The sequence below is a fragment of the Copadichromis virginalis genome, linkage group LG2 (genome assembly GCF_057382275.1).
Source record: "Copadichromis virginalis isolate Kocher_CV1m ecotype Utaka linkage group LG2, C_Virginalis_male_GT1.1, whole genome shotgun sequence".
In the NCBI taxonomy this organism is placed as follows: Eukaryota; Metazoa; Chordata; class Actinopteri; order Cichliformes; family Cichlidae; genus Copadichromis; species Copadichromis virginalis.
In genome coordinates, this window is record NC_140619.1 from 7,733,635 (window position 1) to 7,794,582 (window position 60,948).

Genomic DNA, 60,948 nt, shown 5'->3' on the forward strand with positions numbered 1-60,948 from the left:
CAGATCAAACCCAATGCTGAGTTACCCACTGTGGTGTGCCCTTGTGACAAAGGAGCAGATAAAAGTAGCTTTGTCACAAAATAAACAAATCTTTCTTATTTGAGAAAGAAAAGAATAAAAGAATAAAAACGAATAAAAAATTCTGGAATGATGATCCACTTTTAGGGATACTTAAACTCGTGACCTTTCACCCAGGGGCCAAGCTCTTCTTTGACTAGGCGAACTTAGTAACACTAGATAGCAGGTTTACAATGGTGACGCAAAACAAAAAACAAAACAAAAACACACAGAGATTATATAATGATGTACCCCTTTAAATTTGACAGTTCTCTTTGATCTGATAGTCATTCTTGTAGAATCAAGCCTAATTCTTAACTGTAGCTAGATCACAATTTCCCTTGTTTATTAAAGTCATAAATGTGACTTTAGGAGTATTGGATTATTGACTCACCTGCAAGGATTTCTTTGTTGGGTTTTTTGTTTTTGCAACAACAGGGAGACTAGTGACAGTTTGACTGGCAGGGGTGTCATTAATGCCCTCGTGGCAAGTATCATGGACATGCTTGTCACATCCTCTCAGCCTGAAGACACTGTATTTATTGAACTGTCATCTTTAGGTCAAAGTAATACCGTTCCAAATGGGATGGCACTGACTGAGATCACCTCTGACAACAATTACAAACAAATCCAGCTTCACATCAGTTACATCGCTAATGTCTTCCATATCAGATTGACTGTCCCTTATCAATCAAACTGTCACTTGGAAAGAAGACATAGATATGATGGATGGTCAGTCAGTGAAGTAATAATTCCCAATTTTAAAAACAAATGGTAATTTCATTTTTGTCCATTGACTGGTGTTTTCACTCAGAATGTGATGTTTGTTTCGCATTTGAGTGAGTTATTCAAAAGCTGAGATAGATACTTAGCTGTAGCACTAAAAAAAATCCATACATTAAACATGTCAAATTAAACACTCTTAAGCACAAGATGCAAATCTGAGAAGGTACTGTACAGTTAAATTTAAAAATAAAATTATAAACATTTTTGGATCTGTGTTTTCCCCCCCTCCAAATATTAAAAACATAGGATTATCTCATAGAAAATTAACACAGTAGCGAGATTTAACACCTCTGCAGTCATTGCGGATTATTGAACCAGACGCCAGTGGCAACACCTAATACCCAAAGTGTTGGTAGAATTGGATGGGTTTTAGTAATTGATGGTCGGATGTGTTTTCCCACTGATAATGTGTCTTTGCTGTCGTGGGGTTGCTGCTTTCCTTCCTCTTGCTCCATCAGAGCACTTGCTGTCAAAACAGCACATATGTCTCCCCAATGAAGATGGATGACTCTCTGTCGGGTGGATACTCAGGGATTCAGAGGAGGATTGGGAAAGGAAGGGAGAGGAGGGCAAGATGGAGAAGGAATGCAAAAAACAGAGAAGCAGAGGAGGAGGAGGAGGAGGAGGAAAAGATGAAGACAGACAGAGAGGGGGAATGGAAAGACAAATGGCAGAGGGGAAAAAGAGCAAGGGAAAAAGGTAGGGTGAGAGACAGGAGATAAAAAGTTGGAGGAGGTTGAGGCTCATTTTGAGGCGTTTCCTATGTGGACTGAGCCATCAATATGTTGTGTTTCCTGTGTGGGCGCTTTGGCCTTGGACCAAGCCAAAGAATAGGGACTTTTATTTTGATAGTCTCCAAGTACCAAAACATTAACTGTCAGCAGTTTTTCATTTAAAGAAAGGATACCTATTGTAAATCTTGTAAATCTTGCACGCTTTATTTAAGTGATATCTAAATTTTGTCAGCTTCTCACGTGTGAAAAATTCCATTAGCATATATGATTTTTCACCAGTGTTATACTTGACATGTAAAAGATCACAATTAACCATACTAGTGTTATATTTGATTGGGTTCAGTATGAACAAATGGCATTTTTTCAGTTATTTCCATTGCGAATTAAACAACTGTGCTCTTAAGTGTGCTTTCACAATGCAAATACAAGCTATACATATGTACATGATAGTTTTCTGTGACATTACATGTGTCAAAAATGTAACCTGGGCTAAAAATGTATTGATAATGTAGTCTATTTTTTGTATATGTGGCTAAACCTAAATGAGGAATATATGTAAAAATCTAAGTTCACCTCTCAAAATACCCTTTTAAAAGCCCATTATTAATGCTACATGTCAAACTAAGTGCAAAATAATGGGATAACTCCCACAGTCTTTATGAGAGTATGGCCTTAAAACTGCAAGACACAAACACTCACTCATATACAGATGCTCACACCCTGACATAAAGCGGCTTCCCTTACTGCACCATCCATTAGCGTTGACCTTTGACATGACCAGTTGTGATCATGTGATTGTGCAACACAGGGGTCACGCTGGCTTGTCAAAACACCAGTGCTGATGAGTGACAATGTGGTAACCAACATGGCTATCTGTTTGAAGTGATGTTTTTGACTCACTTCACTCTTCCATGGCTCTTACTGTGCCTCAATCAGACTGAGAAGGAGTGAATGTGTGAGCCTGTTATGAAGTCCGAGGATGTGTTCTTCTTTGTTGTTATGATGAACATGGAAATGCATAATTCAGCTGAAGAACAGTGGTTCTGACACTTTCATATTGCAAAATTTTGTTTTTGATGTGATTTATGAAGCTCTCGGATAGTATTTTCATATAGTTATTACTTATTTTCCTTACTTTATTGGACTAAATGTGCCGTGTTTTCAAGGACCATACTTCATCATATTGTGTTGATATATGAGTTTTTGAGTTTTCAGGACATACTAAGGGGTTTGATCACATTTGATTAGAAAAAAAAAAGATTTCAAAGTCATGGAATGAATCCATCAAGGGATATTTAAAGTGGCCTCTCATCCAATGAGTTCAATGGAACTGATCCACTGTAGGTAACCTGAACAACAAGCTCACAATGCTGATGTTAGAGGGAGCATGATGGCCGTGACCAAAAAGTTCCCCACGTAACAAATAAAATGCATGGTGAATTATTTCTTGGATTGCAGAGGTTCAACTGACAGAAACACTATTGTCTGGCAAAGTAGCGAAAACATTTTTTGCTTTGGTGCAGTTTTTGCCATCTTACTGTGACCGAACTGTTAACACAACGATGTTTGTTGGACAGTGTCTTCTAAAAAATGCCAATTTTTAATTCTGTGGCTAAAAATAGATGATGTAGCCCAACTTCTGGGGCAAAAATATGAATCCAAATTGCCAAAAACTGTAGTTACTAATGGCCGCTTGGTGGTGACTCCACTTAGGCTCACATTGTGAAAGGTCAATGTTAGTGCAAAAAAAAACATGTTTGCTGTACTTTTTTTGCCCAGTGGTGCAACCAACGGAGGGTGTGTGTGGGGGGGTTAGTTGGAGGCGGGGGTGCAGCAGTGGCCAACCCCGAAAAAGTTACTGGCCCTCTGATTGGCTCCCTCTGGCAAGACAGTTATGTGTTGGTTATAATTTCAATAAATGTGAGCACAAGAGAGAAAGACACCCTAGAATGAGTTGAAACATTGATTTGCTATTCCTGCGTATATAATTTTTGGTTCTGCTGCACCCCTCCACTTTTCTGTTTTTGGTGTAGCACCCCAATATTTTGGCCCCTATATGCCCACCCCTATGAAAACAATTCTGGAGGCACACCTGGTCCTGCCATAAGAATGAGAGCTATAGTAAAATAGAGAGCTACAATGATATGAAGTAATTATATACAAAAAACATGCTTTATAAAGAATATAAGCTGTATTGCAGCCTATCTAGATATATTGATTAGGCATAACATTGACAGGTGAAGTGAATAATATTGATCATCTCTTTATCGTGGTGCATGTTAGTGGATGGGATATATTAGGGAGTGGACATTTTTTGTCCTCAAAGTTTATGTTTTAGAAGCGAGAAAAATATTTTGAGCAACTTTGACAGTTGGGTCTCCAAAACTGGAGTAACTAACAAAAGTAATCCAAGGAATGAATATTGATGCATCAGCAACAGTTGGCCAAGGCTCATTGATGCATGCGGGGTGTGAAGGCAGGCCTATGTGGTCAGACCCAATAAACAACCTTCTGTCGCTCAGATTGCTGAAAAAGTTAATGCTGGTTCTGATAGAAAGGTATCACAATTACATTTTTTAGTTTGTTTTTTTAAGGCAACTTGAAGTGAATACTTTGTTCATTTGGTGTTACAAGTTTAAGTTGTTTCAATAACCTTTGTGAGTTTTCCTTCTCTACCTCTGCAGAATGAATAGCAAAATCCATCATCAATCATTAAGTATTAAAATTCCATATATATGTCTTGAAAATATATTTTTGAACATTTTTCTTTGGAGCAGAAGAAAATATAAACTTTTTTCCCCCAAAACCTTGACGTCTCCCTTTTCACGAAAGCGTAATCGATCTGTCTTTTCACCTAGCACATGTGATGTTTACCTTGTCAGCAGTGAAGAGCAACAGGATTTGTTTGTGTACCAGCCGCGGCGATTCAGGTAACGAGGAGATTAGAGGAGATTGGAAGCAGGGAATATTCTCTGACACTAATGAATATCAGTTTTATTAGGGTATGATTGCGGCCATCAAAAAGGTTATTGCTTTCATAACATTGTATATTAAAAACAATTTAATCTCATCCTTGTAAACAGTAATTCAATCCCTTTCAAGCTGCATCGCTTGTGATTGATGGCAAAGCAGAAGTATATCATCCATACGATGTCACTTGGAGACAACTGCCTTATATCAAGACATTGCCTCTTGATTTAAGGCGATTCTTTTGACAAGTGAAACTCTGTTGGACGGGATTAGGATTCATGTTCTGAAAGAGAGCTAGAGGTCAAAGATATCAGCTTAAGGGAAAAATTACATGTCAAAGCAAATCACACACCAAGAGCAAGATTGATAGAGTATAATAATTCCTCAGATGATTTAAAAGTTCTTCATAGGAGATTTTAATGATTACTGTAGCAGGAAACAAGTATTTGCTACACTAAATATAGAGTGCTTTCTTAGCAGGAAATGAAGTCATACTTCTCTGTGTATTGTAATCCGAGCCTCTCTGTTTAATAGATGATCAGGCTGCATGTGTCTGTTATTATGTGTGAGTCAGTTCTTTTAAAACTAATGGCCATTGTGCCATTTAGAAAGATATTAAAGTTAAACTAAAAGCAATTCAATGTTCTGGAGCAGTGCGCTAGTTCTCCCAATACATGTTTACTTCATGTTATTTATTTCATTCACATACAATAGCTGGATTTTAGCTCAGCTGGAAGCTGCTGCTGTTGTTTTGCTGCTCTCCTCTGCTCTCAGTTTCATCATGTTTATCTCTCCTCTGCTCCATGAAGCAGACCCACACAATCAACGGAGATATGCATGGTGAAACAGAGAGCAGAGGCAACATAACATCTGCACATGGTAGTCTAAGCATCTAATGACTTAAATATCCATGCAATTCAAAGTATTTTACAGTGCTACAATGGGTAGGTGATAGTGGCTGCCTTACCTTTTAAATTTAACATGAGGGTAAGGGGGAAGTGGAACCAATTTGTTTTGGATTGAGGTGCTGATGCTCCAATGTGTATGTAGCACCTTTAAAAATGGAGTTTGACCTCACTTATCCTCATTTTGCCACTACTATTGGTACTGGCTCCACCTGACACTGCTGGCAATACATAAAAACCATCACTATGGGAGTTTTATACTATGTACTGTGTCCTAATTTGACCAGAAACAGAAGAGAATAAAAAGATTGAGAGATGGAGAAATAAGGAGCTTAAAAGGAGTGGAGAAAGACAGAAAGAGAGAGGGAAGTAGAGAATGAAAGAGAGAGAAAGAGGGAGAGAGCTTTTAAAAGGATTTTGTCGGTTATTGACTGGTTGCACTCTTCAGCTAATAGCCATTTAAAGATTATGGGCCTGCTGGTGGAAATCAAGGCCTCCATTGTTTGCCTTATTGCATTCTGGCAGATGGGGGCTGACACAACAACACGCAGCATCCCTCCGGGCACGCTCGCAGAGCGCCGACCCTCCATCAGCAGATCTCCTATTGAACTGGCCCTAATAACTGGCCATGAATTATTAATCCATGAACCATATTGAAGACAGAGAGAGAAGAGGAAAAAACAAGGGAAGATTGTGGCCAGTTGCAGTGAGTGTGATTGGCGTACAGGTGCCAGTCGAAGGAAAAAAGGTCCGTTCAAAAGAGTCCCAGGACGACCATTTCTCGGAACGGGGAGGACATTCCGATAACTGGCACGGGAAGATAAAATATATATTCATTAAATGTCAGATTGCTGATGAAATGGGTCCGATCCATTAGTGGGTAGCGGAGCGGCCAGTTAATGTTTCCCGGTTGTTCTTGGGTTGGGTGGCTTTTAGTGTTGCTCTGGGTAACTGCTGGAAACAGGATCACTTGATCTGGAAAAAAAAAGAAAAGTTTTCAAAAGCAAGAGCAGGTGCTGTTAAAACTGAAAAGGAGACACTTTGAAAACTGGAGTCAAATGCACCTGTTGTTGAAACCCTGTAACTTTCCTTTGTTTTAGGTCAAGTGAACCTGATCGCTGATTTGGAGGTCTTCTAAACTCTTGTCAGTTGATTTATTTGCAGGGATTGATTGCTAACTTTGGCTAGACTAGCCTTTCTTTTCTTAAGCTGGATATTAATGACTCAATGGCCAGAGAATACTAGCAAATAACTGAGGCCAAGCAGCCAAGTCACCCATAGTGTTTCTTTTCACCATCATCCTCTTTCCCTTTCTTCTTCTGCTGTTGCAGTCTGTTGTACCCCCTAGAACCACATGGTCAACAGATTTAAAATTTGGCACAGTGATTGGTAACAGCTCCCTAATTGCTTTCACCAAGTTTCAGTTTTTTAACATTTGCCAAAATTGGCACAAGTGATCTTGAGACCAAGCTTCACAAAAGCTGTTTTATGGATTTCTGCTATTCAAAGGCTTTCATCTGTCACAGCAAATCCTAATCTTGATACATGGTCTCAGGAAACGATTCTAATGCAGTGCAAAAAATTAGTCTATTCGTCTCCCAGGAGGATGTCTCAGTAAGGTAAATTATATTTATGCTAAACATAAAGAAAAAATGTTAAACACTTTTGCGTTGGCTAATAGTGTGGAATGACATGTCAGCTTGCCATTTTGAATGATGAGAGTACGATATTGGATTTTATTGAAAGGTTTGAAACTTCACTCACATTTCTTTGAATCTTCACCATTTGGCTGACTTGCAGAGCAAGCGCCACAAAGCTTATCAGCTCAATTTAAACATAGCCGCACCATTCCAGGGCTTGGTTTTAGCATGGGGGGTCTAGCCAGGACCCTTACTGGATACCAGGTGGGAATCAAACTCGCAACTATCATTCCAAAGGTAGTACTGCACTACACTATCCAGCTGTGTAGAGATTTTTCTTTATTAGAGCCTATTAAAATGATGCAGAGAACCACCAAACAAAAAGCAAGGCTATAGCTCAGCAAATGTTTGATCTACTAACATCATACTTAACTCTAGAGGACAAATGAGGAAATGAAGAAAATATTTTTTGTCCATCTAACTTACTACCACACTTTTTTAATATTATCAGAAATCTATTGGGCCTGCAACCTGTTGCACTATTTAGCTGCCTCATTGTTGCTTCCAGCTATATAACTTCTTTGTTTTTTTGTTTTGTTTTTTATTTGTTTGTTTTTGACATTAAAATAAATTTCTCCAAATCTATTAAATATTTTGTTTTACTATTTTTTAATTTACTATTTCTTCATATGCAGGGTGCCAGACTTCCTTCTTGGATTTTTCACAGGACTGAAGAAGTGCTGAAAATAAATATTTTCCTCTTCATCTCTGCAATGTTTATTTTAGGTAAACACTGCTTACAGAGTTTTGTACCCTGAAGGAAGACATGACAGACTATTATCATTTTTTTGAACATGATTTAGACAAGGATAGGTTATAATACTTGCAAACAAATCCAAACTAAAAACTATATACGCATGTTGCTGTTTAATTTTTGTGTGTGTATCTAGATAGATAGATAGATAGATAGATAGATAGATAGATAGATAGATAGATAGATAGATAGATAGATAGATAGATAGATAGATAGATAGATAGATAGATAGATAGATAGATAGATAGATAGATAGATAGATAGATAGATAGATAGATAGATAGATAGATAGATAGATAAAGATGAAAGTGGAAGGAAGAAAGTGAAGATAATTCCTAGAATTATCTTCACTTTCATGGCAAACACTGTCTCAACCATCTCTTGTACAAAGTATACCAACAAACATGAAGTGCTGATTTTCTGTTTATCCTGAGGTATGTTGACAAAACTTATGGATGCCAAGAAAGAATTGTCAGAACATGTCAAAACAACTCCTTTGTGTATGGGATGCAACACATACTGTGTGAAGAGAAACTATGAAAAGCTGATTCATTTTGATTCACAAAAGCCTTTTTAATGCATTTATAAAATGAGTAATGGTGTCAAGGCTTTCTTTGTGGAAGTATACAATGAAGTATACAAAGAAAAAAGATAAGAAGGATTTCCACGACCTGCTATGCTTTTCTGAACAGTAAGATTTTAGTTTAGCCCACTGGTTAGCACTTAGAATTTTTCCATCTCAGTTTTGTTTTTTTCCTTTCGACTGTGTCAGCCGCAAGCTCCCACTGAATTAAAAAGCCTTTGGCAGGGCTGTTCTCACTTCCCGTTGTTTCAAAATGAAGTCTACCCAGCGCCTGATGAATTGAATTTCCTGTGTCAAAAGCCTGTGATTTTAAAGAAAATAATGAACAACGCCCGAAGAATCCCCTTTCAGATTTCATTATGAGGGAGAGGTTCTAATTGCGAGGAAATTAAATTTCCATTGCTTTCTCTTTCTATGAGTTACTCGCCTGCTGATGATGATGTGGTGAGGTTTGTTTCAGCTTGACGCTTTGCATCCCTTTAAAAGGCAATAATCTCATGTTAACCAAAACCACAACAGGAATAATATAATCAGCTCATATCAAACAGAAGCTTAATGTGTCATTCTTTAGCTTCCGAGCAGTTACTTGGTGAACAGTGACAGCTGCTGCAGGTTCACAGACATCAAAGAGACGCTGAGACGTGTACCCTCATCTAGCTGCCTGAACGCTGCTCTTTGGATGAGTGCCCCCATTTCATCAGTTGAACAGACATCAAGAGCATGAAGGAAAACCGCAATAAGCACCTGAAAGAGAGCCAGGAGTGAAAACAAATAGACCTGGATGTCTTCCAGTGCAACTGTCCCATTGCTTACAATGAACCTGCTTGCATTCACTTGAGTCATTTGAGAAAAATCCAAACTATAAAAGCGTTCTTTTTTTCTTTTTTTGAAGATGTTGGTGAAGCTCCTGAGCATCTCTGTTTAGATCATAGCGTAATACTAAAGTCATTACTTTGAAAAAAATCATACTGTGTCATTTCCTGCTCGGGTTTTCCCCAGAAATACCGGAAACAATAAATGCAAAACTTTGAGTCATAACAGTAGATATGTTATCATATGCCTGTATAATGAATGTCAGATAAAAGCAAAATGTCAAAAAAGGATCCACCAAACTGTTGTTTACAAAACTAAAATGAAAATTTGTAGTTCATTAGAGGAAATTTAAAAAGAAAACTGCTGGCACTTATTTTTTTTAATCTGTTGTAGATAATATGCTATCATTTTTTTTCTTTTTTGGATTTCATTTAGTCTTTTACCTCCAACTTGCCTTTAATTAACCTGACTGGTTAAGGCTTTGATTACATAAAACAAAAGGCATAATTAGAATTTTGAATATGAAGGCTGGAGCAACTGTTGAATATCTTATTTTATTTTTAACACAAACAATACAAAGTGTGCTTTTGATGCTCAGAGAAGATAATAATGGCTATGCTAATGAATCATCCGCACACAAAAGTGAAAGAGCTGATACAATCATAATTATGTGCCATGACACAATTATATGGTTGAACACCGAGTGTGTGTGTGTGTGTGTGTGTGTGTGTGTGTGTGTGTGTGTGTGTGTGTGTGTGTGTGTGTGTGTGTGTGTGTGTGTGTGTTTGAGAGAGGGAGAGACTGAAGAGAAAGAGAGTGGGAAAACGCCTGCAGGCACCAAATGAATGGGACGTGGAAACGAGGGGGGCAAACACAGAGCAGGTCAAAATGAACACCATCTGGGTACATGAAAGGGAGGTGGGTAAGGGAGGTAGTGGGGTGAAACAAAACAAATGCACCAGCGCTGCCAGCATGTAACCAGCAACACCATACTACCGCCACCTTCCATGTTGCAACCCCCCACCCCCCCTCCCTCCCAGTCAGGTGAAAGAGGGGTTGTTGGACTCACCATCACTCATGCAGCGCCCCCCCCCCCCCCCCCCCCCCCTTCTCTTATCCCCCAGTGTGTTCAGATCATTGCCAAAGGAGCCACAGGCCACTTGCAGGCTGACAGTCATCTCCTCTAATGGGCCTGGCTGTTTATTTTGTACCGCTTGGAAGTGGATTAGCTGGAGGTAATTATGGTTAATGATCTGCTCGCCTCACCCCGCTGATCTGTAGTCATCCGTTTGCTTGGCTAGTAGCAGCATATAGCTGCTGGCACCATTAATATGGGATAATGTTACCTATTAGGGCTACAAAAGGGAAAGGGGAGATGGAGATTTGTCAGATGGATCAGAGTGTGAAGCATTTCAGAGAGAAATGAGATGGATCCATTTTGGAGTGAAAGTGATGTTCAATGGGGTTCAAGGAGCTTTTCAAATTACAATTTGATTACATATTCTGACATATTGTTGTTTGTATGGGAAGGCCTCAGAACAAACACCATTAACTATACAATTAACTTTGTCAGAGGGATTTTTAATTTTGTAGGATTCAGTTTATAATCTGAATCTCGAATCAATAAAACTGTGCACTGAATCAAAAACACTGCATGGACTGGTTTGATTGGGAAAAAGCAAAATATTTGATAAGATAATATTGGTTTTCAGTAGCACTCATTTGGACTTTTTTGGACCAAATGTCATTGGGATGTCATTGGTCTATATTATGAACATGATTGTCACGCACAGATTTTTGTTTTTCTTTAACGCTTGAAGCTGACCCACGATTTTGTTATAGGCTTTTAGGTACTTAATACACATGTATTACTGTCAATGAAGTCTATACGAAAGAGCTGATACTTTTATATTAACTTTTTAATGATCCATGATTGATCCTGCTGCCTAACTGAAAAATCACATATCACCAAAATTCTACTCAAAGAAAACTGGCATGTTTTTAGGTTTGTGTACAAGCATTCTCAGTTGCTGGGATTTTAAGTGATCCCTTATTTTAAACTGTTCCATAATTTCTAAATTGTTTTTTTTAATCTTTTTTCTTCTCTTGTCTAATAAATGTATATGGCTTACATAAAGCTGGGAAGATGTGCAATTTCTGTACTTCCATAATGTACTTAAAGAGAGCAATACAAAACAACAAAGACTCTTGTGCTTTTTAAAGTTAATTTAATGCTGGGAAAAAAATCAAATGTAAGAAATTAAATTTGTTTTTATTAAGAACTATATATTCTTTTAAAATGCATGTAAACTAATATATGAAAAGTATTTCTCTATTTGTGTTTGTCATTTAAGCTTATAAAAAGTAATAAGACATAAAAAACAATAGTTTTAGTACCAGCATATTTCAGAGATATTGGCACCATATATCACAGAACTCATTAATTTTCGTCAATCGGGGTGTGTTTTGGTTCTTAAGAACATAATATAATAAATTGCAATAAAACAAAGGCATAAAAGCTGAATAAAGATTTTAGTTATTAATGGCATTTGGAAAGAAGGGCATAAGAGGTGTTATTTTATCCATAATTTCTGAAGTGGGTGAGAGTAAAATGAAATCAGGAAATGTTCTACAGTTTAGGTCAATGTAACTCGTGGTCATCCTAAACACTTTTATCTCATATTGCAGTTTTATGTATAATGGGAAACTGAGACTCCCTCCTGTGTGCGAGACATGCACACACACACACACACACACACACACATAGAGCATCAGTCAAGTAAACCAGCTGAGAGGGACATCAAAAAATGATGTCTTCTGCAGTCGACTTTTTTTGTGCTCATCCATCTTGAAAATGCACCCATAATAGCAACAAAGTGGTTTTTCCCCCCAAAATGAAGTTTTACTTAATCAAATCAGGGGTCAGAGAAACATATCTTCACGTGAAAAGGACAGGACACTCCAGGGTTAAACCGATTACGTCCTGTTAAACAGGCATTTCAGAGTTTCCATCTCAGACACATTTTCCTGCCTTTTCCAGTAATTTTTGAAAGCCTTCAAGCTGTAATAAAATATCACTTTTTGTGCATTTGTGCATTAAACACTCTTGGTCTCATTGCATTTTTCTGATGATAATCACATTTCCCCCGAAACCCTCCCCCTGGTCTATTCCCATCTCCCCTTTTAATGCACTTTGCTCCTGTTTCAGTGAAGATGACACTAACTAGGGGTGAGCAAAGGGAGGGAAGTGGAGGGGAGGCTGCGGTAGGCTTTGGCTTACGGTTCCAAATGGAACGTTTCAGCTGGGTCCTCCTTCTGCAGGTTATGTGGCGTCACGTCTCGTTTTGACTGAGCTCAAGAACAGCGCCCACCACTACCCTCTCAGGGACTCTCGTAAAGTGCTCTGATGCTTCATAATGCAGATCATTATCCGGAATGCTGTGGAAGACCCCAAGTCCCCACTTAGATTCGGTGCCTCCCTGAGCCCCCGCCGTGTTATGTATCCCTGCAGATCTCCTGCAGACACTCTGATTGTCCATTCCTGCCCGCCGTCGCCTTGCCAGCAGCAGGCTTTATTGACACTAAGTTGCCCCCACAAGGCGATGTTAATACGCACGACAAAGGCGTTTCTTTTCCTCTGTGTCATGCTGAAGGTGCTTACAAGCAGGAGGTTATTGAAACACGGAGCCATAAAGCTAACACAGATATGACTTAAGATGTGATTGCACCAGGTGACCGATGCATGAGCGCAATCAAGTCATAGACAATGATTTCAAAAGGAGAACAAGGAGCTGTGAAGCAAGAAGGGAGGCAAAGGCCTTATGAGGCTTCAGATTGATGAAGGCAGTAAGAATGACATTAATAGGGCAGTTATTAAGGCACCAGTCAATGATCTGACACAAGGTCCTCAAAACAGCCTTCTCTTCATGCTGGACTCAGTCTTTAAACCACAATTTACACATTTTTTTAATACCTTTAGTTCTAGCTGCTACAATAACAGCTACAGTTCATCACATCTGTAACTCTCTGATGTGATATTCACAGATTTGTTACAGCAAGTGTCATAAAAGCTATTTTTCAGATCACTACATCCTTTTCTTTAAATTTTGTAGTGTAACATTGAAAACATTTGCCATTTCCTAAAATGTTATTTACTGTAACTAAAATTTGCCCTCCACACTAACTACTAACAAAAATGACTCATATCAATACTACTACTAATGAAATAGTAGTAATAATAAAAAATATAAGTTAATATGAATTTACTGTATCAATTTTTTTACAGGTCTTTATACAGTTGGGTTTTTTGGCTTTTGGTTTTTTAATTATGCTTCACATTCTTCATGTATAACAGAAGTGCCCATAAATGATACTAACAATATAGATTATAGATATATTGGAGTTGATGGAAATGACTGCAAAAAGTCAGTAGAAATTCTGTTGAAAAATGGCCAATGTGCTGGCAAAAATCTACCAGGATATTGATTGCGGGTTGGATGGCTTTTTTATTCTCATCTGTAGCCAAGCTCCTGACAAAAGTAACCTGTATCTTGGGAAAAAATATGTATTTTTATTCCAAGTTGCCCACAATCATTTAAGTGTACCCAGAGGCTAAATGTTCTCGGGCTGTAGTGTTTCATAACTGGTAGGATTTTGCTGTAATGCACACAGAATCCACAAATTAAAGGAGTCACATGCGGTGAAATTTGAATCAGGAGTGTGATCACCATTGCGACTTGTCTAAATGCCCTTTACTTCCTTTCATTTCTTTGTAAAATAAGGTTTTCTTGCAGCACAGGTAATATAATTCTTCATGTTAAATCAAAGCAGATTTAACATGAAAATATGACACTGACAACGGTATGTAACATACAGTTCTGAAGTGTCAAAAGCCTGTGCTTCTGGTAGGTATTACATATCTGAAAGATATCAGATATTTGTGTGGATACAATTATCGGGGCCTCTTTCACATGAGTATTCACGTTGTCCTCAAGCAATCATTTATTCACCCACACAATTAGAAACAACACAGCCGCTGCTTTATTAACTCTTTCCCTACCTGGCCACTGCCTAGCGAGTACAAAGAGGGCTTCAGGTGTTGAGAGAGAGAAAGGAGGAGAGCAGATTTAATGAAAGCTCTGGCATCTGTATCCGATTCATCTTGTCAATGTTGCACCACCATCTCTGCCCCAAACCAAACCCCCAGCATGCCTTGCCAGCCACTTTAATTACTTTTCCTTTTTGCATGATATGGCGACCCGCAGCATTGACAGACAGGTGCAGCGATCCTGATTAATTAAAATAATAAAGACCGGGAGAAGACGAGGAGGGGGAATATCAATGTGTGGACAACTTCTCTTGATGGGCAAGCGGTGAGGAGGCATCAGACTGCAGGGCGGGAGCATTGATTTACTTTGTGACAACAGGGTGGCCTTCAGGCTTGACAGGGCTGTATAGAAGAAAGGCAGCGACAGGGAGGGTGGGGGAAATGGGAACTCTGTCCCGTTCACATCCTCAGGGCCTAGTTTAGCTCCCAGGGTGAGGACATGAAAAACCCCAGTGCCTCAGCAGCTGCAGCGTCCCGCTCGGAAAATGCTGGTGCCATCACACCTTTCAACATGACATGGAGTTAATAAAAGCCATCTCCTGGGATTCATCAGTTCTAATAGCCATATATTATTTCACCAGACAAAGAAAACATGTTTTTGAATGATAAGCCCTAAGAGAGTGTACGGTTATTGTCCTATCAATTTCTCTTTTCATACTTAAATCACATATTTTGGAAGGTATGCTGGATTCAAAATAGGGTTTCTAGGCAGAAATGTGCTTCGAGAACATAGGTGTGGTGAAAAAAATTTTTTTTAATGGGATGGGAAATTGTATTGCAGCCATGCTTTTTCTAGAACCTAATTACACTAATCATTTAGACATAATACATATAGTACAGTACAATCACAGTACATTTCCTAAAAGTATCACTTTTTTGAGAAACCATTCCCATACAGTATGTCATCCTGTCTTTTGGCAGCAGGCAATGGGACACTTGGCGTCACATCCACCCATACTGTGGGCTGAAATGTGAGAAGTGTAAGTTTGTGTGTGTGAAAGCTGACCTGCAGTGCCCACATCCTCAAGCTGACACTTTAGAGCTCCTCTGTCTCAGCTGAGCGTGTCAGAACAACAGAGATGTGGAAAAGGCCGGCATGTTTACCACCTCTCTGTGAAATCAAATACAAGCTGAGCTCGCAGCGCCTGAGTGTGTGAAAGCAACACATTGTGAGCTTCAAAGTTGCTCTGATACAGTGTGGAAATGTGCATGATGTTGTTGTTTGCTTACAGCTATTATGTTTACTACTAATGTATTAAACATGCAACAAACCTTAAAAGTTCTACTCCTGTCGTGAGTTGAATCAGATTTGGATTCGACTGCGGAGAAATGCATTAAAACCTCCAATTACCATATGAAGCAACATTGGGTTTCACAGCTAGGCTCTGCATTGAACTGGTACCTGATGGCAACATTCTCTACCTCAGGGATTTGCCTTCAATACTAACAAACAATACATGCAATTCCTCATTTTGCAAATTCCTTTATAGAGATCGAAGGTAGCTAAGCTCTTGTATTACATTCTTCCAGTCTTACATCTTTTACATGTATTTCACTTGGAAAAATTCCTTTTCACTGCACTGTGTAAAGGAATAATGTCTTAAAGAGAAATGCTTTTGCTTATGTAATTTGAAGGATAATTTTAGTTTGTTTTTTTGTTTATTTTACTAATTTATTTTTAATCGTAGCATTTTTTTTTTTGACACGTTGTGCATGCTGAGATTGTGAGTAATGTTGCCCAAGAAATGTTTCGCCACTGCATTGGCCATTTGAAATGGACTAATATGACAAATTTAACACAGAAATGTTATTAGGCTCTTCAAGAAGTTTCTGAACTACTATATTTAACAGTGTAACCACAGTCTCCTGCAACATTGAAATAATGCTTTAATATTAATGAAAACTTTTGTTTCTAATACCTGCTGATAATACTTGAGCAACTTTATAGTACAAATGTAAATGGATAGGGTTGGGTTTTTTTTTTTATTATTTTACTTTGGTGAAATAATTAAATGTCAGTCAGAGGCTATCTGAAATGTCCCATTCACAAAATGCAATTTTTTGTGACATAATATAAGGTACGTGCCATTCATGTTGAGTGGGATCTTTGCACTCTCTGTCTGAAACAGGATGTCAGTGTGGATGGCAACTGAGAGCATCACACGCCACCTAATGGACGAATCATGCTGAGCACATTCAGCGATGCCATTCAGAGTCACTCATATTTAAGGCACTGAGAACAGCTGTATAGGATCATGAAGACAGATACTTACTTGTTTTTTTTTCGCATACTATATTCTATGTTTCTTTTTTGTTCTTTTTACTTTTTACTCGTCTAACAAACATTGCGCCTTACTTTAAAAAAGGTTTGTCACACATTATCTGTGCATTTATAAAACTAACAAATAACCATGCAGCGTTTTTCATACCTTAACAGTAAAAATGTCACTATTATGATTAAGTGTGATCTTATTTTGGAGAAGCTGGAAACTGCATTTCCAAATCAAAATGAAACACAAGACCAGAGGCATCACTAAATTAGGTTTTAATAATTCAGTTCCCTATTTTTCATTCCTTAACAGTGGGATAATACCATACTTTAGGAGAAGAAATTGATTTTTCAGCGTGCCTATTAATGCAGAAAGTCAAAAGCTCTCAATGCAGCTGGCTATTTGATATATTCATAATCAACTGCACTGATGTACTGCCTAACAGTCTTAAACTGCGATGGATCTAGCAGGAAATGAAACAAATTCGATTGGCTTTCTGCTTCATGTCTGAAGATTGGCTGCTTTGTTTCCTTTTGATTGGTCAATTAAAAGTGCGCTTCCACTTTCAAAGACTGGACCCATTACAGAAAGTAATTTCAAGAGCCAAGCTGTTTGCCCTGCGCTCTCTGCTACGAGGAATTCCCTCTTCACTTTGCTGAATCAGGCTGTGGGAGAGAGGGTTGGTAATATTAGCTCCCGTTTTATTGAGAGATCCATTAATTGTAGCCTTCTGCTGCTGACCCGTTGACCCCCGCTGACCCCTGGACATCATATTACCAGTCGAGCAAACTAGAGTTAAAGCCAGCAGGCCAGACATATCTTTCTTTAAAAAAACAAATACCAGTTTTCAGCTCACTATTTTGTCCCAATTCTCACAGCAGCGCTTTCTAATGCTGATACTTGGCCTTGATAATGTGTTAAATGGCAACATGATTAAAAAAAACATTAAAATGTTTCTCACTTCTGCTCAGGAGCAACTTTGAGTTGTCTTATGTGTAATTAATTAACATACAGAAGGTGTTGGCCAACTAAAAGATGGCAAATCTTTTTTCCAGAGAGCAGCTTTAGAGCAAAAAAAAAAAAAACATTAGAGCAGCACAAGAGCGTATGCATTAGGCGATGGAAAAACATCCAGCCAGTGGGGTGGGGTTGTGTACAGTAATATACTACCATTAAGTATCCTACTGATCTAATGCTACCATTAAGTAAGCCAGGTCTTTACAAGGAGTGTAGGATTTCACTGAAGTTACCCTGACATGATTGCGAGTATTGTGTGTAAAATTATGCTAATAATATATGTTGACAACGCGAACCTTTTATAGAAGAATATGAGCACTGCTTCATTCAAGTTCCTTGACAAGCTATTTTTGAAGATGATGGCTGAATACATTTGTTGCAGCTTTATGATGGGTCATTTAGTAAGTATCATTCCTCTAGTACTTTACAGGATCTCTTTATCAGCTGTCGAGCACCCGACAATAGAAGACTTGTGTAATTTTATATACGCCTTTGTCTGACGGCTACATAGACTGCACTCTACCTGTTTTTCGACAGGCAAAGGCTGGGCCCAGGACGGGCGTTGAAAGCAAATACCTGATTGTATTAGTGTCTCTCCTTTAAGCTGTTGTCACCTAGCTGACCGATTATGGGCAATTACCTGCTCTGTCGGAATCCTAGCCGAATAGATTGAATTCAGATTGATTTTTGCCCAGGAAAGAGGAGGGAATTTAAAGCCTTTTTTAATTGGGTATTTGGTGTGTGCTGATCTGAACACCGTGGCCTTCCCGAGGGATCCTTTATGGGCCAATAATGGCATTGGAGTGGGGGGGGGTGCTGCAGTCTCGTCTGCCGACTCCTTCCCAAGGCCATAACCCTGCATTTGCTCTGAGTGCTTTTCTATTATGCATTGATAGTTGAGCATCAATCAATAAGAGGGGAAACAGAAAACCCAGCGAAACCAACTTCTTAAGTGTAAAATGCCTCTTAATACCCGGGGCCTTTCAAACAACTTAACCTGGACGCTTTTTACCCTGCCCTTCCTCCCTCTGCTCTTTGAGGGACACTTACCGGCGCCTGGTGACACAATGTTTTATTTAGGAGGCCTGGAAATGTGCAGCTCTCAGGTGAAAATGTACCACAACCCTCTGGTTGTACTTCAGCAATACATCACTAAGTGTATGCAGGCACAGAAGCAGATTTACAGAAAACAAATGGGTTGTTCCATTTCCAATATATTTGCTCATTTTACTCTTCTCTGTAGTCAAAAGAGCTTTCTGTCAAACAGGTGAAAATGTACCACAGCCCTCTGGTTATACTTCAGCAAGACATCACTGTATGTATGCAGGCTTTACAGAAGCAAAATGCATCACAGCATTTCCACTTCCTTTCTACAGTTTTCTTTTCTCTGTACAGTCAAAATGTTTTACTGACAAAGGGTTCTGAAAACATATTAACAAAGTAAAATAAGCAATGTCTCATCACTGACCGGGTTTATTTGATTTGGCGTTAAAAAAAAAAAAATACAAAATTTGGTTTATCACATTATGAATGCAGTACGTCTTGAAGTCAATTCCCACAAATAATTTTAAGACGATACTACTCCTGCTCCTAGTCTTTCTTTACATGAACTTTCCAATTGGTTGACATGAAAAAAAAAAAGGTTAAAGAGTCACCTTTCATATTACCAGCGCAACAGTTCACTAACTTGGGGAAATTACGGGAAGGAAAGGGGGAAAAAAACAAAACCCTCACTCACAGATAAGAGGAGCTGTGGGGATCGGACCTCCTCTGTGGAAGAGATAAGAGGGAGACAGTCACAGCAATGCCCGGCCACATAATACACAAGCCCACCTCCAGCCGTCTAAATCTCCCATCAGCACCAGTCCCCATCGGCTTTCCTGTCACCACTAATGCACCTTTTCCTATAGGACAAAGCCCCAGATGCAGTAAGGTTATCTGGGGCTTTGCGGGACTTCTCGGAATTGGCAAGTTCACCTTTCCTTTAGTCCAGATGACAGGAGGTGATACAGCTGAAGGAGATCGATTGTTCGTTGCATTGTGTGTCTTCATTCTCCAGCTGCTGATTAATATTATCACATATCAACAAGTTCAGGTGCAAACTCTGAGAATAAAAGGTGGAATAGAACTGAAAATCCACGGTCTACAGACTTTAACAACAACAAGGTATTAAGCAACGCTGTTGCGAGGGAAGCTGATTTCCCAGAAGCATTCTTCAGTCCTTGGTGGCATCATAGCCCTGAGTCGTCCATTAAAACATTTCTGCACGAGTGATTAATTATCTCAATTTTAGAAAATCACAGTCTAATGGCCATATCATTTTGTAATCAGTGTTAAGCACATTAAAAACTATTACTTGCCCACTTTCAAGATATCTTATTGACACTACAAAAAAAGACAAAAAATATTAAACTGGCTGGGGGAGCGGAGGGTGGGGGAGTGGTGGGGGTATATGCACAGGGAGGATGCCCCCAAACTCCTTTGGTTACACAAACTTTGTTTTCGGGCTCAATGCATCAGAGCCCTCTCCCTCCGTCTGCCATCTGCTGCTGAAGAATCTGTTTCACTCGATGAGCCAAGCCCAGCCTTTATTGGTCCTAATGGCACTATCAGCTGAGCCGCCAAACCCAATTACCTTTTAAAAAGGGAGGCCACCCCAGCTAATCATGGCTGCCTAACCTGATTTGCCTGTGATGAAGAGACGGGATAAAGAGCAGTTAATGGAGGGAGAATGATCTCACAAATACAAAAAACTCAATTCATTTCTCCGGGAGAGCAATCTGTCCGATTCAGCGGTAATGGAGTGGAGATTCATTAGACCTCAGGCCTTAGTAGTAGCACCGTCCCCTTATCAACTGAATGACAAAAGAAAATTCAGTGTGTTCCACTTATAGACTTCATGCTGTACACAAGGCGCATAAAAAGGTGCCAGACTGGTAATTGAAGCTAGATATAAAGATTGGGTGGTGTTTCTACATCTTTTTAATTCCATAACAGAGCACTGAAAGCATTGAAGATGGAAAGGAGCACATTAGTTTCTATTCACAGTTCTTAAATGGTGAATATCTCTTTGTTCAGTAAAGTGGTATCAGCACTGGTAACTCGCAATTCAGAAAATGTCTTCGCATACTGTAGCCTATTCTTCTGACTTGTATGAATCATGTAAGTGGTTTTGAACATAAATATTTAATTTACTGTGTTTCCTGAAGATGTTGTAACATTTTATTGTTGGTAATTTATTGTAGAGTAGCTTTTTTTATTGTGATGAACCAGTGTGGAGCCAAATAGTACCAGTCATCTATATCTACCACATATCCAGCATTGGCAGATCACTGCATTTTAAATAAAACATAGGCGCCTGGCAGTGAAGTCTATGCTGTGAATTCTATTCATGCTGTCTCGCAAAAATTAGAGTTCACTGGTTTCGTCATACAGAATCCAGGCCTGCACTAGAGGTATAACCAGCTCAAGACACTCAACATCCGCCTTCTTCTTCAGCAGACTCCACTCTCATTCACACGCATGTTCCCTAGATGATGTAAGTGACACACATGAATGACCAATTGATGCCAAGAATGTCATGCAGGGAATGAGTAACTGAGAGCATGGCGCAGCGAACACGAATGACCCGACCCCCAACCCAACCCGCAGAATCCATACACCACTACAGCTCAGCTTGGCCTGGTCCAGATATGATCCAGAGGACGTCGACTAGATGGGGCATAGGGCCATAGCCAGGGTTTGCAGACGGACATTAGGCCAAAGCCAGAGTTAAAATCCTATTAGTTTGAGTTGGGAATCGGATTATCGTCGTCGAGAATCACTCGTCTGGCAACTAGGGTCTAATTTACGCCAATCAACGGCAATTATTGAGGGGAAGGGAGCCCCTATTAGAGAGCCTCATCCACTTAGTCTAATGAATGGGGAAGATTCAATCTTGGCTGTGGAGACGCATTGGAGAGCTCCAGCTGAATGCGACTACACCAGCAGGCTAAAGAAGAGCTGCTGTTATTTATCAATGGTAGGGTGCTGTCAGAGCAAACATGCGTTAGCCATGGGGCACTAGGCTCTGGTTTCTGATGGTCTGAGGACACTCTGTCTAGTAAAGCAGTTAGTTTAGCTCTCTGTGACCCATTATGTGTATGTCATACACATAAAGATATGAACCTGTGTTTATGTCATATATTTAAGACCTGAGTGCTGGAAATTTTTACCAATTTCTCTTTATAAAGTATGACCTTCCAAGTCTATATAATAATGTTATCGAAACTAACATTGAAAATGGCAATAAATGTTTAAATTGATTTATTTACATCTTATAGATAACGGACACACTTTTGAAAGTTAAAAAAAGCATACTATACTATATTTTCTCAATTTTTGGGGGGGCACAATACAATTGATTTTCTCCTACCCTAACTAAATGTATGGGTTTTTTTCCCGCATTTTACCAGAGTTTGCCTTTAATTATCTGCAATGAAGCAATAATGAACAGAAACTTGTATCATCTCCTCGAGCTAGTTTAAACCTGAATCATCTGCTACTGTCTAACTAATAACTAGATATTTTTTTCCAAAACCCAGCGGATGATAAATGATTGATGATTATCTTATCTAAAATTAAACTACAAAGTCTTTTTGGACAAGAAAGCATGATTTCTGTGTAACCTTCAGCTTGCCACATATGCTTTGTTTTTATCTCCGTTCTTACACTGCCCTCTACTGTTAAATGCTAGTTTTTACTATGAACTATGCAGATAGGCTGCTTTCAGAATCTAAACACAGAGATCTGTATTTGACACATTGTACTACATAGCATATATATATATATATATATATATATATATATATATATATATATATATATATATATATAAACACCCAGCACGCCCTGCGGGCGGTTTATCCTTCAAGCTCGGGTCCTCTACCAGAGGCCTGGGAGCTTGAGGGTCCTGCGCAGTATCTTAGCTGTTCCCAGGACTGCGCTCTTCTGGACAGAGATCTCTGATGTTATTCCCGGGATCTGCAGGAGCCACTCGCCTAGCTTGGGAGTCACCGCACCTAGTGCTCCGATTACCACGGGGACCACCGTTACCTTCACCCTCCACATCCTCTCGAGCTCTTCTCTGAGCCCTTGGTATTTCTCCAGCTTCTCGTGTTCCTTCTTCCTGATATTGCTGTCATTCGGAACCGCTACATCGATCACTACGGCCGTCTTCTCCACGAAAAAAGTGGGCTACTGGAACAAGAAGGCATCGGTGGGCAAGAGACGAAAACATATATATATATATATATATATATATATATATATATATATATATATATATATATATATATATATATATATATATATATATATATATACATATACATATATATACACACATACACATATATATATATATATATATATATATATGTATGTGTATGTGTGTATATATATGTATATGTATATATATATATATATATGTGTGTATGTGTGTGAGTGTGTTTAGTTTATATATATATATATATATATATATATATATGTGTGTGTGTGTGTGTGTATGTGTGTGTGTGTGTTTAGTTTATATATATATATATATATATATATATATATATATATATGTGTGTGTGTGTGTGTGTATGTGTGTGTGTGTGTGTTTAGTTTATATATATATATATATATATATATATATATATATATATATATATATATATATATATATATATATATATATATATATATATATAGTGACCTAAGACAGTCAAACAGTGTTAAAGGTCAGTTTAGAAGAACTACTGGTGATACTGATCATCGCTGCATGTGGGTGGAAGCAAAAATAAGACCAATGATGGAAGATTGATTTGCATATTCCCCCTGCATGTGCAAGTGTTTGTGGTCTACCTACAAATTACATCAGATCATGTTTGTCATGACTTCTTGCGCAATGCCCTACTGTAATCTGGTGTTTATTTATTTTTTATGTCTTTTGCAAAAGTTGAATGTAAAAAAGATAAAGACTTGATAGCAGTAGTGGTGTCCTGAAAATCTCACATAGCGGGGGAAATTCCACCACCTTTATTGGCTTTCTGTTGGGGTTTAGCTTTTCCAAACTGGTAAGAGGGTGCAGACGTGCATGAAGTTATTAATAACACCAAATATTTCCACTGTTGATGGTTTCATTTCCGATCGAAGCTGTAGTGATTTTTCCGCACTCAACAAACAGTCCCGCAATAGATACATTTACTTTTTAACCTTTTCTCCCACTATTTTTGTTTCTATCATTTACATGTTTCTCTACTGCACAAGGATAGTGCAGGGGAAACATGAAAAGCTTATGCTGTTACTATTTCCTGACCCATTCAACCTACTTATTTAAATATCTTCCCGTTGCTTTGTTACAAATCTAGAAATAGGTTTAGTATTTAAACTGAATTAGGAAACGGCAGATGCTATAAAGTGATTGTCTTCTAAATACGCACTTTTCAACATGTGTGTAAATTGGAAGAAATCTGTCTCCAAAATGAGAAAAACAAAGCAAAAACAACCGCTCTCCCAGCTTCATTAATAGGAAAACCTGTGGTTAAGGCCTGAGTGACTCATCTTTTTCCTTTATCTTAGTTGCTTATGGGAACAGGGGGATGGAGCATGCAAACTCATTTCAGACTGCACCCTTTCTCTTTTCAAGTGTGACTGATTAGAGAAGTAATTTTAAGATTGTCCCTACAGTCTGCGGGGGTGGCAAACCATATTTGTTCCTGTGGTGACCTTCACTGCTTGTTGCCTGTAGGCTGCTTGTTCCATTTTACTTTTATGCTCTCGGAATTGCTAATCAATGTCCCTGTTGAGGGTACTTTATACATCAAAGGGAAAAGTGAAAATACTGACATCAGAAGCCTTTAATACTGACCCTTATCATACCAAAAGTTTCATTTCTGTTACCTGCAAACAAGGAATGTCAACCATAGGCATCTACACCCACTGCACTTACTATACTTTGCCACTGAGGTGTGATCACCAAGTGGGCAAAGAAAGATATGCAAATGGATATGCAGCAGCCCTGATACATGCTATAGATGTTATAATTAGAAGAAGCAGCTCAGTGTTTACTGAAACATTGGCAGGCAGGTTTTGTCACCTTACTATGGAGCAATGTATGTACCTGCCCTGTTTCCAGGTAAGCTGTTCTTACTGGAAGCTAGTTGTGGATTGATACGAACCTACATGAAATACATATCAATCAATGAAGCAAGCAAGCATAAATGTCAAACTACATCTGTTTAAGATAAGCAGTTCAGTTTCCCTTTAGCTATAAGCTGTAGTCCCTAACAGAACCACAGCATGTTATTCTCAGGATATATATATCACCTTGACCCTACAAGGAAAAAGAAAGCAAACTCTGTTCTACTTGTATTAGTGTACTCTGCTGAACAAAAAGGGAAATGACACTGTGTACATACTTTCGTCTGTACGAATTGCGACTTATTTATAAATATACTGTAATTTTGTCATACCTGAGGTAGCGATTTAATTCTTTAGTACTAATAGGAATGACTCAAACAAAATATAATAGCACAGAAAAGGCTCAAATCAAATGTAGATAGGAAATAGTTATTTCAGATATGAACTTCAGGGCACTAGGTCAGGACAACACTTTTCTTATTTCCATTACTGACTTGCAGGCTGTTAATCAAGGATATTAAACTTTAACTAATGTACAAGCAAATTAAAATCTAATCAACAGTTGCTGAATACACTTCCTTTTGTTGAAGATGAGGCCAAATGCTCTGATGTGTCTTCTTGTCATTGTATGACACCATGCTTTTTCTTTAGATAAACAATTAAGAGACAGTACAAAAACCTATAATTATCAGTGTGAGGTGATAAAACAAAGCAACTATTTTGAGTGAGCTACATGTAAGGAAATTCCTATGCCGCTAATTTAATCATCAACAAGACACACGCAAGGTGATTTTGTCTTTACGCAATAAGGATACTTGAAGGTTTGCAGGCAGCGAAAGTAGGTGTGTGATCTCTGTTATCAGCAAGTGTGCATCTGAAAGGGGGAAGAAGGAAACTGCTGCTGTATACAAATATACCACAACTGTCAACATGTCGGAGGCCAGTGGGAGGTGAGGGAGAAGCCCCTTTTTGATTAACACGTATATATACATATATATATATATATATATATATATATATATATATATATATATATATATATATAAATGGTTTACATATATGTATATAGTTTTTATGTCATGAATAATAAAAGAGTTAAATGGACAACACTAAACAACACTGAAACATCATTTTAGCAAATAACTTCTCATAGTTAAGTCTGTCTGTGATGCACCACTGATTACAACTAACAGCCAACTGATCCTGTGTTGTTAGGTCACATCACCCATGGCACTAACCATGACCACTGATGATATGTCAGAGGGCTCAGTGAAACAGACAGGATTTCAGGATTTTACTAAGTCATACTTAGTGTTGTCAGGTGATGGGTTGGATGAGGCCCATAGGGAAGTGAGTTATTTCCCTATGGGTGAAAGGGAGGTGAAAGTTCCTGTTTCTAATGTCTGACCTTTGTCCACCTCATCTCCTGACAGCTCCAGGTTTGACTCCACCTTTCACAGTTTTACTGCTTCACCCCCTTCCCTCTGCTTCCTGAAATATGGACACTTGCTGTCCAGTACAAAGGGTACAAAAGTAAAATTATTTTCCAAATTAAATAAATAATGTGCCACTTTTTTACCTCAAACATCGATCTTAAGTTACAATGTGTATTAAACCTCCCAAAACGTAGCACCTAAACTTACAGCTAACGTCATCATTCATTTTCCAAACAGCGTGTGTCACCTGATCAACCGTCAACGCCCACGTTCAAGCAAGAACGTTCACACGTTGACGGCGACCACTACGTCCAAAGTTGTCAGCACAGGTAAAACGTGTTTGCCCCTTTTTGTAGTCACATTTACATATATAATTCAAAACTCAAAGCTTAATGTACACAGTATATCAGGTGGGTAAATGTAGCGGGCCTAGCGAGTTTTCTTGGCTAGGTTTGTTTTAAAGCGAAGATGTAAAGATTAGCGACTTTGTTCAGAACTCTGACCTAAAGCACGCTAGCTAGCTAGTTAAATCTCAAATGTTAAAGCGACAGTGACCCTCAAGTTAAGGGCCTTAACCGTTAAGCTATTTTCTTTTTGAACGTAAAGAATTTTCTGTATCTATTGTTAAAGATAAAGCGCTAAAATTATTTTCTAAAGAAAAAAAAATAATGTTAGCAATTAGCAAAATTGCATTTTAGCAGTTAGCCCACGCTTGGCCTATCTATAAATACTTGAGTTATATTTTGCAAGGAGAAAGAATGGAGCGATTTATTGAAATTTCCAATCCAACTTTATTTATAAAGCACTTTAAAATAGCCAGCACAGGACCAAAGTGCTGTGCAGTAAATAAGTTAAGAACAATAGATAAAACAAAAGAGCAAAAATTAAAACACATAATACATAAAGTTAAAAAGCCCTATATTTTTTTAAAGTGAAATATGTGCAAACATATCTCTTTAGAGTGTTTAAGGCAACAAATAGTTTGTACCACCATTCTGAAAATCAGGACAGTCTGAACTGTATTTGGTAAGCTTTCTCATATATATATATATATATATATATATATATATATATATATATATATATATATAAATAAAAATTTCGGTAGTCTAAAGAAATAGATCTCCAGGTTTCTTAAATGTCATTCATGTCATGTCAGTTCGCTGCCCTTTCTTGTGCTCTCCCACACTGCTTTAGTAATGTTGAAGCGTGGGTTCTGGGGAGGCCAATCCATGTCTCTGGGTGTTCTATTGTGTTTTTTTTTTTTTTCCTATCCAGGTATCATTTTGCTGTACTTGTAGTGTGTTTGGGATCATTGTCTTGCTGAAAAATATAGCCGTTGTGAATCAGATGCTTTGGTGATTGTGTATCCAAATCTAAAAAAACTGATCTGCATTCATAATTCTGATCATTTTGAAAAGATCACCAACATCACTGACTTAGATGCAGTCTCAAACCATGACAGAGCCTCCAACACGTTTTATCAGATCAATCACAATTTGAACCAAAAATTTTACATTTGAATTCATCACTTCATAAAATGTGTTTTGTGTTACTGACAGTTCCAGTCGGTATCAGGTTTTTGCTGGACTTTTTCCTCTCTTTTTTTGGGGGGGGGACATGACTTTCAGATACTGTACATCTGCTGTAGTTCACTTTTGGCCTCCACTTGTGTACTTTGGGCATTTTTTTTTCTTCCCTAGAAGAAAGTACATTTCATGCCAAAAGATGTCAAGTTTGCCATTCCAAGTTTTCAGTTAATAGCTCTTTGAAAATCACCTTGTAGGTGTAAAACTATTGTATGTTTGTCAAACTGTTGTCAGCTCTTTGAAATTGTCCATAGTTTCAACCAAAACAAAAAGAAACAAACCGTGAGCTTTTGTAACAGGCTGCTGGTAGCAAAGTGCCTAAAAACTGGGAACTTTCTGCATTTCAAACCTTTAAAGCAGGTGTCTCAAACTCCAGTCCTCAAGGACCCATGTCCTGAACACCACAACACACCTGAATAAAATTAGTAGGTCATTAGCAAGGGTATAGAACTTTACTTCATGCTTATCTGGCAACCTCAAACCCTACTCAAGTAAATTTAAGTAAATGTAAGTGTTTGGAAAAATGTACTTCTAAAAGTATTTTTATTCCACCATGTTCATTCACTCATGAGATGCTGTAACATGAATCAAGTGGCTGAATTACCACCTCAGCATGTAGTCAAGTTCTATAGAGTCTTGCTAGTGACCTACTAATTCTATTCAGGTGTGTTGCAACAGGGACACATGGAAAAGTTTCAGGACACCAGCCCTCGAGGACTGGAGTTTGAGACCCCTGCTATAAGGGAACCCTTTAAACTTTATTTATTCAGATAAATGTGGTTGATAAGACATGGCTTTAAGTCAAACAGTGCTGTTCTCCTCTTTTCAGAACTGGTGAAATTTGGCAGGATGTATCGAACTGGTGGATCATTTGGGGGTTCCAGAGGAACTTGTATTGAACAAATTCTCAAGAAGAATTTGCCAACGACATCAGGACCAACCCGATCACCATCTAACATGAATATAGGTTTTGATCAGCAAGTGAAAAGCACTTTTAAACCTGGTAGGTTTGAGAAGTTAATCTACTCCAGATACAGCTCCCACAGTGCTCCAGATAATCAATGTTTCAGCCCCTTTAAGTTGTGGTTTCTGTTGCAGGCCTCCAAATAGAATCTATATGGGTTTAAAATTTGAATCTGCTTTTTCGTGTTTTCCCTACTAAGGTCATGATGGAAGACCAAAAGTCTCTCCTAAAACACTGATTGCCAGATACAGGAATGGAGAGACAAATGCTATATCTTTGCTCCATCAGCTTGCCCAGACTTTGCAGTTCCATCTGGAAATGAAGGAGACAGTAGCCCCAGGTAAATCTTCCGAGCATGCTGGTGCCATTCAAGTACAGATCTAAAATCTTTAACAACATCTATGAAGACGTCTTCACATAATCTATTCAGACAGCTTTACAATGCCACATGGCGTTGTTTATAATGATAGAATACATAGCTGTATTCTATCATTATATATTACTGTTTTTATCTTTGAGGTAAAAGCAGCAATGTTTTAAGGTCTTTCAAGTAAGAAGTGAACTTGGAAATACATTAGAATAATGCAGTTTATTTTTTTATTTATAATGCAATCACAAGATCAGGTCTATGCTAGATTTTTTTTCCTTTTGTTATTTACCCCTTTATACAAAGAAAGAGAAAAAAACTGTTGTTCAAGAAATTAAGGTATTGTGCCAGAGGCTAAGTCATTAGAGGCTGATGTCATTTCAGACTGGATACAAACTGAAGGATCTTCACAAATTGTGACTTCTTGTTATGCACAGTGGCTGACAGAGAAGATGTCAGCCAGATGTTGGGGTATGATTGTAGTAAAATTCATGACTTTTTCCTGTTTTTTCTTTATTAGCCAGTACAACAGGGCTTTATTTTGCCTTTTGCGCTGTGATCGATGGAGTACAGTACAAGACTGGTATAGGAGTAACAAAGAAGGAGGCTCGTCTGAATGCAGCGGAGCTTGCTTTTCAGGATCTCCAGCCCACCCTGGAGAGTCTGAAATCTGCACTTCCTGAAGCATCATGTTAGTATTTGATGAAAATAAAGTGTTTGTTCTGCAGACTCTGAGATGCACATGTTAGTTTTTTACAGTATTTATGATGTTGGTTGTTGCGGTTGTTGTTAATATTGGATACACCATTTAACACAGCTTTTTGCTACATTTATTTATTTATTTTTATTGTACATTAAGTAAATGTAAGGCTGTAAATGTTCTTCGAGCCAGTCTTACCACCGATTTTTGACAATTAATTTGGCAACATTAAAAATGCACATTTAAACATTTTACATTTCATTCACTTCTTTGCCTGCTTTAGCCTTGGATGTCCCTGCACCTTTGCCAGTAAAAGAGGAGCCCGCCATTTCTGATAGCCATGCTCATAGAGCCATGCTCGGTAATTCTGGATTTTATATTCTTTGACTGACTTGTTACCTCTCTGTTTGCATATTTTGTAGTAAATGACACTAACAGTAATATTTTGAACACATCTGTATACGTAGCACACAGACTATATTTTATTGTTGCATAATTTGATTTGAGACCACTGACATTTTATTTTTTAAAAGTGCAATAACCTTTTTTTTGTCTTTGGCATTGCCATCACATTGGTCTGGCTAAGTGTTAAGGATGATTATGTTGGATAGAGTTAGGGATATACATTATGACTTAGGATAGGTATAGATATAGTCAGGGCAGTCGTCCGGCCAGCTGGGGCCTTTGTATGTAGAGTTTACATGTTCTCCCCATGCTTGGGTGTTCTCTCTGGGTGCCCTGATTCTTCCCACTGTCCAAAGACGTGTGTCTTAGTTTAACTGGCAATTCTTAATTGGCTTTAGGGTGTGATTGTGTTTGTGTATGGTTTTCTGCCTCTGTGTGAGCCCTGCAATAGACTGGCGAGCTGGATTGGGTGTACACTGCTGATGCATGCATGTCATTTATGCGATATCATTCCTGCCTTATAGATTTTGTCTGCTAAAATACAACAGCAATGTTTAATTTGAAGGTCAGAGACAAATTTAGTCATATGATTCATTTTACTTATCTAGTCATATCTTGGTTATTTAAATACTTTGTAATGAGAGCAGGTCCTTTTGAACAAGTCCTTGGTTTCAATTTGGGGGACAAACACACTGTCTACTTTCACAATTACTTCATGTTTCCCTTTTGATAACACTACTCACTACTGGAACGTCTGTCCCTGAATAATCCCTCAAGATCTGATTAGATAACCTCTACCTTATTTATCAACGAAGTAGGGAAATTACTTTGACAACAGCCATAAATGTAAACACAACATGTGACAAGATAGCTTAAATAAAATATCGTAGGTCAATAAAGAGAATGCAATATGACAAGACAAATAGCTGAGTGAGTTAAATATTATACAAAAGGAGTACATTTAAATTGAAAATAGAAGAAGAAGCTTAAGAAAGCTACAGGAAAAAGAAGAGGCTAATAGTCAGGCTAGCTCAGGGGCACACAACCATGAGCTAGCCTTTCATAAGATGAGATTGGATAAGCTGTACTTTTTAATTAACTACCAAAGTAGGGAAATTAGTGTGTCAAAGTAGTAAATACAACCAATGACAAAATATCATAGGTCAACAAAGAAAATACTAAATGAAAAGGCAAAATAGCTCAACAAGTCACAATGTACACACAAATTTGAGTACATTTAAATAAAAATGGAAAAGGTATCTTTAAAAGAGTTTTTATGAATACAAATCTGGATACAATAATGAACTTAAGTAAAAATCTAACAAATGAGTACAGGCGTTATTGAAGATTTCCTATGTCTGTCCTTGTTTTAGCTGAGCTGAAACAGATGTTAGTGAAAGTTCCTCTACATCTCCATAGGAGGCATCAAGTACTTATTCCCTCTGGGTTTTAAGCAGCTTACCAAGCTAGTCCATCTTATAGTTAGAGAACCTCTCACTGATATGATGATGGCTCGAAAATGCTGTGTTTGTATTCATTAAGCTGCTACAAGTTCAGGCTGCTGGTGGACCTCCTGTGATGCACTTTTTTTCTTTCTCTCATAGTTTGTGTTTTGTCCTGTTTATTATTTTTAGCCACTTTATGCTCTTTACTGAGCCGTGTCCTGTTAGAGGTCTCTTCCGGTTAAAAGGGAATTCTTTCTTCCCTTTGTTATCAAGTGGTTGCTCGGGCAGTATCTAACATTTTAGAGCTTACAGTGGGGCAAAAAAGTATTTAGTCAGCCACCGATTGTGCAAGTTCCCCCACTTAAAATGATGACAGAGGTCAGTAATTTGCACCACAGGTACACTTCAACTGTGAGAGACAGAATGTGAGAAAAAAATCCATGAATTCACATGGTAGGATTTGTAAAGAATTTATTCGTAAATTAGGGTGGAAAATAAGTATTTGGTCACCTCAAACAAGGAAAATCTCTGGCTCTCACAGACCTGTAACGTCTTCTGTAAGAAGCTTTTCTGTCCCCCACTCGTTACCTGTATGAATGGCACCTTTTTGAACTCATCATCTGTATAAAAGACACCTGTCCACAGCCTCAGACTCCAAACTCCGCCATGGCCAAGACCAAAGAGCTTTCGAAGGACACCAGGAAAAGTATTGTAGCCCTGCACCAGACTGGGAAGAGTGAATCTACAATAGGCAAGCAGCTTGGTGTGAAAAAATCAACTGTGGGAGCAATCATCAGAAAATGGAAGACATACAAGACCACTGATAATCTCCCTCGATCTGGGGCTCCACGCAAGATCTCATCCCGTGGGGTCAAAATGATCATGAGAATGGTGAGCAAAGATCCCAGAACCACACGGGGGGACCTGGTGAATGACCTGCAGAGAGCTGGGACCAAAGTAACAAAGGTCACCATCAGTAACACACTACAACGGCAGGGAATCAAATCCCGCAGTGCCAGACGTGTTCCGCTGCTGAAGCCAGTGCATGTCCAGGCCCGTCTGAAGTTTGCCAGAGAGCACATGGATGATACAGCAGAGGATTGGGAGAATGTCATGTGGTCAGATGAAACCAAAGTAGAACTTTTTGGTATAAACTCAACTCGTCGTGTTTGGAGGAAGAAGAATACTGAGTTGCATCCCAAGAACACCATACCTGAAGCATGGGGGTGGAAACATCATGCTATGGGGCTGTTTTTCTGCCAAGGGGACAGGACGACTGATCCGTGTTAAGGACAGAATGAATGGGGCCATGTATCGTGAGATTTTGAGCCAAAACCTCCTTCCATCAGTGAGAACTTTGAAGATGAAACGAGGCTGGGTCTCCCAACATGACAATGATCCAAAACACACCGCCCGGGCAACAAAGGAGTGGCTCCGTAAGAAGCATTTGAAAGTCCTGGAGTGGCCTAGCCAGTCTCCAGACCTCAACCCCATAGAAAATCTGTGGCGGGAGTTGAAAGTCCATGTTGCTCGGCGACAGCCCCAAAACATCACTGCTCTCGAGAAGATCTGCATGGAGGAATGGGCCAAAATACCAGCTACTGTGTGTGCAAACCTGGTAAAGACCTATAGTAAACGTTTGACCTCTGTTATTGCCAACAAAGGTTATGTTACAAAGTATTGAGTTGTATTTTTGTTATTGACCAAATACTTATTTTCCACCCTGATTTACGAATAAATTCTTTACAAATCCTACCATGTGGATTCATGGATTTTTTTTTTTTTCACATTCTGTCTCTCACAGTTGAAGTGTACCTGTGGTGCAAATTACTGACCTCTGTCATCATTTTAGGTGGGGGAACTTGCACAATCGGTGGCTGACTAAATACTTTTTTGCCCCACTGTATATGTTAAAATGTGAAGAGCCTTGAGATGGCTGTTGTTTGCACTGACACGTGGAAAGACAATGAACTGACAAATGAATAAGTTGAAAACCTGTCGTTTTCTTTATCTCACCTGTTGTACAGAAAGGAAGCCATTTGTCAATCTGCAGATTCCACATGCTGTCAGGGATCAGCTCACGAAACTGATGAATAGTCACCCAGAGTTCTCCGGATGTGCAGTCACCACAGCAGCATTCATTCTTCAGACTTGTAAGTGAGACCTCAAAGTAAGAACGATAGATGGTAACCAGTCTGTTAGTGGAAAAAAGATTTTAGAATGCTTGATTTAAATCTTCATCTTGAATATAGTGACAACAGTTTTGTTTTGTTTTTAATTCCTTGCAGTGTAAATTAGTCCTATAAGCAACTGCTGTTATCTAATTTCTAAGATTATTGTACAACATTACTTTTAGTATAGTGTAGTTTTAAGTGCTGGATTTTGCACAAAAACAATTCATTGAAATACAATAGCTTTGATTTACTGTATAGCGTACAAATGTTAGAGCCAAAGACACTTCCTGACATCGTCCTAGAGAAAAAAGAACTTGACAGGTTAGACAAAAACTGTATTGACTGAAGAATCTGTACAGGGATGGGAGATAAAGCATGTAGTTTATTGTACGGAAATGTTTTGTTTGTTTTTTTTTTCTTTAGTGGGAAGACAAATATTGTTCATTTAACTTTTGAACAGCTGTCAGCTGGTAGCATTTATCAGGTACTGATAAATTCTTAATTATCTCAAGCTCCTCAGACCGAGGTCTTTAAGAGCACGGAAGTTATCAAAATCATCCAGCTTGGAATTTCTTCTTTAAGATGACAGAGTAAAAGCCAAAATATATTTTGAAAGAATTCCAGTGTGTAAAGTAAGCAAAGAGACATCTTCTGTCAGAGTCCTTTGGAAACAGGTACTATATGCAGATAAGATACACAGAAAATAACAGCTGTATGCGTGAAGAAAAAAAAATGCAGTGTTTGCTTCAATTAATGCTGCTGTCTTTACTCTCCCCACCAAACTGGAATTTTCAGCTGATTGGTATAGGTCTGGTCATGTCATGTTATGCCTTAGTGCTGTGTGACAGCCAATGACTGTTTTTATAACACAGCAGTAACCCAAAGCATACCTCAAAATCCAGCTGAACTTTAACAATCAATAGGAAAGGAAAAACCTGCTCAGTGAGCTGTTTTTGGCAGGCCTGGAGTACTTTTTTAAAAATTTAATTCCTTATTTAATGGTGAGTCGCACAAAATTCTCTCATGGATAAAAAACTGTAGCTATAGATAGAACAACAATACTTTTGTTAAGGAAACTGAAACAGACATGAGTTATATAAATGTTATAGAATGATATGTTGAGTGGCTATCAGGTAAATATGTTGTATTTACCTCTCCTCACACTTTTGTCTTTCTCTAGCCAATGGATATGAAGTGGTTGCTCTTGGGACTGGTAATTTTAATACAAAAGAGAGTATCTCATCGAACGGGAGGATTGTGCATGATTCACACGCAGTTGTCACAGCAAGAAGATCTCTTATGAGGTTTGTTGCAACCATGACCCATATTTTTTTATGTGTCATGTCACGTTATAGCAAATGGTTTTCTCCACTTTATACCATGATGGAAAAATGAAAGCAGTATTTTTTTTCCCATGCAAATTTGAAACCTGATTTTTAAAATACCCATTAGTTATATGTTGTAATGTTATATTATATGCATTGCAATGTAATAAAATATAATATAATCACTAATTACTTGTGATATTATGTCGTGGCTGAGTGATGTCAACAATATCAATATCATAATTTGTAACATTTTCTCAACAGTGGTAATCGATTGTTTTACTCCAATAAATATTTTGCACACTGTTTATCTAAATCTAATATTTTACAGCTATAGACTCTGGTTAAAAATATTTTTCATTTACCTTGTGGTTTTTGTAGATATAAATAGACCTCTAACGGTAATTGTTTGTCTAATGGAACATACTAAACCAAAGATGATTCATTCTAACCTCAGTACAACACAGCAGTTTAAGTGGATACATGTACACTTAACTCTCGTGTTCTTAAAATGTCGTAATGTATAAAGCACTTTGAGGGCTCAGAGTAGAAAAGTGCTATATAAGAACCAGTCCATTTACCATTTTCCTATTTATCAATGATGGTTATTTAGACACAGATGCAAGTCAATAATACCAGAGCTAATCTCTTAGCTCACTTCACTTGTCTTTACCACTTTTTTGCTGTTTAATAAAAAACTAACTTTATTAAAAAAAATAAAAAGCCCAAAAGTGTGCTTTACACTAGCTTATACTGTTCAACCAGCAAATCCAGAGTATACTTTTGGTCCCCAACTTACAATGTGCGTGTAGATTGTAGATGATGTTCGTTAATACATCCATCCATACATCAGTCTTCTTCTAATTAGCTGAAGCCAGGTCACGGGCTGCAGCCTAAGCAGAGAAGCCCAGACCTCCTCCTCCACACCCACCTCCTCATTCTTGTCTGGGGTAACACCAAGCATTCCTTGGAGCCAATTTAACTTCTTCAACTGGCTCCTTTTGATGTGGAGGAGTAGCGGCTCTACTCTGAGCCCCTCCTGGATGGCTGAACTCCTCTCTCTAAGGGAGAGGCCAGTCACCCTTCGGAGAACGCTAATTTCCATGTCCTGGTCGCTAGTTTTGGACATCCACCCCTACAGCGCCTCCTGCAAGTGGTGGGCCTACAGGAGGGGGGCCCATGTCCCTTTTTCAGGCTGCACCCGACCCGGCCCCATGGTCTAAGGCCCGGCCACCAGTCGCTCACCCTCTGGCACCCTCCCCAGATCTGTAACCCTGAGTGAACTCTTCCCTGGGTCTTCTCCTCCTGGGGTTTTTTGAATCACTCTTTGTCTAATCCCTCACCCAGGATTTGCCATGGGAGACCCGCTGATAGGTAAGATAACATAGCCCCTGGGATCCCTGGGACTTTGCTCCACCACGATAAAGTAGCGATTCATGGAAGGTCATTAACCCTTTAAAGCCGGTCGGAGTGGGCACGCTCTGTTTTGCGTAACTAGTTTTAAAGCACTATAGAACCGGAACCACGTAAGCTAGCACAATAATTTTTTTTGCATATGAAACCGGAGGAGTTGTACTTACATCTTATGCCATCAGCTTGTCCTAAGTCACGGTTTCCTTCCACATGCAGCTTTGCAAAAATTGCATAAAAAGCACTTGCAGCAACAAGCTCCAGAAACAGGCTTTGCCGATCCGATCAGCTGTTCATAACACTTCCTATGTTGGAATAGACGTCAGGGCGAACTATCACATGGCCGCCACTACTTGCCCGAAACCGGAAGTGACGTCATTTTCGCAGAAAATTTTATTTTTTACCTTCGGGGCCTTATAAGCCTATACTGGTGTTTTTATAAGTCATGTTTGACTTCATGCTTTTCTGAATAGTTTCTGTGATGCTTAGAACTCAAATTGCACTGCTGGAAATAGTTTATTTTGGTGCACATGCTGGGGGTTTTTTTTTTGGTTTTTTTTTTTGCAAATTTGCATTATAATATTTATTTTCATTTTTCCTGCAGTATATAAAAAATCGGTGTATCTCAAAAATAAAACTATGAAGACACTCAAAATAAATTTCCTCTTGTTGGAAACTATTTTGTGCTTACAGTTTTGAGGGATAAATCTTAAATTTCTCTAACTAGAAATATATGTAAAAAGACACAAAAAAACAAAACAATTTTCGATTTTTTTGTAGTGTATTGCACTTTTTTGTAATTTATGTAGTTGCTATGGACTTAATGCATACATATTATTAAAATGTGGGCTATAATGGTTGTATTGATGTATAGCAATTGAAATGCTCCCAGAAATGGGACTGCAGCATGTAAAATATAACGATAAGCTCTGGCAGACTTGGTTCTATGGTAGGTCTTAAAGGGTTAATCATGTTCATTAATACAATCAAATATAATCATTCCCTTTTTTAAGGTTTCATTTGTGTGTCCTGACCTACTTTGATATAGGCTGATTGCAAATGTTTTCAGTTAATATGTTTTGTCCACTAAAATTCTAGCAGACTTTTAATTTGAAATCGTTATCATGTCTGAATATATAGAGATTAATGACTATCATGTATAAAGAGCTTATGTGCAAATGTGTCTGACAATGGCTGGCTTTATTTCCTGTTTAAATGTTAAGAGATCTCTGAAAGCAATGTTTTGAGGTCTGCGGGCAAACATGTTGCTTGTGTATTTCTTTGTCTTTTGGAGACCTTAAAGTAAGCTAACTGCAGCAAACCTCACATTATGCTCAAATGGGTCAGTATAGTAGCTTTAACTTCAAGATTTAGTGATATTGCAGATTTTCACTTTTAAAAAATGTTACTACATAGATCTATGGCCACTTTGCACAGAATAAGTAATATCTCCTTGTTGGCAGGTTCCTGTACCGGCACCTGCTGATGTTTTTCAGCAAAAATGCAAATCTCACTCAGAAGTCAATCTTCCAGCAAAGCAGCAGCAGCAGCTTCCTCAGCCTGAAGAGTGGTATAACTCTTCACCTCTATGTCAACCAACTGCCAAAGGGTGCTGCGCAGATCCCTTCCAAACTGTAAGTGCTTATCAGCTTAACCCCACAGAAGTTCATTTCCTTTAACGCCTCTTCTCTCTCGCTTTTGAAAACAGGTGAACAAAAATATGTTACCTACATTTTAGCAGATTTTTTTTGCTTCTTACCCATCTTTGTAGTAATGACTGAAACACATAGCATGAACCTGAAATGGTTTACACAGGCTCTGGCATAATAATGACCTTTTTAATATTGGCTTACTCATCTCACTCAGTTTAGCAGTTTACTCATACTCAGTTTAATATAGGAAAAATACCAATACATAATTAACACTGTGTCAGGTGCAGTGCTTTTCCAGCCAGAGGCTGCAGTTATGTCATATTTGACCTGGTCCTGATAATAGCAGTGATTTAATGGACTGAAAGAGGAACATATACGGCCCAAGTCTAATGGCTGTATGGAAATCTCATACTAAAAGATTTGTTATACTTAGGAGGCAGAGTTTAGTTTTGAAACGTGACTAAAAAAATAAAGTTTATTATATATAACATTATTTTGATGATGTAGATAAGAATCTGTTCACATGAACCATTTCTGAAAACTCACAGGCAAGAACTTATTTTCATAAATCTTAAATCAGAAGTGTCCAACTCCAGGCCTTAGGGACTGGTGTTCTGCGGATTTTAGATATTATGCTGGGTCAACACACCTGAATCAATGATTATTTCATTACCAGGCCCCTGGAGAACTTCAAGACATGTTGAGGAGGTAATTTAGCCATTTAAATCAGCTGTGTTGGATCAAGGACACATTTTAAAAACTCCAGGACACCCTCTCTTGAGGCCTAGAGTTGGACACCTCTGTCTTAAATGGTTATAGAGTAATAATACATTTTGATCAGTCCACAGGTGAAAATTATTTTAAGAGGTAAAAAAAAAAAAAAAACCCAATCACGTCACATCAGTCAAGTTTTTGCTCTTGTCACCCCACATTTATTGCTTCTTGATGTATTACTATTTGTTTTTGTTTAATGTGGATGAATGGAGACAAATGTTAGTGGGTAGTGCGCTCGCTGTTAACATATCCCCACTGATTGTACTCCCCTACTATCCTATTGTGCTTTTTCATAAATGTATGTGGTTCTGGGTTGTTAAACTCCCCGAATACCAGAATCTTTATGCACATGCACCATCCCGGTAAACTGTCAGAAAACAAGACTTGGATCTATTTCTTCAACAGTGCTGAGCAGAAAATGCTAAAAAAAAAAAGGCATGAACTTTAATAGTTGACTGAGTGTTTCTAGTTAAAGCACATTAACATGTATCTGTATGAGGTTGGATGATGATCAAATCCCAGTTTTTTATCAATTTGTGCTATTGACAGTGCAGTTGGCAGCAGATTGATGCAGCAAAAGCAGTACAGCTCTGAGACATGTATGCTTAGCTCAAAGTCTAACACACATTTTCCACTAAAATACCTGAAACTCACTTCGTGTTACCACATTTGATTGAACCTCCCACATATTTATGCCTCTCCACCCACCAAAACGCAAAACAAAGATGAGCAAAGCAAATTTCGGGGGTGCTTTTCATTATGGTAACATGTCTGCTCACTTTCCTCACTCACTCTAATTCTTGCTTCTTAGTTTACACTGGCAAAATTATAAAAGAGAGAAATGTGAAGCTGACATACCTTGATATCATACCATATACTGATAAATCAGTTTTAAACAATCCAGTCTTTAAGTGATGACGTGATGAATCCTGCTTCCGTGCCCAAACTACTCCACGTTTAATAAGGCTTTTGTGTTTTTTACGTTTTCATGCTTTGTATCTTGTTCTTTTTGATCTCAACAAGCCCCTAAAAACAGTCACCGATCACTGTCGGCCTCTCTGTTTTTATTACCGCTAATCATTTTAAAGCTCACTTTTTAAAACCTTACGATGTAACTACAGACCAGCCCATGCAGCAGTATATTAATAACTAACCTTGTATTATGGATGGATTATCTCAGTTGTTCTCCCGACTGAAGTTCGGTCTGTTCGGTGTGGTCAGCATCCTGCCATGTGACTGCATTTGTCCCGAACCTTCAGCAACCATCACGTTAACTTTTATGGAGTGGAAAAAATTTGGCATTCATCCTTCAGCTTCACTGTTTATATTATGCTAACATAGCTGTGTCGCTAGCGATCACGTAGCACATCATTATATAACCCTACAAACGTCACTGCTGTCTACTTTCCTGTCTTCATTTATGTCGGAAATGATAGCAGAGCTGTACATCTTAATTTGATTCGGAAATCCCTCAGTGAGAACATGGTATATTATATTTAGATGGAATCTAGCAAGCTAACGTCCTGCTAACTCCGTTAAATTTCATAAATTTGGTTTTCATGGATGCCTGGATGTTAAATGTAATTGTTACACCTGGTAGAGCAGCAACGCTGATCATTTTATTACAGATGAAAGGATTTAGACAGTTTTTAACTCTGTGATGCCGCAGTGATCGTGTGACTTAGGGACCTGCAGCGAAGTTTGGGCCCACACAGGGCTAATGACGTCAGACTTAAAGACTGGATATTAGTTACTTGTGAGATAAACGGATGTCATTAAGTCACAAGAGAGGACACTAGGAAGCATAGGTTAGCATAACAAAAGGCACCCAAGATAATACCAGAGTGTGTGAGTGCAGCTTGCATTGGTTTTTGGAATGCGGCTGAAACGTGGTCCATGAAGAACCTGATGTCAGCTATCTGTGAGTGATGTTGGTAAAGAGTTAAATTAATTAGAACTTCAGTTTAAACAGTTCGGGTTATAGAAGTTTGAATAACATCTTGAAAGATATATCTCTAAATAATATCTCTAAAGATATTATTCAAGGTCAGAAATATTTTTCTTACCTTTCTGCTTAATTTGCAGGCGCCTGAACCCACTCTCCATGTCAGCATGGCAAGTTAACAACGAGATCAGCCTACACCTGTCTGTGGAGGGCAAGGTGTTGTTTAATTTCTTTTATCTGCTGAACACCTAAATGATTCACCTGTACCTGTGTTGATGCATAAGTATAAAGGTGTACTTTCTTTTAAAGGTGTTCTCGGTTTTCTCATCACTCCTTGATCAATCTAACTCCAAAGTTGTCAGCATGTCCACAACAGACAAGATCACTCAGTGGCAGGTCCTTGGATACCAGGGAGCCTTGCTTAGCCACTTTATCGAGCCCATCTATGTCCACAGCATCCTCATAGGCAAGTAATAAAATCAGTCATGCTCCTTAAGGGTAGTTGGGAATCACCCTGTATTTGTTACCTTTTCCAAAATATGAGGAGGTAGCAAATGAGAGACCCTGTTTTTTTTTTGTTTTGTTTTTTTCTTATTTTTATTTATTTATTTTTTATCATTATGCAAAAGTGCATCACCACCAAGTCCAAATACACCAGTAGAATCACTCCACGTTGGCACTGGGTTAGACAGTGTGGGTGAATGCTAGACGTCTTCATTTGTGCCGTTAATAGTGATATGAACACAGTTCTTGTGCTTTTGTCATTTCACAAAGTTTTTACAAAGCACTAGTCTCTCACACAGTCCCAATTTAAAATGGAATAGAGCAAGCATCTTAAAGATTCATTTCATTTCAGGGCTGGGAGGACTCTATTAGGGTGTACTTCACATCATAAAAAGATAGGACAAATTGTTTTTCCAAGACAGATCTTAGTGTAGTACCTGCTGTCATTTAAAAGTACAGTGGAACCCCGACTTACGAAATTAATTCGTTCCTGAGGGTCTTTCGTAAGTCGAAAATTTTCCTAAGTCGAAGCACCCATTGCGCGTTTTGAGTGAGGCGATGCTGAACGATAGGCTAATTGCTAACTAGAACAACAATACGTCGTTCAAGTGGAACAGCGAAGCTCAAGTACAGAAGCCAAGGGGTTGTCACACGATTCAGAAGGCATTGTGGGCATTGTAGGCTCAGCCAATCAGAGCCAGCGGATTTCGTTACTCTGGCATTTTGCCGTAACACAGGCAGAAATATTGCCATTCAGTGCCTTCGTAGCTTGAATTTTTCGTGAAACCGGGTATTCGTAAGTCGGGGTTCCACTGTATGTGGCAAAGAAACAAACTGATGGCTCTACATTTCATACTCAAACAATTCCTTCTGTAACTTTGTGTAACCCTACATAAGATCAATGTATGCACCTGCTTTTAGGCAGGTGAAAAACAGTTGACAAATTCCCCAAGTTGTCCTTTTGACAATGTATCACTATGTCACAGTAGTGTATCCTCAAGTTTCCAAGTTATTTTTACAAAGGTAAAGTAATAATTTTCTTCCTTCCTCTCCTTTTTCATAATCATAATGACTTTGACCACATTGATTCAGTCTGTAAGGGATGGGGAAACTCCAGAATGAGTTATACTCTATATTTGCAGCAAACAAAGTCAAACACCTTCACAATTGCAGATTGCAGCAAGATTAGTCATAAAAAAATGATACCACTAACTGAAGGAAACTACATATGATTCTGTGTCTTGTAACTTTAAATCAACCTTGCAGGTGACTCTGACTGTAGTGAAATTCGTGGCATGGAGATGTCTGTCAGCCAGCGTGTAGAGGGCATCACCTCCAAGCTGCCCATGTTCTATTGCATGATGAGGCCTCACATTAGCCTGGTGCCATCTGCGGCTTCCAGTCATGCAGGCGGTAACCAGCTGACCTACGGTATCAACTGGAGCGAGGGAGACAGCTCCCTGGAGGTTGTGGATGGTCTGGAGGGCAAGACCATAGAGGAGTAAGAATCACTGTATAGGAAGTTGGGAGAATTGAGGGGTTTTGGGGTTTGATACTTATTTTTATATGCTTTATTTTAGTTATACTTTTAAAATGAACCATCTTAAAATAATACGCTACCAGTGAAAAGTTTGGACACACCTTCTCATTTAATGGTTTTTCTCTATTTATGCTACTTTCTAGATTGTAGATATAGACATCAAATATATAAAACAAGATATATGGAATTGTGTAGCAAAGAAAGAAATCATGAATAACTCTGAGTATATGTGATATTTTAGATTACTGAAAGTAGCCACCCTTTGCTTTGTTGACAGTGCTGCAAACCCTTGGCCTGTTAGTGAGCTTCATGATGTGGTCACCTGAAATAGTTTTCGCTTCAGAAGTTTTCCTTGCCAGGATTAATTTGTGTAATTTCTTGCCGTCTTAATGGGTTTGGGACCATCAGTTGTGTTGGGCAGAAGTCAGGTTGGTACAAAGTGAACAGCCCTATTTGATAACTGTTATAATTTCATATTATGGCAAGAACCAATCAGCTAAATACGCATTTGATTTACAGGTACAACATATTTATGACCACAATTTGAGCCCATACAATCCATCATTACTTTAAGAACTGAAGGTTAGTCAGTCTGGAAAATTGCAAAAACTTTGAATGTGTCCCCAAGTGCAGCTGCAAAAACCATCAAGTGCTATGATGAAACTAGCTAACATGAGGACTGTCCCAGGAAAGGAAGACCAAGAGTCACCTCTGCTGCTGTGGATAAATTCATCCGCGTCACCAGCCTCAGAAACCACAGCACCTCAGATGAGAGCCCAGATAAATGCCAGTAGCAGACACATCTCTACATCAACTGTTCAGAGGAGACTGCACGAATCAGGTCTTTGTAGTAAAAATGCTGCTAAGAAACCATTACTAAGAAAAAGTAATAACAGATATGTTTGGGCCAAGAAACGCATGGACCAGTGAAATCTGTGCTTTGGTCTGATGAGCCCAAATTTGAGATCTTTGGGTCCAACCGCTGTGTCTTTGTGCGACGCAGAAAAGGTGAACGGATGGTTTCCAAATGCATGGTTCCCACTGCGGAGCATGCTGGAACAGGTGTCAATGTGTGGGGGTGCTTTGCTAGTGACACTGTTGGGGATTTATTCAAAATTGAAGTCACACTAGTTGTACCATAATTTATTTTTCAACAGGAAAATGACTCCAAACACACCGCCAGGCTGTGTAAGAGCTATTTGACCAAGAAGGAGAGTGATGGAGTGCTGCACCAGATGGCCTGGCCTCCATAGTCACCTGACCTAAACTCAATCGAGATGGTTTGGCATCAGATGGACCACAGAGTGAAGGCAAAAATGCCCAACAAGTTCTTGTGACCTCTGGGAACTCCTTCAAGACTATTGAAAAGCCATTTTAGTTGACTACCTCATGAAGCTCATCAAGAGAATGCCAAGAGTGTGCAAAGCAGTAATCAAAGCAAAGGATGGCTATTTTGAAGAATCTAAAATATAAAACATGTTTTGAGTCTACATGTGTTTTGTGGACTTGGAGAAGGCATTCGACAGTGTCCCTCAGGTGGTCCTGTGGGGGGTGCTCCGGGAGTATGGGGTGTCATTGCTACGGGCCATTCAGTCCTTATACGACCATTACAAGAGCTTGTTCTGCATAGCCGGCAATAAGTTGGACTCATTCCTGGTGGGTGATGGGCTCCGCCAGGGCTGCCCTTTGTCAATGATTCTGTTCATAATTTTTATGGACAGAATTTCTAGGCGTAGCCAAGTGGCGGAAGGCTTTCACTTTGGTGGTCTCAGGATCTCATCTCTGCTTTTCACAGATGATGTGGTCCTGTTGGCTTCATCAGGTGATGGCCTCCAGTTCGCCTTGGAACGCTTCGCAGCTGAGTGTGAAGCAGTGGGAATGAGAATCACCACCTCCAAATCTGAGGCCACGGTCCTCAGCCGGAAAAAGGTGGAGTGCCCACTCCGGGTCAGGGACGAGACTGCCCCAAATGGAGGAGTTTAAGTACCTCGGGGTCTTGTTCACGAGTGATGGGAAAAGGGAGCGGGAGATCGACAGATGGATTGGTGCAGTGGCTGCATTGATGCGGCGCTATACCGGTCTGTTGTGGTGAAGAGAGAGCTGAGCGTAAAAGCAAAGCTCTCAATTTACCGGTCGATCTACGCCTCTACCCTCACCTATGGTCATGAGCTGTGGGTAGTGACCGAAAGAACGACATCGCGACTACAAGCGGCGGAAATGGGTTTCCTCCCAAGGATGGCTGGCCTCTCCCTTAGAGATAGGGTGAGAACCCAGTCCTTGGAAATGCCTGCACTTTCTATCACCTCGGAGTACTACACACCACAGGAAATGGTGGGCTTTAAAAAGACAAATCATAGAGTGAAGAAGACCTGGAAGAAGGAGAAGAAATCCATTGCAGATGACTTTCACCTCAATGACACCTGCAGCTCTGACTTTGGCTCCAGGACACGTGGCCGAGGCCTCAAACAGGAGAATGATGAAGACCAAGAAGTAAAGAAGGAGGAGAAGGTGGTGACGCATGAAATCCACCTGCTGTCTGGCGACATCAGGATGACAGAAATGGACATAAGCGACAATGAGGAATTTACCCCTCCTGAGCATGCTGTAATTGAGGAGGATGAGGCAGAGCAGGAACTGCAGAAGCAGAGGAAGCTGAAGCAAATGCAGCTCCTGAAAGACTCTGGGGAGAAAGTGGCAGAGCAGGTTAAGAACCTTGTTAAAAATTACAACGAAGACCATCCTGACAAGAGGAACAACTTTTTTTTTTTTTAATGCTACCTCAGAGTTTTGCAGAATCCTGGGTGATATCCCAACATGCGGACTGTCAGGCAACAGAGGACCAGGAAGACATTATGGACTTTGAACAGGAGGAGGAAAAAGATGATGCTGGAGGTTAAGACTCTTGATATGGATGAGAATGTTGGATGGAGTTAACCTGGATCACGAGCAAAATCAACCAGATTTTGCCACAGCCTGTGCCACCATTTTGGACGAGGAGCCCATCGTCAACTCTGGCCTCGTTGCTGCACTGTTGCTGTGCAAAAATAAGGGTTTGTTGGACACTCAAGTGCAGAAAGTAGCACGTGTCAAAGCACCAAAGGGTGCCCTGCCCAATGGTGACTAGTGCATTGAGGACAAGATGGGCTTTGATGACAAGTACAGCCGCAGAGAAGAATACAGAGGTTTCATGCAAGACTTCAAGGAGGATGGCTGCAAGCCTGACGTCAAGATTGAGTACGTGGAGGAGTCTGGGCGGAAACTCACTCCAAAAGAAGCTTTTAGGCAGCTCTCCATCTATTCAACGGAAAGGGGTCTGGAAAAATGAAGACCGAGAGGAGGATGAAAAAGCTGGAGGTAGAGGCGTTGCTGAAGAAGATGAGCAGCAGCGATACCCCTCTGAGAACTGTGGCTTTACTGCAGGAGAGGCAAAAATCCCAGAAAACACCATCTATTGTGCTTGGAAACAGTATGAATGCAAACACAATTACTAAATAAGCATGAGGGGAGAAGTATATTATAATTGTGTATAATTAACGTAGAAACATTCATGTGCATAGATAAAATACACCACACATATACACATCTTTTAATTAATGTCTATGATTTAATGTCCTAGTTTTTTGAAGCTGCAATGTTGTGTTTTTAATTGTTCAATAAAATCAGTACAATTCAGAAGGGGAAAAAAAAGAGAGAGAGGGTGATTCGGCCATTTGGGAGGGGCTCAGAGTAAAGCCATTGCTCCGCCACATCGAAAGGAGCCAGTTGAGGTGGTTTGGGCATCTGACAAGGATGCCCCCTGGGCGAGGTTTTCTGGGCATGTCCCACCGGGAGGAGGCCCCAGGGCAGACCCAGGACACGCCGGAGAGATTATATCTCTCGGCTGGCCTGGGAACACTTTGGTGTTCCCCCAGATAAGCTGGAGGAGGTGGCTGGGGAGAGGGAGGTCTGGGCTTCTCTGCTTGGCCTGCTGCCCCTGAGACCCGGCCCCGGATAAGCAGAAGAAAATGGATGGATGGATGTTTTGAGTTATTTTATGCTTTTTTTGTTTTACATAATTCCATGTGTTCATATGTAGTTTTAATGCCTTCAGTGAGAATCTACAATGTAAATAGTCATGAAAATAAAGAAAAACCATTAAATGAGAATGTGTGTCCAAACCTTTGACTGGTGGTGTATACCCTAAATAATATACGAGAAATGACTAATTGAAAGATCAGATTATTGTAAGGTTTTTACTAGACCACTTGGAAATGTAATTAACATGTTACCAGATATATTGAGAACTATAGGCAGTATCCTTTTTTGACTCAACTCGGGCTGTATTAGAACATCATAACTAGAGTTTCAGACTCATTTATTTATTTGGTGTTTAGCTCTCCCTTTAAGAGTGGATCTGCCCTAGCAAGCCGTCTGTGCAAAGCAGCGATGATGCACCGCTTCAGGTTGGTGGCCAAAGAGGCTCAGAGGACGGACCTGCTGGCCACAAGTACCTACAGAGAAGCCAAGGTAAACTCAGCACCTTCTTCTGTGTAATCTGAAACTTTATTTTAGCAATGTAAACTGCTGTACACTGATCCAATAGAAAGCAAATGCTGTTAAACACGTTAAAACCCATATGGAAAAGAAATAGTAAAAACTTATATGTGATTACTCATGAAAGTGGCCACTTTCATGAGTAAATCATATAAGGCTTACATGATTTACTCATGAAAGTGGCCACTTTCTCATTACTTTCATACATTGTTTTAGTAAGTATCCAAAACATACAAGTTTCATTATATAATTTTTCACAGGATCTTATATCTGTTTTCACTCTTATATGCTTTTCATACAAGTTTCACACAAGACAGATACAAACTTTATAAGATTTATATATATCTTTTCCATATGGGAATAACCACCACACAAGCTTATTGTATTTTCTGCTTTTTTAAATGACCGTTTCCTGACTTGCTGAGTTGTTGTTTTAAAAAGAACCCCAAGCTGTTATTCATACTATATATTTTTTGGGTCACTGAAGATGATGGCAAAGCCATACCAGGAAGCCAAGAATGTGCTGCGGGCGTACCTGTTGCAGAAGGGCTTTGGTTCCTGGCAAGACAAGGTTTTGGTTAGTGATAACTTCAGCATGTGAATAATGTTACAACATTAAAGAAGAATGTTGATCAATAATCAGTTGTGTTCAAAACGTTCAGCCTACTTTTCATTTGCACCACTTGCTGCATGTTGGTTTCAGAATTTGTTTTTTCAAAATACGTTTAAAGATTTGTAGAAAATAATTTGAAAGCACCCAACATAGAATATTGCACCACAACTGGTCTTTAGTTTTGCTTCTTTCAGTTAATACATGTACTGTATATTAAGTACATTCTTTCTTTATTAACATTTTCACTGGTTCATATACTGTATCTTTTGTGATGGAAATGGCCATAGAGCTTAGGACAGAAAAAAATAAAAGTATGTCAGCCAAAGCTCATATCTATTTTTTTTGCCACTTGTATTTTTTATGGTGAATTTTCTGTTGGAGTCAAATTGTTACTTACATTTGTAAGTCTTAGTTCAAGCAGCATGATCAAAGACATTCCTTTGTTTCTCACCCCCTCCCCAGACTGTTGAACGGTGGGGGAGGCTGCAGTGTTTTATTATGGGACATCCTATGTGAAGGTTCTCTTTTCTTGTTTAGTAAGCTTCCTGCTTTTAGGACCCTTTTGTCGGCAGGAGTTCACACAAACGCACTCACATGCATACAGACATGCACATTCTCACACATGCATACACACATACAGTGGGGCAAAAAAGTATTTAGTCAGCCACCGATTGTGCAAGTTCCCCCACTTAAAATGACAGAGGTCAGGGATTTGCACCAGAGGTACACTTCAACTGTGAGAGACAGAATGTGGAAAAAAAAATCCATGAATTCACATGGTAGGATTTGTAAAGAATTTATTCGTAAATCAGGGTGGAAAATAAGTATTTGGTCACCTCAAACAAGGAAAATCTCTGGCTCTCACAGACCTGTAACGTCTTCTGTAAGAAGCTTTTCTGTCCCCCACTCGTTACCTGTATGAATGGCACCTTTTTGAACTCATCATCTGTATAAAAGACACCTGTCCACAGCCTCAGACTCCAAACTCCGCCATGGCCAAGACCAAAGAGCTTTCGAAGGACACCAGGAAAAGTATTGTAGCCCTGCACCAGACTGGGAAGAGTGAATCTACAATAGGCAAGCAGCTTGGTGTGAAAAATTCAACTGTGGGAGCAATCATCAGAAAATGGAAGACATACAAGACCACTGATAATCTCCCTCGATCTGGGGCTCCACGCAAGATCTCATCCCGTGGGGTCAAAATGATCATGAGAACGGTGAGCAAAGATCCCAGAACCACACGGGGGGACCTGGTGAATGACCTGCAGAGAGCTGGGACCAAAGTAACAAAGGTCACCATCAGTAACACACTACAACGGCAGGGAATCAAATCCCGCAGTGCCAGACGTGTTCCGCTGCTGAAGCCAGTGCATGTCCAGGCCCGTCTGAAGTTTGCCAGAGAGCACATGGATGATACATGATCATGTGGTCAGATGAAACCAAAGTAGAACTTTTTGGTATAAACTCAACTCGTCGTGTTTGGAGGAAGAAGAATACTGAGTTGCATCCCAAGAACACCATACCTACTGTGAAGCATGGGGGTGGAAACATCATGCTATGGGGCTGTTTTTCTGCCAAGGGGACAGGACGACTGATCCGTGTTAAGGACAGAATGAATGGGGCCATGTATCGTGAGATTTTGAGCCAAAACCTCCTTCCATCAGTGAGAACTTTGAAGATGAAACGAGGCTGGGTCTCCCAACATGACAATGATCCAAAACACACCGCCCGGGCAACAAAGGAGTGGCTCCGTAAGAAGCATTTGAAAGTCCTGGAGTGGCCTAGCCAGTCTCCAGACCTCAACCCCATAGAAAATCTGTGGCGGGAGTTGAAAGTCCGTGTTGCTTGGCGACAGCCCCAAAACATCACTGCTCTCGAGAAGATCTGCATGGAGGAATGGGCCAAAATACCAGCTACTGTGTGTGCAAACCTGGTAAAGACCTATAGTAAACGTTTGACCTCTGTTATTGCCAACAAAGGTTATGTTACAAAGTATTGAGTTGTATTTTTGTTATTGACCAAATACTTATTTTCCACCCTGATTTACGAATAAATTCTTTACAAATCCTACCATGTGGATTCATGGATTTTTTTTTTTTTTTCACATTCTGTCTCTCACAGTTGAAGTGTACCTGTGGTGCAAATTACTGACCTCTGTCATCATTTTAGGTGGGGGAACTTGCACAATCGGTGGCTGACTAAATACTTTTTTGCCCCACTGTATATACACACACGTGGCTACACGTGCACACATACACACACATGGTGCCTTATCTTACTTGCTAGCAAGTAAAAAACGGTTAAAGATGTTCGTCTTGCTTCCTTGTTGTTAACGGGAATGAGTTTCTAAACCAACGGGGCCTGTGGAAGCGCAGACCCAACATTTTCTTTCTTTCTTTCTTTCTTTTTTTTTTTTTTTTTTTTTTTTTTTTTAATTTCTGGTTGTGAATTAGGCACGGAATAGCTAAACAGAAGGTGTTACTGACCACAAAGCCAGTTTTGTAAGGGCAACCACCAGCTTCTATGTCTACCCTTACTGTGGGACATCATGGGTGCACATGGCACCAGACATGCGTGGTTTTGCTAGTTCTGATATATGACCAAAACCTCAGATTGCTTGGCTCTCATGTTTTTGTGCTAAGCAATCAAGCCGCTTTAAAGGAAAGATCTACATTTGATTCAATAACATAATAGTAAATGGGCTGGTTTTTATATAGTGCTTTCTTACTTGAGCACTCAAAGTAAAAGTAATTTTCAGCTTCTTTTTTTTCATAATTGTTGAAATTCTAAATCATTGCTGAGGTGCATGTTGGATAGCTCTTTATTTAATTATTTATAAAAAATCACCAAGCTTTCACTAAGACTTTAGAGCAAAGTTCAAGATAAACCTAGTAAGTGATTTGTTGTCATAACTGAATATTAAATCTATAAGGTTGTGGATATGTAGCAACACATAGCAATATAATGGGCAAATATTGGCCACTTAGACAAATGTTGATAATTAGATATATAAACTCATTGAGTACAGCTTTTCAAGTAGATCATACTTGTCAGAGAGGTTTTTTTTGGGTCAGTTTTGGTGGCTCAACTGCTCCGTCTGCACTGCTCCCAAGTGGAGTACCACAAGGTTCTATTCTGAGTCCGATTCATTTCGTTTTATATTTAGTTCTTGTAGGATCAGTCCCAAAAAGATATGGCATCTCATCCACTTCTACGCTGATGGTTCCCAAATCTATTTGCCCCTGAAAGGAAATGATAGCAACTCATTAAGTCTTTTGTATTTTGATGACATTAAAGGCTGAACGGCTTTAATGTTTCTAAATTTGTTGAGATTTGTCTGGTGATCAGGTACTTCTCCATGTTCCAAAGACCAGACTTAAGAACAGGGGCGAGCTAGTAAAATATAACCTAATCTATGGAACAATTTGCCTCCACATATTAGGCTAATCCTCACTTTGCAGATATTTAAAGTAGAGATGGACCGATCCGATATTACGTATCGGTATCGGTCCGATACTGACCTAAATTACTGGATCGGATTTCGGAGAAAAATAAAAAATGTAATCCGATCCATTAAATATCACGCAAGCACCTCACAAAACTTGCAACACGCCGTAACTCACCTCAGAACGTTAGCATGTCGGAGCAGTATGCATCACGTGATAGAGCGGCTGTGGCATGCGGGACCTGTGGTGGTCTGGATAGCATTTGGAGCTTCGCTAGCAACCCGGCATTTCATCTCCGACAAAGTTATCCCGAGAGAAGTAAAGCAAGTGTGTAAGTCCATCTCTGAATGTTTGTAAAGCATTCCTGCGTTAAGCTTAACAAGCGACTGCCTCTCCTGCTGCTACTTCAATCATGAAACTGCTTAACGATCAGCTGATCGGCTTTTCTGTCGCGAGTCCGTGTCTCTAGTTTGCTTTTGGCCCACTTTGCACCAGAAAGAGGAAACCAGCGGCTGAACAACAGCAGCACGTTTAAGCTTGATCAGCTGTTGTTAGAATGTATTTAATATTACTTTCTACTCCAGGATCTTTTTCTACGTAGCTGACGGCTGGTAACTGTGCAGGGGCGGATCTAGCAAAGTTTAGCCAGGGGGGCCGATAGGGCATTAACAGGGAAAAGGGGGCACAAAGACATACTTTTCTTTCTTATTCTCATTTAAAATGTCTAGCTTTTAATAAATAATTATCTGACACCCAAAGTTTTAATTTGATGTAAAATGAATAGAAGTCAATTACTGTATATAGTAACTATTAAGTCTAATATATATACCCTAGTAAGCTATAGTACTTTTTCCTTTGGGAAGGTACCATCTGTGCAGTCTGCAATTTTGTTGAAGAAAGATGTTGAATCTATTTAATATTTCTTGAAAAATAATTGATTTCTGTGCATTTTTTTCACACTGCATCAAATTAAGGTTGATTACGTCGATTAAGCATCATGAGGTGGAGCGTGAGGGGTGGTTCCCTATTTTTTATTTATTTATTTTTGTTGTTGCTGGGAGTTGGAACCCTATTAGTTAGGTTGCTTAATATTTATGCTAAGTACTCTTTAAAATACCAGAATAGGGAGGATGGTGTAGGTTTAAGTTTATTAGATTGATCAGTATTGCTGAACTATGAAATATTTTTTTTTGCATACAGGTATAACAGAATAGCTTTAGTGTAGTTGTTGTTTTAAACTTGAGTATGAACTTATACAAAATGCAGCAAGATATTTAAAAAACAGTTTTGTTGATTAAAAAACACTATATCGGATTCATATCGGTATCGGCAGATATCCAAATTTATGATATCGGTATCGGACATAAAAAAGTGGTATCGTGCCATCTCTAATTTAAAGTACACGGTGTCTACTGGCAGCAGGAATAATGCACCATAGCACAAAGCACAGATCAGAATCAGAATACTTTATTCATCCCGAGGGAAATTAGGGGTTACAGCATCTCAAACTGATTTTTTTGAACAGGACAATGAGTTCATCATACTTAAAAATCATCTACACATACTAGATCTCAATCCAGAAGAGCACTGTTTTGGTAGAATGGGAGATTCTACCAAAATGTCCAGCTGACAAGCCTGCAGCAACTTTGTGTGCACATAGCATTTGTTAAAAGGAACATTTATGGGCAAAACCTCAAACCCTATATGTTATTATAACAGCAGTAAATGACTACCTGCTTCAGAAAGTTGTGCATTAAAAATTACACATTCACCACGTACGAATAGGTGGTTTGTGCATTTCCTATAACGTTTTCTCATAATTCTTATAAAGTAGTGCATTCCCTAGATTTTAAAAGAGCAAATGACTGGTCCAACATCCTGCACCATTCATATTTCTTAAAATAAAGTGCCATCTTCCTAGTTTGCTTCATCAAGAAAGGCATGACTGATTTTGTGTTACAATTTTAAATAGCAAGCTCCTGCAAGTGGCTGGTTTATTTGAACAGGTTTAAAATGAGATTGCATTTAAAGCACTGTATAAAAAACTGTCTTGTGCAGACTGAGGTTGTTTGTTACCAGATTCTGGTAAGCTGACCCTCTATGTTGATAAACTGTTGATTTACCTCTCTATATGGTGTGTATATATACACACATACAGGAAATGCTTTGGTTTCCTGTGCATGCGATGCAGCAGATCATTTACTCCTAACTGTTCAGCAGCCTTGTGAATGAAGTGGTGTGTTAGCCATTGGTTAGCCAACAGAAGGAATTGCCTGCATGCAGGGAATGTTTGCACCAGGATCAAGCTATGCAGTTGTATGTACAGCACCAGGTTTCCTACGTATGTCTTCTTTTTTATGCTACTAGTTTTGTATCATATGCACAGCAGTGTGAGATCTAACATTTTTAATTTAGTGCACCAAACCCTGATTGTAACTTGCATTGCTTTTAATTGTAATTTGACAGAGTTGCAGTAAATTGCAATTTTATTGTTCTGGTGAGGAAATTCTTCACTTCACATTTGCAGCTTCCAGTGAGTTTGGTTGACACTTTTGCTTTTGATTTAGTTAAGGAAGCAGTAAGACTGCTCTCCAAACTTGCTTGAAAACATAATGAGGGAAAATGCTTATCGAATATTGTGTCAATGCACTTTAAAGTCATGCATTTACCTGCATGTAAATGATTCTCCTTCTTGCTCTGCCAAGGATATTTTGCACATGTATCGACATATATTTTATTTAGTAAATAGGCAAATTGTAGATTATCAAATGAAGTAATTGTCATGTCCTATGTAAATAAGAAGAAATCCTCCTTACTAATTTTATTTTAATTCAGATTTCATGACAGCTATGCTTAATGCGCGTCCACGTCAGGCAGTATTCTGTACACTGTTGGGTTTTTTTTTTCCAAATACATGGAGGTCCACACGCTGGTAGTCATTTTAATTTAGGTTTTTTTGTTTTTTTTTTAAGGTAGTTAACTTCGCATAAGTGTATCAGGGCCTAATGTTATTACGCTCTACAGAGTATGCCAGAGAAACCTGAAGACCTCCCAAACAGAAGCAGATTTACACAATGTAAGCCTTCTGTTTTTCTTTCTTTTCTTTTTCTTTTTTTTTTGTCTTCAGTCAGTCACTAAGGTAATAGTAGTAGGTTTAGAGATAAACAGGATATGCAACTCTCTTGATGTGGTTACACACAGTGAAAACATTTAAGACCTAAACTCTTAGAAGCTGCAACACCCATAACCGAGGTGCTTTGCACAAGGAAAAGTAATACATTCTGCATTTTTAAAAATAGTAGCTGGGTGAAGAAGTAAGCAGGCACCATATTGCATGTTTTAAAATTGTTTTCTGCTAAAAATCTTGATTAACTTGATATAATATTAGGTTCAGCAAATATCAGCAATACAGCCATGAGTATGAGAAAGTGACGTAATAGTGCACAAATAGCTTCTTCCGTGAAATGGGTGAAACACTTTGGAACATGGAACAATACCATGTAAAAGAAAAGCAAGTGTTTTCCCTCAGATTTTCGCTGATCTTTCAATTTAGCTCGTTTTTATATTAAGTGCCATCCACACTGCGGATCTGGTTGGAACATCCACTTACCCATTATAGGTAGAAAAAAAACAAGCAGTCCCAGTTTATTGGAATTTTATATCAATGCGATGATAAGAAAAGGAAGTCCTTTGAAAGAGGTTCATTGCTGGGGCACTGAAGCCCAAGCTGCAGTTAAAAAAATTGCTCAAGTGGTTTGTTTTTCAGTAGATGAAATTTACACCTGTACTTCAGGGTATGGTAAGACATAAGTAATTGACAAGTGTAAGAAACAAAAGCAACTTTCTTTTAAGGCAGAGATGGGCAATTCCAGGTCTCGAGGGCCGGTGTCCTGCAGGTTTTAGATGTGTCCTTGATCCCACACAGGTGATTTGAATGGCTGAATGACCTCCTTAACATGTCTTGAAGTGCTCCAAAGGCCTGGAAATGAACTAATCATTTTATTCAGTTGTGTTCACCCAGGGTGATATCTAAAACCTGCAGGACATCGGCCCTCAAGGCCTGGAGTTGCCCCCCCCCCCCGCTGTAAGGCAACTGAGAATGCCAATTAGACCATGACTGACATGGAATTTTCTAGGATGATATAGAGCGAATATTTATCAAAGTTAAAACTGTGTTGGAGTCATTTATATGAACACGATGTGGCTGGAAATACATAATTAAAAACTGATACTTCATTCCTAATTATTTTCACATATCTTGATGTGCACATGGATGCTACAATTGTCATTATAATTAGTTGTCATCAAATGTCTATGCGTGCATGCCTTTTGTGTGCTTGATATCGTATTGTGTTTATTCAACTATCAAACGTTACCCATAGACTGGACTATGTCTGGATTTGTTGTTGAGGAATTGCTCTCCATTCCTGTCCTGGATGAATGCATCATGCACTGATGGTCATTGGTTGTGACTGCCTCTGATATACATGTCCACTCAGTGCATTACAGGCATACTCAGCAGAAGCCACATCGGGAATAATACAGTCTAATATGTTTCCCCTAGAACCTTGCGCGACTGTGGTTGTGCAGGGGCAATGATTGTTCTGCCACAGGGCTGAGTGCTGTCACAAGGATGAGACAAATACAAGTCGAGGGCACCTCATCTCGATATCTTGTTCTAGTCAGATTTCCAAGAAGAATAGTCACATCAGAGATGATGCTCTCAGAGACATGCAAGGCTGCAGCAAAAGCTCTTATATATTTTTTTCTATTCTGACACCACTGGTTTGAGAATGCAATAAACCGAACCAATTTTGATGGGTTCAAATGAGTTTGTATTCAGTTAGCAAATTACTAATTCTCTCATTGACTCACAGCAATCAACCGGAACTGAAAACTTCTCATGGAAATTGTTTGGGTTTTCTAAGAGATAGAAATGCTGTGCTGAGAAATGGATTTGAAACAAAGATTGAAAATGTATTTGACAAGATACAACTAATTTCCTATTTGACCTGTTAAATAAGTATCATTTTTAATACTTGAAAAGAAAATAGTTTTCATTCAAGGACTGCCTGGAGTCTAGAATGCATAGAAATCACTAAGTGCTGTGTTTTATCCATTCACATGCTCTGTCAGGCCTTAACTCAACTGTCTTCAGTTGCTGCTTATTTGTAAGACCCTTCAAGCTCATCCTCAGGATCTAAAAAACTGACTTTTTTGGGGTGAGTCAGGTGATTGACTTGGCTATAGAAGAATACCACATTTGTTTTCCATGAGAAACTCTTGGGTTGTTTTGCAGCTTGTTATTTGTCATGTTTTTATCCATCTGCACTGCAAAGCACTGTCTAATCAGTTTTCTAGCATTTGAGTGAGTGAGAGCAAAGAGCATTGATCTGTACACTTTAGAATTCACCGTGCTGCTTCTAGCAGTAGTGACATCATCAGTAAATGGTAGTGATGGAGTTGCATTGGCAGCCATACATGCCTATGCCATAATGTTGCCACCACCATATTTGACAGTTGGTGTAAAATGCTTGGATCAGTGAAGGAAAGAATTCACTTGAGTTGTCTTCTGTGGTCTTTCAGGGCTTTTCGTGTTACTGAGCTTGGTAGTGCATTCCTTTTTTAAAAGAATGTATCAGATTGTTGATTTGGTGAACAGTGAGGCAATGCAAGTTCAGTATTTGAAATTAACAAATCTGTTGCTGGAAAGTGGTTCAAAAGGATAACAATACCAATAATTGCGGAAATGCTTACTTTCAGTCCCAATAATCGACCAATCAGTAATATAAATGCAGCACACGATCAGATTATGTCAGCTGGAGGAGTCTATCAGAAAATACATCAAACTGCACTGGATAGGATTGAAGTGACTAAATCCTTTATTAGATAGATAAGTAAGCCTTCAAAGTTCAGTAGAGCAAAAACCCCTATACAGAGCTCTACATCTAAATATGGAGCATAGGTCAGATGAGTCATCATGTGGCCAAGTGCATGCATAACGTAGAGTGGCTCAAGCCTGAACCCTTAATCCTTATCGTAAGCTGAAACGGCTGCCAATCGATTAAAGACATTTCACTGGTTTGGTTGCCCACTTTAGAGGGAACGGCAACTGTAAAACAACATAACAGTGCTGTGGGTACTCACATCATCCTATAACTACAGTGTTTAAGTGGTCCAGGATGGCAATATTCCCACATCCATAAGACATGAAAATGGTTTGAGTATGTCAGGCCAAAAATATTTGTTTTGCTTTAATTAATCAAATTCAGATCTTCATTATCAAAAGTTATCGAGATGACTAGAATCTTTATGTCCATAGTTCCAAAATAGGACACAGTTCCCAGTACCTTACGTGCTATTAGAATACATGTGTAATGACAATAAAGTTGAATCCTAATCCTTAACTAATCATATTTAAATATAGTTTAAAGAGTTTTTAAGCTGATGTCTCCTGCTTCTTTCATCGTACTCCTTATTTATTTTTGTACCCATTTAGGCAAGTAGTAAGGGCTTTAAGTACAAATAGTTAAGCAAAGTGGGAATGTACAGTATTTGTTCCAAAAATTACTCAATGACCTCAATGTGACTAGATTTTCCATCCCTAAACTTCTTGTGGACAGCCTGACTTAGTTTAGTTGCCCTTACCAATGAGGAAATGAAGACTCCCACACAGGCCAGAAACACTTATTCCATTCCCACATTAAGGGGAGAAATGTGACTCTATAACAAACTTTGTATCATGTCTTAAAATTCTTGCAAATATGCATTCAAATTTGATGAAGAAAATACATCAGAGCTCTTCTTTCGGAAGTTTCCATTTCAAACATCTACCCTCACTAATATAACATGTAATATGTTCAAATAATGCCAATAGATTGTTGTTAATACATTTATTACATTTTATTTAGAGCACCAACATACATAATTCATCCATACAGCATAAATAACATAAATAATAAATATATAAATAGAAAATAAAGAAATTTTACAGTCTAGATAAAACAGTCTTAATATTACTGACTGAGAACTTTGCAGTATTGTATTGTAGAAGTTAGATATAAATATATTCTAGCAGTGTTCAGAATGTCTACATCATTTAAACAGCTATAGACCTGAGATCGCTCCATTCGACATGCATAAATGTGGCTAATCACATAGAGTGACAGTTCTTTATACAGTATTGGTTGGTCACCTAATCTTATACGAGATGAGGTGTTGCTGTCCATTATTTGCTGCTTAACAGCTAATTTGGAATTTCCGCGTTTATTGTGTGAAGCAAAGTCAAGATGTCATCCACAAAACTAGTAAAATTCTTTTCAGGCCACAGCTCACATATACATTTGCTGGAGTTGTGCTGTGTCTAGGAAGAAGAAAAATCAGTTAAGTCTACTTGTTTAAATTTTCATCTTGTCAGCTTTTTTCACAGGCTATTAATACGTTGGTATAATATAGGGCAATACTTACCAAGTTCTTTGAGTTCAGTTGGCTAGCGATCTTATCCAGTGTATCGAGACCCTGGGGAATGCGTTTGTGTGGGTCTAAACATTCCTCGTTTGCCACTTCTTGAAGTTCTGTGATAACGCACTTCAGTGCCTCAAGGGAGCATTCTTTCTGTGTGTGACAGAGAAAGATTTTTCTGTTACTGCTCTGAGACAGGCTTGTGGCTGCAAATAGAGGCAGCCTCAGCTGTGTGAAATATCGACACCTGGCAAGCTCATTTCCTGTACTAGAGAACCTTTACATGTGGTTTATAAAAGCTTAACTAGCATATGGGGACTACCCAACATGACACCTTCTGTTCTGACTTCTTACTCCCTGATCAGCCTATCATCATCATCTTCTGTTTGGTACAGTGGCTATACAGCTTATTTTTATTTGTGACAGACAGAAGTCTCTGGCAGCACTACAATTTTCAAAAAATGTAAATGCAAGTTTTCAAATATAGTCTTACCTCTATATTTACAGGAGCATAGAATTCGGAACCGTCAATCTGTAAATATAGAAGAAAACATTGTATTTATTAGCACATAGCAGATACTTTACAAACCCCTTAAAAAAATCATCTTGACACTTACACAGCTGACGCTCTTAAAAAGGTTCGGATTCCAGTCCTCCACTGCTATTGAGCGTTTGGATAGAGGTTTCCCTTGAGTGTTCAAGCAAAAAACAGCAATAGTAACAATCCAAAAGGCAATCCTAATAAAGTGCTTCATATTCAGCTTGAAGTTTTGTCAGTGTGAAGAGCAAGTTGTTTAGAGAAGGTTTTGTGTTGGTTTACTTACCTCTGAGCTGTTATATAGTGCTAGGGTGGAAAGGGTGGGCTGAATTAGTTCTATATCGCCTAATGCACACAGCACTTTTTTTCCTTTAGATGACTCTTGGAATTTTTTTTTCTTCACCATTCTACTAGCACCGTGGTAAAATCCCTCAGTGGCCTATGGTAAAGCTCTTGTGAAACTAGGGTTGGCTGTCTATTTTGTGGTTCATAGGGTTTCTTGCTTTCTGTTTGCTTTGTGAACTCTGTTTAATGAATCCTTGCTATAAACTTGACATATTTTCTATCATAAACACAGCCCTGACATTTTAACTGGGTTTTCATGTTTTAGAAAACAAAACAAAAATAAATAAGGCTTTGGCTGTGAAAGCGGATCCATTTTGTGAACCACCAACTGCTGATTATTTATCATGATAAACAGGAATCGCCTCATTGTGGAGGTGTAAAAACTTATTAGTACTCATTAGATCATTTTGAGTGGGACAAGTAAAGATATTTGTATGCGGCATATTGTTAATAAAACAGTTCATATAAATGCAAGTTTACAATAAAAATTCACACACATATGTGGCACAATCATGTACTGCCAATGTTAATACTGAAAGCTCGTTGAGCAGCTAAGTGCTCTGTGTTTGTATTTTAGACGTGGTACAAGTGCATAGTTAAATAATCAGAGGTGCAGGGGACTTTCAGATATTTAATTTTTACCTATTTTTTATTTCATGAGGCAATCATATGGTCATCACTGTTAGGTTGATTTGTCACAGTGGTTTTGGGTTTAGTCAATTTTGTGTATTTGTGTGCAGGATTGATCAGTGCGTCCTACATTTGGAGCCAAGCATTTTTGATGTTTGGAAGAATTCTTTTCCACCATGAGATAGGGGGAAACTTGACATTTAGCTTTGCGTCTTTGTAAAACTGCATATTCAATTAAAATAATAAGAAAAAAATCATTTAGTGTTCATAAGGAAATAACACAAACAAAGGC

General features: G+C 38.9%; 1 protein-coding gene, 1 long non-coding RNA gene and 1 pseudogene across 4 annotated transcripts; 2 read left to right on the forward strand and 1 right to left on the reverse strand.

Annotated features, from left to right (window-relative positions):
• Nucleotides 1-5,386: 5,386 nt before the first annotated feature.
• On the reverse strand, nucleotides 5,387-26,568 carry LOC146716908 (uncharacterized). The gene is made up of 3 exons (XR_014922479.1): nucleotides 26,504-26,568; nucleotides 26,269-26,369; nucleotides 5,387-6,427 (listed from the first exon to the last, which is right to left on the reverse strand). It is a non-coding gene; the product is annotated as an uncharacterized LOC146716908 (long non-coding RNA).
• On the forward strand, nucleotides 26,528-48,572 carry adad1 (adenosine deaminase domain containing 1 (testis-specific)). 3 transcript variants are annotated; one of them, XM_085469670.1, is made up of 13 exons: nucleotides 26,528-26,625; nucleotides 28,715-28,888; nucleotides 29,049-29,189; nucleotides 29,737-29,907; nucleotides 30,200-30,277; nucleotides 33,794-33,919; nucleotides 35,121-35,244; nucleotides 38,139-38,309; nucleotides 41,187-41,262; nucleotides 41,356-41,512; nucleotides 42,817-43,051; nucleotides 47,464-47,596; nucleotides 48,111-48,572. In XM_085469670.1, exons 2-13 carry the CDS (start codon nucleotides 28,735-28,737, stop codon nucleotides 48,222-48,224), a joined length of 1,680 nt encoding a protein of 559 aa, XP_085325796.1. In that variant the 5' UTR covers nucleotides 26,528-26,625; nucleotides 28,715-28,734; the 3' UTR covers nucleotides 48,225-48,572. The 3 variants fall into 3 exon arrangements, with proteins under 3 accessions (XP_085325796.1, XP_085325815.1, XP_085325805.1); XM_085469679.1 differs by lacking the exon at nucleotides 26,528-26,625 and adding an exon at nucleotides 26,632-26,706; XM_085469689.1 differs by lacking the exons at nucleotides 29,737-29,907; nucleotides 30,200-30,277 and having other exon boundaries at nucleotides 26,534-26,625.
• On the forward strand, nucleotides 44,912-47,448 carry LOC146716910 (U4/U6.U5 tri-snRNP-associated protein 1 pseudogene; annotated as a pseudogene).
• Nucleotides 48,573-60,948: the final 12,376 nt, after the last annotated feature.

What these genes read in the sequence shown, in the direction of transcription:
- adad1 (XM_085469670.1), top strand. Translation starts at nt 28,735, where the DNA reads ATGTATCGAACTGGTGGATCATTTGGGGGTTCCAGAGGAACTTGTATT. An exon ending in GAAAAGCACTTTTAAACCTG is followed by an intron (nt 28,889 to 29,048) that starts GTAGGTTTGAGA and finishes TTCCCTACTAAG; the next exon opens with GTCATGATGGAAGACCAAAA. An exon ending in AGCATTCATTCTTCAGACTT is followed by an intron (nt 33,920 to 35,120) that starts GTAAGTGAGACC and finishes GTCTTTCTCTAG; the next exon opens with CCAATGGATATGAAGTGGTT.